The 71678-nt window shown below is 42.6% G+C and overlaps 3 protein-coding genes and 1 long non-coding RNA gene across 8 annotated transcripts in view; all 4 read left to right on the top strand.

Annotated features, from left to right (window-relative positions):
• Positions 1 to 5861, top strand: part of LOC109525017 (tetratricopeptide repeat protein 28) — a 185100-nt gene extending 179239 nt beyond the window's left edge. For 2 of the 3 annotated variants that reach the window (XM_019885235.1, XM_019885237.1), the window contains 8 exons: positions 509 to 756; positions 856 to 980; positions 1058 to 1289; positions 1581 to 1657; positions 2461 to 2484; positions 3134 to 3263; positions 3355 to 3462; positions 3554 to 5861. In XM_019885235.1, the coding sequence (XP_019740794.1) occupies positions 509 to 756; positions 856 to 980; positions 1058 to 1289; positions 1581 to 1657; positions 2461 to 2484; positions 3134 to 3263; positions 3355 to 3462; positions 3554 to 5154 (2545 nt within the window). In that variant the 3' untranslated portion in view covers positions 5155 to 5861. The remainder of the gene's footprint in view (positions 1 to 508; positions 757 to 855; positions 981 to 1057; positions 1290 to 1580; positions 1658 to 2460; positions 2485 to 3133; positions 3264 to 3354; positions 3463 to 3553) is intronic. The other variant, XM_019885236.1, reaches the window with a different exon arrangement.
• Positions 5862 to 7579: 1718 nt separating this feature from the next.
• Positions 7580 to 21730, top strand: LOC109525033 (phosphatidylinositol transfer protein beta isoform). 3 transcript variants are annotated; one of them, XM_019885259.1, is made up of 12 exons: positions 7580 to 7687; positions 9364 to 9394; positions 10753 to 10898; positions 11146 to 11237; positions 11381 to 11388; positions 11489 to 11563; positions 11636 to 11719; positions 14048 to 14125; positions 16364 to 16474; positions 16728 to 16850; positions 17911 to 17965; positions 19216 to 21730. In XM_019885259.1, exons 1-11 carry the CDS (start codon positions 7668 to 7670, stop codon positions 17956 to 17958), a joined length of 816 nt encoding a protein of 271 aa, XP_019740818.1. In that variant the 5' UTR covers positions 7580 to 7667; the 3' UTR covers positions 17959 to 17965; positions 19216 to 21730. The 3 variants fall into 3 exon arrangements, with proteins under 3 accessions (XP_019740818.1, XP_019740817.1, XP_019740819.1); XM_019885258.1 differs by lacking the exon at positions 17911 to 17965 and having other exon boundaries at positions 19218 to 21730; XM_019885260.1 differs by lacking the exons at positions 16364 to 16474; positions 17911 to 17965 and having other exon boundaries at positions 19218 to 21730.
• A 4814-nt stretch (positions 21731 to 26544) lies between these two features.
• Positions 26545 to 42331, top strand: mn1b (meningioma 1b). Its single transcript, XM_019885280.1, has 2 exons — positions 26545 to 31133; positions 40850 to 42331. Exons 1-2 carry the CDS (start codon positions 27620 to 27622, stop codon positions 41068 to 41070), a joined length of 3735 nt encoding a protein of 1244 aa, XP_019740839.1. The 5' UTR covers positions 26545 to 27619; the 3' UTR covers positions 41071 to 42331.
• Positions 42332 to 43232: 901 nt separating this feature from the next.
• On the top strand, positions 43233 to 45070 carry LOC109524952 (uncharacterized). The gene is made up of 3 exons (XR_002170055.1): positions 43233 to 43335; positions 44262 to 44322; positions 44765 to 45070. It is a non-coding gene; the product is annotated as an uncharacterized LOC109524952 (long non-coding RNA).
• Positions 45071 to 71678: the final 26608 nt, after the last annotated feature.

Here is a 71678-nt window from a genome sequence, read left to right as displayed (position 1 = left end):
TATCAGACAGTGGTCTTTTTTTAGTCTTTTTTCACCTGAGCTGTCACTGCTTCCTTGTGACCTGTCTAAAAAACAGCTGACCGGTGGGGAAACCTTCAAAATAAGGCTCCCCGCAACACGTCGCCACCGCCATTGAAGCAATGTGTCCCTGTTGATGGTGTCATCTCTGTGGAGGGGCGAGCATATTCCCACACACCCATTGCTTCGACGGCGGCAAGGGGTTGGAGCGAGTTTAAACAAAAAAATAAGTTATCATGAACACAACACTAAGTTACAATATGCGAGACGAGGGAAAGGGAAAAAAAAAAACGCAAAACACCGAAGCCGCAAAACTTGAAGCGCAAAGTGGCGAAGGATCACTATAAATTGTTTTAAGATGAAAATATGGTAATTGACCTTACCTAACATCAAAAAGAACATTGTATTCCATTATAGAGAGTTAAAAGAAATGGTTCAAGTTCTTCTATTACTTTTTAATCCAACTTCTTTTTTGATTCTTTGTCATCAGCTCCTACCTCGAGTCCAGCAGCAAGGTGACAGCCGACGGTGTTGTTGGCTTGACACGGTCCTTCCTGGCTGCAGGGGCACAGTGTGTTCTTGTGTCCTTGTGGCCTGTCCCTGTGGCAGCATCAAAGGTTTTTGTTCATGCCTTCTATACCGCCCTTCTGAATGGGACCAAGGCTAGTGCTGCACTGGCAGATGCCATGAAAACTGTACAGAGCAGCAAGCAGTACTCACACCCCTCCAACTGGGCAGGTTAGTTGTAAAAATGAAAATGACAATAACTAATGAAGGAAAATAACCAAATATCTAAATACCTAATATGGTCTCATTAAAGTGTTATTTTCTGTCCAGGTTACATGCTGATCGGCAGTGATGTGAAACTTAACAGTCCCTCCTCCCTGATTGGACAAGCTTTAGCCGAGATTCTGCAGTATCCAGATCGTGCACGTGATGCCCTAAGGGTTTTACTCCACCTGGTTAGACATGGACTCACACAGTCAAGGATTTAATAAGGAAAGCCATGTTACTGATACTACTGCTGTTCTGCTTGCAGGTGGAAAAATCTCTTCAAAGGATCCAGAATGGTCAACGTAACTCAATGTACACATCCCAGCAAAGTGTGGAGAATAAAGTTGGGGGAGTCCCTGGGTGGCAGGCTTTGTTAACTGCCGTGGGCTTCCGCCTTGACTCTGCAGGCACCGGCATCCCCGCAGCAGTTTTCTTTCCCACTGCTGACCCGGGAGACAAACTCCAGCAGTGCAGTACCACTTTACAATCGCTTCTAGGTAAGCACCCCGGACAAAGTCAGTTTCAGACAACCATAAGATTCACATCAAAATGGGTTTTTGCTGTAAATTATGCAAGACTAATATGTCAGCAAAAAACAAATATTGATCAAATCTCTGTGGCGTGTATACTATGTGAAAACAACTTTATTCCGATGTAATTAGGTGTGCACAATGCACAATTTCCAGCAACTGAAATTTAGCATAGATGAAACCTTAAATTCCAGGCTGCAGTCTGTCCCTTATTAAGGAATCTACTATGTTGACAAAAACTGTGATCCTGTCCCTTAGGTCTGCCACCACAAGCGCTCCAGGCTTTGTGCAAACTCATCACAGCTTCAGAGGCAGGGGAGCAGCTCATCAATCGGGTATGGACCCATTTACACCATGCTCAACATATTTTTGGTCGGCATCACACAATTTATGATATCAGGTGATATCAGGACTGGATACACACCATTGCACTAGCACCACAAGCGTCAGTTTAATCTCTATTGAAATGTGCTAGTAAAGCCCTTCTAGCTTTACTTCAAGTGCTGGTTTTATGTGAAGTCTACTTATCTTGCAGCCAAACATGTGACACCAGAGAATAACCTTTATCCGCATTTTTGTGGAACGTGAGGTAAGAACATGTTTTAAGACGGTAAATGGCGACCCACTTGTGGCAATAAGCAGACAAACAACAAACTCATAATAAACCCTCACGTATTAGAAACAGCTCTCTGATACAGTACAACAATAAGATATTTTCGGGCGGAATCTGTAGTCCATCCCAGCTCTATGTGGGCAAGTGCTAGTCTACGACCTGAATATGTCACCAGCCAATCACATGGCACACATGGAGACAGAACATTCACACTCACACTCACACCCACACTCACTGAGCAATGATCGATCACGCGCTGGTTGTGCAAGTGAAATCAGCTGCAGTATGTGTGCCACTCCACTACCAGTGACTTCATGCTTTCAAGTTTTCAAGTAATGTTTTTTGTGTATGTGATATTATGTGTCAGTGACGCAACCTCCAAAATATTTTTCCAGGATATTATTTTACACACTACTGTTTCTTGGCCAATGTTGTCCTTATTGACCTGAACCCTTGTGAGCTGGCTTGTGTGCATGCAATAAAAATGCTATTCTCTCTCTCCTTCCTCTGCTGTGCAATCTGAAGGCTGTTAAAAATGTGGTGGCAATGGTAAGTGTGCCTTCACCAACCTGCAATCCATTCCACCAAACCTTTTGTAACACCATCGTAGTATGGGAGTAACTGCATGACAGTTTTTATTGTATTAATTAGTACGCATGGAGTGTAACATATAAACAACTTTTCCCATTGTAAACATGCATTCAGGGTATCTTGCATTGTTGGGTCATTGCTGGTCAGAGAAATTGATCAAGACGATAGAAGCAATAAAGCTATGATGTAAAAAGTTTAGTGAGGAAAGAGGCATGTGTGTAAAACTCAAACAGTTACATCAGGTTGACAATGGTGTCTCTGTTCTCAGCTAATCCCCAAACAAAACAGGCAAGGGCACATGTGCGCTGCGAAATGTTCTCTTGCCTTAAAGCCTATTCATAGCTGATAGAAACAGATTAACACCTGCCTGTAAATGCAGTAGTGGTACATTTGTGTGCATTTTATCGACGTAATCAATGTGAAATCGAGCTATTTGTTGGTAAAAATGATCTGAATTTACTAATTTTGTGGTTCAAACAAATATCTAGAAATGTATCAAAACCCTGTCCGACAAAACAATGTGGATGTCTTTTAACCAAGAGAATTAGACTAATAATTTTAAAGCTTCATCTTTTTTGCTCTCCGTCTTTTTCTTCATCTACCCCAGCTCCACCAGGTGCTAGTGCAACTCCAGACGGGCGAGAAGGAACAGGACTTCTCTCTCCTGCCGATTCAGGTGTCCATTAGTGTGCAACTCTGGAGACTTCCAGGATGCCATGAGTTTTTGGCAGCACTTGGTGAGTGAACTTGTATCCCCCATCAAGGTTCCCACATCGTATCCAATAACTTACAGATATGACATGCATTTATCGTTGCTTGAACATGCAGGGTTTGACTTGTGTGAGGTAGGCCAGGAAGAAGTGGTGCTAAAAACGGGCAAGCTAGCCAACCGCCGCACATTGCACTTTGCTCTGCAGTCTCTGCTGGCACTATTTGGTTTGTATACATTTGTCTTATTGTTTTTGTGCCATACTTGCTGAGTTGTGCCAGTTCTTGTGTCATATTTTGTCTTAATCATCTCTTACAGATTCCACAGAACTGCCAAAGCGTCTGAGTCTAGACAGCTCATCTTCCCTTGAGTCTTTGGCCTCAGCGCAGTCTGTTTCCAACCCTCTGCCAATGGGTTATTCGAGCCTTCCCTTTTCTCCTCATTGCCTGGACAATCAGGCATCGGATGCCATCTCGGTCTATAGCCTCAGCTCTGTGGCCTCCTCAATGAGCTTTGCTTCCAAATCCGATTGTGACATCCTCAGCCATCGGCACCGCAGTGGTACAGCAGCACATTATGCGGCCCACAAGCACCCTCATGTTCCCCGGAGCCGCTCTTCTCCTCATGGAGCAGCGACTGCTATGTCAGCAGCTCGAGGGGAGGAGGAGGAATATGAGGGCTTCTCTATTATCAGTAGTGAACCACTCGGGAGCCACTGTGACTCTTTGCCTTTACCACCAGGCCACAGCCAGCGCCACCACAGAGGAGGTAGAGGAGTTGTTGCTAGGTTAAGCAGCGGGTCTGGAAGAGGTTACTCTGTGTCAGTGTCATCAAGAGGCAGTGTCAGCACCCCCACTTCCCCAGTCAAAACATCCCTAGTTCCCAGTCCAAACTCACCATTTCAGAAAGTCGGTAAGGTGAACAGCTCAGACACGGGCGAATCGGATCAATCCAGTACAGAGACAGACAGTACTGTGAAGTCTCAGGAGGAAAACAGTCCCCCTCTTGATCCTCAGGAGCTGGCACAGAAGATTCTGGAAGAGACACACAGCCATTTACAGGCAGTCGGGAGTCTGCAGCGAGCCAGAGTGGAGGGTGGAACTTCTTCAAGAGGAAATTCACCACGGAGTAGCGCCTTCCGCTCCTCTGAAACTAGTGCATTCAGCCGTCCGAACAGCAGCGCTAGCGGCAGAGCTCAGTCTTCACCAAAACCCAAACCGCCCTCCCGCTCATCGTCTCTACAGAAAATAAGCTCTGGCTACAATAGTCCGGCTGTCTCAGAGTCTTCACAAAAAGACGGCAGCCACGCTTCGCCTATTTCGGACAACCATGCACAGTTCAAGCTGAAGTACCCAAGTTCCCCATACAGTGGCCACATCTCACGTTCCCCCAGTAATGTGTCTCCCAGTTCTGGGCACCAATCACCTGTTGGGAGTGCCCCCTCTCCTGCTCTATCCTACTCCTCTACAGGCTCCGCCACGTCGGCTGATGTACCAGACCTTGATCGATTAAGAAGAGGGGTTATTGATGAAAAAGTCCAAGCCATCCACAATCTGAAGACCTTTTGGGCGAATGCTGCAGCCCAGCAACATCTTGGCCCAGTCAAAGCTGTTCATAGCTCCCCTAGTCCTCTGGCATCTGCTAGTAGAGATGTCCTGAGCCTTCTGAACCTGTCTCCACGACATTGCTCCCCCAATGAGACCCAAGACAGCCTGGAGCTGCGGGAGCTGGGACTCCAGTCAGTGGAGAGGGTGGGTAAGAACTCCAATGGGATTCACTGCTCCAGTCCCAAGAAAGGGGCTGCGTCACCTACCATTTCTACAAGCAGTAGTCCTGGTGCTCGTTCGATCAGACTACCTGCTGGGAATGGATACAAATTCTTGTCGTCTGGAAGATTTTTTCCTTCTTCTAAGTGCTGAGACATCCCGCTCTGTATGTGGTGAAAAAGTCGGTCAGTTTTTGAGGACCGCAATTGACCAGCCAAGCTTTACAGACAGTGAGAACAATTATTGATTTGGGGGTGTGAGGCAAATGCTTGCAATTTTGTATGTGTGCCCAAAACTCTGTAAATGGCAATGAGAAACACTCAATGACCTGATACTGTGTTTGTGTGTAACTGTGTGTCAGGTAAATGTAAATGCGATTTGGTCTTTCCCCACAATACATTGTGTATGCGGACCAAGATGCCACAACCATGACTGACTTCTTCCATTTAATTTTTGTTTAAAAAAATAATGGTAATTGTTAATATTATTATTATTATTATTATTATTTGTTATTGTTATTAATATTATTGTTATGTTTGTAAATTAATTCCAGTGTTTCACAATCAGTATTAAGCATTTTTATATTGTTAAAAAAACATGTACCGTGTAAAGATGGATACAGTGGAAGAAAAGATTTAATATTTTTAATTGAAGTCAAAAGGGCATTTTGCCTGATTTCTTTGTGAATTGAGTGTCTGCTCTGAAGCATGGATTCCTTTGCTATTCAATGTTAAGTATGATGTATGAATTTTTAGCCCATGATTTTTTTTTTTTTTTTTTAGATTTAACATCACGGTTTCATGACAACCACCTGTCATTTATCAGTAAACTGTTTCAATAAAAAAAAAAAAAACTCACCTTTCTTCTTTGGATCTTTTAATCTGCTGCCACTCTACTACTACCTGAATGATAACTCTCTCTGGGTGGACAAACAAACAAAATTAGGATATATACACTCACTGGACTTGGTTCAGTGTAATAAACCAGTACAATAGCTGTCTCAAATGTGTTTTTACAATATGCAGACATTGTAGACCTACTACATATTGCAAACTTTTTTTTTTCTTTGACAATATTCAAAGCTGAACATTATCTAAATAAAGCCATGATTTGTCTGCTGTATCAGATTGTGCAAGTCTACCTAATGTTTAGAGAATGTTTACTTTTCCATTTTCTGTCGTGCTTCTCCTCATGTGGTTCGTGGGTGAGCTGGTTGCTCACCTGGCTTTGGGCGTTGGGCGGGGTACCTCCCGGACTGGTTGGAACTTGGAGTACCCAAAGATTAAACTTGTGAGCACATGCAAATTCCACATCTTAAACCCAGAGCCGGGATTTGAATCCTGATCTTCAGAACTGTGAGGCACACTGGCTAACCACTTGTTGACTGTGCTGCCCTTATTTGAAGTACAAAATGGGCTGTACTGTACTGTACTGTACTGTAGTAAACTGTGCAAATGCTGCACATTGAGTATTCTGGTAAAAAATATTGGTTGTTGCTCACAAGAGGTGAAACAAAAGTTGCATATGAAGGGATCAAAATCCAAATTCTGGTGGCATACGGTTGTACCAATAAGTCTGGGAGAAGCACAACATGCACATTAAATGTAAGAAGGTAATTTTAAAGTTTCTCTTAAAAGGTACATCTCTGACTGCTACTCAAAGATTTGTCTGTCAGATTGTCAGAAACATGAACAATGAAATGAAACTAAACGTGCTGTATGTAACACATACAGCACATTTGACAATAAAGTTGTACTTGATACTTGACTTGATAAAGCCCATCTGGACAAAATTCACAATGAAATTTAAACCTAAACTCGGTCAGTCACAAATCATGATACTGAGATAATATACTCTTAATGTTTGTGCGAAGTCTGTTCTTTGAGTGGCTCTAATTGTTCAAAAGAGGGATCCTAGCGTAAAACACGCAGCCCAAAAACAAAAAAACTGAAGTTTTCAGTAACAGTTGCAAAATAAGATGGCTGCCCTCTGGCCTAGTGAGGGGCCTATTAGTAGCCCGTTCATATATATCGTTCAAAGGGTTGAACGAGAGTAGCTTGCTGTGTAACCAGTCAGTTCTGTGTGGAGAGTAAAGAGACATGACTTGCTTTCGTCTCGTCATTTACCACATCTCCTCAGTAGGATTATTTAATAATCATTCATTCAATTGGGCAACATATGTTATTTGTTGTGCGTATTCATGAATTTAGCCCTGTTACCCCCAGCGGTAACTAAGTACGAAGACTCTGTTACTGTACTTAAGTAGATTTTTTTTCAGGTATCTGTACTTGATTATTTCCTTTTTTTTGGTTTCCCCTCACTAAAGGACATAAATCATTTTAACTTTACCAGAATCTGTTTTTAACACAAATGCCTGTGCTTTAGAATTGTAGAAACTACTGAGGGAGCTTTTGACCCCTTTGTTTTTTTGGCCATAAAATGAAATCCAACTGTTAAATGTTTACCAAAAAGTGGCCTTTTCAGCAACGTGAGAGTGATTTGAGGTTTCACTGGCTAACGCATATGATGAGTACCAGCGTCCGGCCAATCACCTAACGCAAAGGGCGGGGCTAAGTATCGTTTTTTTTCCCCACACAGCTGATGACGTCAACGGCAATCAGCGGTCGAGACAGTGGTACGACGTATTGGTCTGCGAGCTTGAAACGATGGTCCTCATCAAGGAGTAGTAAGTGTCATACTGTTGCTAAGTCTTTCTTTTCAGACTTCTTTTACAACTAGATACGGTTTAATAAGAGGTTTAGATCGGGTGTGGCAGGGGTTCGCGGACTGGATACTAGCGACTAGGAAACTTTTCATCATCACTGCGACTGACATTCACACGAGGGAAGGGTGGTGGCATTGCCCAACAACTACTTTGTGGCCTACCGGCGTCGACAGCTGCTGCTATCTTACTGTTTGCCACATATACGTAAAGTAACTTAATTATTAACAGCCCAGTTAATGGCTGCCGTGTGGTTTTTTTGTAAAAAGAGTGTTGCTTCTCTTTCGTTAAGTAGTTGAACTTGACGTAAACAGTATATTAGCTTAAAAAAAGCTAACAGAGATAATATTTAGTAATGAGGGTGGACGATCGACCGAGGCTTTTGAAGTTATCTCAATTTAAGTAAGACTTGATACGATGACAGTGCTACCTTTTCAGAAATATATTTCCATACACCCCTGGGAACTCGTGTGTGCCCATGTTGTGTTAACTAAACCCTACCGTGTCCTGTATTTAGCTAGCTTTACTACTTCGATTAGTGTTAAAACCGTTAGCAAATAGCCCCGAGCCTTAAAGCTGGAGTAAACGATGCCTGTACGAACATCAAGCCCAAGGAACTCAACAATCTCAAATCATACCTTTTAATTTATAATGCTTTCAGAAGACTATTTGGTTGTCGATAAGTAGGACTAAGCACTTCCGCTGCCCAAGCAGATGTCAGTTAAACACTGAATGCTTTCCTACAGATTCGCACATTTGTCACGTTGTGCTCCATAGTCCTAGCATAACTCTGTTACACACTCTTATTTTGAACGAATTTTGAAGAGTCACGTTGACATTTTTTGTTCCAAATTTCGAATGCAACACATGATACAGCCTGTTAACACCCTGCATTTTTTGCAGTTTACTATATTTGCAACGCCGAATGTCTAAATAATCAAATGAGAATTTCTGACAACAGCTTAAATTCTCCAAAATAAGGAATCATATCAGGCATATGCCTTGTGCAATAAATAACCACTTGCATTCGATGAAATCGAATGTATTTCTAAAAAATATATTTGCAGGGAGCCATTACATGTCCGTTGGATGAATGGCAATGGTTATAAATGAAAATTAAACAATCCAATGAGAAAACTTGATTATAACCAAACACACTGCAGTGGTTATAACTCCCATAAATCAGTCATACCAGCAAATATTTTTGAACATCTTCCTTGAAAGCTCAACTTTAAATCTAATTTGAAAGGGCACTGAAAAAAGAAATTTGTAAGAAAGTCAAATAAGAATTAAAAATAAAACACTAAAAACAAACACTGGCTTTTTCTTGTGCGTTTTTGGCCTTTTAGGGGCAGTGTGGTGCCGTGCATGGATGAAGTGCACGACAGAAGTCTATTAATATAATTTGTTTTTGTGGATGGGTTTCCACATTGTTTGCGTGTGAATATTTGTTATTTGAAGGAATATCACCCCGAAGTCCATGCTAAGGTCCCGTTAGCATGTCAATCCAGAGTCCGTTGGTTCTAAGTCTGTTCAATTGAGGTTATGCTCTGTAAAACGTTTTTCATTCATTTAAATTGATGTAGTACTTGCATTGCGTTTCACCTCCTGATACTCATCTCTCTCTGTGTCTTTGTTAGCCGTGTGGTTTTACCCTGTAGTGTTGAGGAGGTGAGTAATATTTTTCCTATTATGGAATTGGCAAAAGTATCTTGTGATGTTCAAATGTGTGTATTCCTTTTAATTTTGGACTGGCCCAGTGACCTAAACATACATCTGAACTATTTCTCTTAAAATGGTTTGTTTTCCCAAACAGTGAAAGTAAACGTATACATATCAGAACAGAATTATCTTTGTCATTTCTAATGTGCCCCTACATTCGCTATTGAAAATGGAACCACCTTCTTTTTTTCCAAAATATTTTCTCACAAGAAATATGGTACATAGCAATAATTTCCATGGTCAAACTTTCCCCCGTATTAGTTCTAATTGACTCATGATTGTTGGACATTCATTCATTCATCCATCCATTATTCAAGCCGCTTATCCTCATGAGGGTCCAATTTTTATACCATATCAACATACGTTAAAACCTGTTAAAACTAAGAAATAAAAGCAAAACCCTCTTGTAACTTTGACAAAGACATGAAAGGAACGTTAGCTGCATCGCAGAAACATCTTAAAAACTCTCTTCATGTATCTGTAAAAAGAAGTTGACCGCAAAAGATAAATGGAAATGTAATTCCACCTCGCCTTGGTCAGCAAGTGATGTACATGTTCGCAATGGGGAAAATATCGGGATATAGCAGAAGTTTTACTGCTGTAAAATGTGAGTCTGCTAACTTTGACTACTTTGCTTTCCACTGGATAACTGTAAACAACGCACACAAGTTATATCTTATTCAGCTCATGATTTAGGGCAGCGGTCCCCAACCTTTTTTGCCTCACGGACCGGTTTAATGACAGACAATATTTTCAGCGACTGTCCTTTAAAGCCGGATAAGTACAACAATATAATATGATCTGCATGAAAACTGTGGTCTTTTCGTAACATAATAATAAACACGAATCATAACACCAGGAACGTTCGACCTGGCCGCAACACTCTCTGCTCGCTATGGTAACATTTAAACGTGTCTTCAAAATAAGATACACCGCAAATAAAAAGTGCATGAAAAATACGATTCACCATCGCCGCATATAATGCAGAGCGGGTTTGGTGTGTGGGAATCTACGTTGAAATAAATCTGTATCTTAAGTAAATTTGAAAAATTATTGAACTAGGTTTGCATTTTGCCATAATCCACAGAGAAGCTTCATGATGGTGCATACATACACTTTGTTATCCTGAAAGAGTGTTGCATGCGCAGAGTCAGTCTTTAGAGTTCTCATGAAGTGTGATGACAACCTATGTGAAGTCATCCCTGGATTCATCTTTTTGAAAATAACGTTTGCAAAGAGTTCCATCCAAATGCTTGCGACTTCACATGTGTTTGGATTGTGGAAATAATGTCATATTTGCATTGCAGTACCAAGTTGGGCAGTTGTTTTCTGTGGCTGAAGCAAGTAAAAATGAAACCGGCGGTGGTGAAGGGATTGAAGTACTCAAAAATGAACCCTATGAGGAACATGGAGAGAAAGGACAGTATACTCACAAAATCTACCGCCTGAAGAGGTTTGTCAAACTTAATATTGGATTGTTGTGCTCCATTTTACAGTAATTGCAGTATCTGGCCAGCTGATGGCAGCATTGTATAACGTTTTAGGGACACACAAGTGCTATTGAATGAGAAAACTTATGTACTTGATTGTTAGTGTACATATAGGTACTGTTGTTTACAGTATGTAAACCATTATTTTAAACGTTATCTTTTCCTTTCACCATATCCATCTATTGCCCCTTCTTCCACACCAATCCACAGTAAAGTTCCAGCATTCATTCAGCTCTTGGCACCAGAAAGTGCCTTTGTTTTTCATGAAAAAGCCTGGAACGCCTACCCCTACTGCAGAACTGGTGAGTCGTGTCTTCCAGTGGTTGTTGGCCCTTTCCGCTATGCCTCCTACTATTTTCTGACTGATTGTCTGAATTTTTCTTTGTTGCTAATGTCATGTTTCTTCCCCCCCGACCACCCTGCCCCTTTACCGCGACTTGGTCAGAAGTGACGGTAGGTCTCCTATGATGGCTGAATGTTTGGTGGTTTTTGTAGAATGATGCATTATAGTTAATACTACACTGCTCCGTATCCATTTTTGCATTCCCTGTAGAATGAGTATATGAAAGATAATTTTTTGATCAAGATTGAGACGTGGCATAAACCGGATCTTGGAACACAAGAAAATGTGAGGAAATTACACCAAAGGAATTTATAGCATTGTTGTATGCCTCAATTTATTTGAATGTTTTTGCTTTAGGTGCACAAACTAGATCGTTCAACTTGGCAACAAGTCGCTGTTGTGCCCATTGACATTGCTGACAGAAGTCAAGTTTCAGCTTCTGTAAGTAAAAATTAATACCATAAAAGCACTGTTTAGTACCTTCTTGTGGACACGCTTGGTTATTACATGGCCACCAATTTCTTTGGAACGATTTATCTCATGCCAATGGACTCTTTGCTCATAATCTCTCTTGTTGCTGAAATTGCTTCAGTCTTTTCCAATTTTGCTAAATTATTATTCTAAATGCCGTTATGCACATTTAACCAGAAGAACGTTCAAGGTATTGTTTGCTGTTATATTGCACAAAACTGAGGATGGGTCAAACCGAATTCTGCGAAACAGATATGAAGTTGCAGCATCTATGTGCCAAGAGACCATTAATTTTCAAACCAAAAATGAAGAAAAAAAAATTGTTTTTAGAAAATGCATAGTGGAAGTCATTATGCATATTATATTTTGTTTTACTCAGCTCTGCTAGAAGCTTTTCTCACCACTCAACACCAATCCATGAAGATATTTTAACAATGGAACCAATCTGATTCAAATAAGACTTTATTAACTTAGGACGGCACAGGGATTGACATGCATGCCTCACAGTTGAGAGGTTCTGGTTTGAAATCTTGGCTCACGCCTCCATGGGCTCCCCATGCTAGCATCGGTTGTGTGGGAGTTAACCGAAGAATCTAAGAATATATATATATATATATATATATGTGTGTGTTGTTACCCCAAAGATGGCGAACAGTGTAGAGCAGGGGTGTCAAACTCACTTTTGTCGCGGGCCACATTGTAGTTATGATTTCCCTTGGAGGGCCGTTATGACTGTGAATTCTGTGAAAGCACATAAATGTTGAACCACCTCCACATATTACATAAACAGCGAGCAACAAATAGATGGATAACTAGTTTTGACATCAGAAGCCAAGAATAATGCATTGTTTAAACATTGTAATGATTACATTATATCTGAAAATTTAAACATTTGGTTCAGACTTCATGGAACTTGACATGCTTGAATTGTTTGCTCGGGTCACATAAAATAGTGTGGCCCCCGGGCCTTGACTTTGACACCTGTGGTATAGAAGATGGATGGAAGGTCCTTATATTGACAATATTTTTCTATGATTGCCTCACGTCAGGAAAATAAAAATCTGAAGATTTTAGGTGTCTACATATTATTGCTGTTATTTAACATCACATTGCCTCATTTCTGCGTGTGTGTGTGTGTGCGTGTGCGTGCGCGTGCGTGTGCGTGTGTGTGTGCGCGCGCGCACATGTGCGTGTGCATGCACATAAATGTCTGTTTGCCCTGGGAAGTTAACGAGGCGGACATGTTTGTCTTTCTGGAGGAGTGTGTTGTGTCTAAGGGCCCTATCAATCCTCAGCCTCGGGCATGGCTGCAGGCCCTGGGACATACCGCCTACACCGATGAGTTTGTTAGTGTAATTACAGCTCACAGTTCTTCGTATGGCAGCATTCGACAAACGCACACGATGCACACAGGTCACACTCACACACTCTGGTTTAGTGGTGGAGTTTCTCCCTTTTTGTCTGCCACGGCACATTGATTCACAGACCTCATTAGTGCTGCACACTGCATTGTTATGGGGATCGAGCTCCCAGCATTAAAACAGTCAAATTAACGTGTGCGTATTTCCCACTGAGTTTTGCACCCTCCTGTTGACTGATCGCCCTGAAAAATAGCTTTTAGCTGCTGGCACATCATGATTTATTTAAAATTGCTGGGTCCCCGAGCAGTTGATAAGTTGAAATCCTTACATTATATTCAGTATGTTTTTTCTTTTTGCTCATCCTGTAAGTTTAACCTCACTTCTTATTACAGCTGCAATAATTCCATCAGCAAATTAGATCATGTCACCAATGATACAAAATGGGTTTTGGCGAAAACATCAGCCCGATACCAGCCTTATTTCAGTGTATCGGCTACTCATGATGGCAGCCGATACCAGTCACTGCTACTAAGGAGCGCACTTGTGGCCTTTTTACTATCAGGAATTAAAATGGCATGCGTGGCCGACAGATCATTTTTCTGAGTGATTTATATACCCTGTAAGATGCAATTACTGTAAGTGTATGTATGTTCATATGGTTTATATTAATGCATACATTTCATTATTCGTGTGTTGCTACCAAAATGTATTTGCCAACTCATTTTCTGAATAGCTGACGGTGCTTTTCTCTTTTGATTTCCATCCATGTCCATCCTCTCATATGCCCGCTAAGGTGAAATTTCTAAGCGTATGTGATGTTGTAAGGTTTAGAGTCATGCTTGGGGTGCATTATACTATACTGTACTGTACTATGCTATATTACACTATTAAACAAGATGTGCTGTTTATCATATTGTGTCAGTTGTTGTCACCATAGGACTACAAGCAGGATGAGGACCCCGCCAAGTTCAAGTCAATTAAGACGGGAAGAGGACCACTTGGGCCTCTTTGGAAGGTATTTCTCGAGCATTCCACTTGGCTTTGTAGTTCATCCCAAGGGTATTGGATGGGTTTGAGTTTGGGCCTCTGTGGAAGTTCTTCCATACCAAACTTACCCAAGCATGCCTTTATGGACCTTGCTTGATTTCCCTCTTCATTTTTTTGTATATTTTCCTCACTTTCATGTTTAAGATCATCAAACAAATGTAAATATCAGACAGACAACCAACCCCAAGTGTATTGGTTCAAGGCTACGATGTGTCTTTGTTTTGTTAGTTATGTCATTGTTGTACAAACCCAATTCCGATGAAGTTGTGATCAACAGAAAACCTGTACAATGATTTACAAATCATTTTCAACTTATATTTACTTGAATACAATACAAAAACAAGATATTTAATGTTCAAAATGACAAAATGTAAATATTTTCAGCAAATAATCATTAACTTAGAATTTTATGGCTGCAACGTCTTCCATTTCTTTTTTGGCTTCCATTTCTTCTTAATATATATTATAATAATATTAATAAAATTAAACAAGTGGGGAAACTATGCAAAAAGAAATGAAAATCTGAGAAGAGGACAAATACTTTTTTCACCACAGAGTAATTATATGCAATCAATTGGGTAATAGTTGGGTAAAAAAGTCAAAACATCCATGAATAAATCAATCTTGATCAAGAAGACTGAGCAGCTTTTGTTTTAAAAGACTTAAAAATATAGGCTCTAAGTAATTAAGTAAAATTGTAGCACACTTTATTGGCCTGATAAGCTGTTTTGCACCCAAGAACTAGTGTCTGTCTGTATTTATCAGGACAACATTGAGCAGGAGTGGGGCTGTAAGAATGCGAGGCTGATGAAGATAAATCACCACTTTCTCTATTCTAATTGCCTCTAATAGAAATTTCAAGTTGCCAGGGCAGATAATGGCTTTCTTCTCTCAGCTCTGTCCTCTCGCTCAGTTTGTCTGCCACGAGAGAGAGATGATCATGACTGATAGTCATCTGTGCAAAAACTTTGACTGGAGGATTGTTACTCCCCTCTGAATCCTTAAGTTCTGCTGTTACCTGCAGCCTCCCAAGAGTCCTTTTTTAATTTATTTTTTAAAAATAAACAGCTTTATAATTTCTGCCCTGCTCCCGCTCCCTCAGTCTTTAAACATAGGAAACCTTCCTTTGCCACCAGAAATTCTGCAGAACACAGGCTGGCAAACGACTTTAAAACTGTGAATAAAGAAACACAACTTTTCATTTGTGTTTTTAATTAGATCGTTTTCCCAGCCACAGTGGACACTGAAAGAGTCTGAAAAGAATACTGTGACAACAGAGGGACAATTTTCTGCAAGGCTCACGGAGCAATAAAACTCTTGTCTATCTCTGCATGCACACATGCTTGCATATCACTTCCCTTTGTATTTCTCAAAACTTCCTCTCCTTTGAGTGGGGCACAGAGAGGGGGAGAAGAAATGTCACCCTAAGTGTTTTGATGTAGAATGCGTTTCATGTGAAGTTCTCCTTTTGCCATGACAACTTTTCTAAACCCACTGCAAATTTAGAAATGTTTCTCATTTCACTTCTCTCGCTTTTCTCCATGATGGCAGCATCAAACAGCAGCGGGATGGGGGTGACTGAGGCAGGTCTGTGGCATTTTCTCCTGGAATAGTGAGCCAGAATGAAGTGATTAATTAAACAGGTGTTCTCTGAGGCTTCTCTGGGAGTGTTCTCGGGGCGAGCAAGTCCTCGGTGTTAATAATGTAACCGGCTTTGCGCCGCCCTTATCGCATCTCCGCTTCCGTTTTATCTGCCTTCCCTGGCCACAAAGGCATGTCTGTCGGGAACGGTGTCGCTGTCGGGGCGGAGGCAGAGAACTGGTCCCTTTATCCACTTTGGTCTGCTGCCGCCTCCCCCCTTTTCCCTTCTTTTCTTCTCTTCAGAGGACAGCACGGAGTGCAGAATGGATTCAGAAAGTGCGTTATACATTAAGGCACTTTCATCTGTGCGTGGCACATCTTCATATTGATAATTATTTCACTAAGCTCCACGCACAGAGCTTTATGTATTAATGACTTTTTTTATTAGTTTTAAACGCTGCCAAGATTGGTCCTAAATGTTATTCTCTCGGCTGTCTTTATGATCATTTTCTTATATACAACTTATGGTTACATTATTTATCCTGTTGGGCCCCTCAAGATGGATGGGTGGATGGATTGAATTAGTTCTTGAGGTTTTTTTTGGTTTTGTTTTTTCTCTCACTAGAAGGAGCTGGGTGCCAAGACTGACTGCCCTAGAATGTGTGCCTATAAACTGGTCACAGTTAAGTTTAAATGGTTTGGCCTGCAGACTAAAGTCGAGAATTTTATCCATGAGGTTAGTGTGACCATTGTGCACAATTGACACTCAATACATTCCTGACGTTTTGACATGAATTCAGACTCTGTTGATTACTGTGGAGATTTTGTAAAATTAAAACATTTTGATGGATGTGCCCTATATTTACTTTGATTTTTGTTTAAGTCTCTAATTTGAAAGATTGCCTGGATTTCTTTGAAATGCAGTGTCTATAAATTTTAAAAACCGAAACATATCTGCCAGCCCTAACTTGCCCAATACCCTCTTTCAGCAAGAAAAGAGGATCTTCACCAACTTTCACCGCCAACTTTTCTGCTGGATTGACAAATGGGTGGAGCTAACAATGGATGACATTCGACGGATGGAGGCAGAGACTCAGAAGGAGCTGGATGAGGCGAGTGCACAGAGCATGTTAAACTTAAAGATGAGGGTGGACAAGTAGTATTCATATGTAAAAAAAAAAAAAAAAAAAAAATCGGTTAACTCAGTTTTATGTACTTCCAGCGCTGCCCTATAACCTGTTTTCACGTGTGTAGCCAAACTTAGAGAAAGTCACATGCGCCAAGATGGACAAAGATCCCCAAAAGTCCAAATAGCGGTCCACTGCAGTGGTCACTGAAGTGTTATGTGTTCTACGTGAGCTAAAGTACACCAGATGTTATTCCGTTCGATTGGATTTGAGAGTAAACTTGAACTTGAAGCTTTTTTTTGGTTAAATTGTTCACAATTTGCCAAACTGCTGCTTATTGGCAAGTGTGTCCAGTTCACTGCCAAACTGCTCGTATCTCATGTCTGATTTCACAAGTCAAAGCACAAAAATAAATAAATAAATCGGTCCAGCAGCAGCTCGTATCTTGCAGAAACTCAGCCAGGTCACTTGTTTCTCAAAGCAGTACTGTACCAGTCTGCAGGCCATTTGGTACACAAAGACTGAGCAAAAAATATATTTTATTGAGTGTCAGAGTCTGCAGAAAGAGTTGTTTTTTAAAAATCAGGTGCATCCTTTCACCTTATTGCTCCATCAAAACGCCCATCTCATGCACAAGGGTGTATGCGGAAAAAGCAAGCCCAAAAGCTGACAAAAACAAGCCTTAGACTTTGTGGAAAGAAAAGCGATTGCCCCAAGTTGGCAGCAGCTCATTGAAGATAAACAAACATGGGGTTCCTACTAATTACAAAGCTAAATTCAATAAAATAGTGATTTGTATTTTTAATCATTTGTTTTTCTTGTTTCTACACCAGTCCGTCAAAGTATTTCTTTACCTCAAACCCGTTCGCTATGTGAAAAGGGTTGGGGACAGCTGAGTTAAAGCAGTCGCTTGATTCAATAATAATAATTCATAATCCACTTCATTTGCCTGACACTTGACAAACTCGACATTTTAATATACTTTGGCATATCCAGGCTGCCTTACAGGTTTTCCCAATTTACTCTACTTTTCATTACGGTCTAGATGCGCAAGCAGGGAGCAGTGTGTGGCACAAAGGCTGCAGAGCAGTAGCCAGGCCAGTCACACATACAGTATTTACCTCTGGGTTCACGGTTGCTGCATTCACTCTTTTGGGTGTTGTCAAATGATGTTTTGTTCACTCTAGTGGTGTTTATGTCTGCATGTGTGTTCCTCCTCCGGATGGGTTTATATATCTGCGCATTTTTTTTACCTCCACAAACACATGCGCATATACTGTATTGTAAGCAGTCGCTTTGTTGAGCATGAGTTACGAACAGAACCCTCGATCGTGGCACCCATGATCCACAGCAAAAATGCAAAGTCAGAGAAGGTGTTTTATTTCTGTAATTCCCATTCTCTGTGAAACCTTACCCACTGATTTTTCCCTTGGGACTCCTGTAAATATCTGAGAGCTTTTGGCCATACAAGGAGAAAATGGAAGAATCCAGGCTTAGGCTATACAGTACTGGCATGGCCTAAGAGGGACAGGCTCAAACATCCCCTCCTATCTACCAGCATGTGTTTTATATTTTCTCTTTGGGTCAGTAAACATTGGTTACGGTTGCTGGACAGGATGATACTTGCGTGTGATGCTAGCCCATGGACTCCGCAACATACAATGTCTTGATTGCAAAAGGTGAAGGACAACCTTAGGTCTGAACGGATGGTGCCTCCTGAACAAAACAGTCATTTGGTGCACACTGGAAATGGTTCTGTCAGAGTAGAGGAAGGAGACGGTCAAGAAGGAAGTGCCAAAGAAGCGGTTACCTTCAAAATGGCTCCTCTTCCTTCATTAACATACAAATGGAATTCTGCCTTTGAGAAGGAGTCTCTGTGTTGATTGAGTGAATGTGCACGGGGTGGGGTGGCTGAAGCAGGAGAGTAATCCTGATGTTGTTTCATCTCGTCTGTCCAGTCCTCAGTTTAGAGCAACAGTTGATTTGAACTGTTTTTTTTAATGTCTTCAGCTATCAGATTCGAACACTAATTGGCTTCCTAATGCGATCAGCCTGTGGGTGGGAGAATCTGAATATTTCCTTTGATTTTTTTTTTTCCCTAACCTACCTCATAAACAAGCTATGGATTGTTTTTTTTTTTGTTTGTTTTTTTTTTATGACTGGCCTTTTTTGTGGCTAGTGTAGAATGGAAAAAATTACAACTGAAGTTGTGGCTTATTGGAAAAAGTTCCACCTGAAACAAATTCATCAATTTATTTGAAGTTGCTCATATCCACTTACGTATACGCCCTCCATTTGAACATCCATTCCTTAACAATCTCTCTCTCTCTCTCTCTCTCTCTACCCCCATAGCTCCGCAAAAAAGGTGAAGTAAGAGGAACAAGTGCTGCAGACAAATAATGCAGCAAAGGATCTCCAACTGCCAAAATAACAGCAGCAAAGTTGGCTGCTAACAGGGCTCCTTCTGTGGCACTTTTTACTTCTTGTGTTCAAACATTCAGGCTGTGGATGAGGTGGGGGGTGGGGGTCCTCATACAATCAATAATCATAAATCCACAAAGGAGTTGATTTCTAGCAACCAACACAATCTTCGCTGACTTCCTTTTGATTTTGCGGCCCTCTCGGTGAATATGAGAAAAAACATTTTTTGCTCAAGTTGTGTTCCACAGGAGCAAATTCACCCTCGTGAACTCGGATTGGCATGTGTTGGACCTAATCTTACCTGCTGTTTTGTTTTTAGCCCCAAAACCTCCCCAGATGATTTCCAGGTCTGTCTTTTTCACAATTTTAGCTGTACACACTGGTTCAGCGATTTGCATTCCTCAGTGTGTGTGTGTGTGTGTGTGTGCGTGCGTGTGCGTGTCATTTTTCTTTTCCTGTTCCTCCACAACCTCCATTAAGAGATTACTATCGCCCTTTGCACCTCCGCCCATTATAATCCTCCCATCAACAGCCCACCTAACCCAAAGCACTGCATCTCAACACTGACAATCATGCCTGTGCAGGTCTTCGCACTCACTCAACGCACGCACACACGCATGTGGACGCCACATCTACACTCATCGCAAACGGGCATGCACACCCTCACAGGTGCAAATGCCTTTGCAGTGACTGATCCCCTTAACGAACCTAGGCGGATCCATGCAGACTCGATCAGACAGGTGACGTTAATTTAGCGGATGTGTTTTTCCCCTTCATTCGCATGTCCAATAGGCTCCCTATTCTGAAGATACCAATTCATGAGTCACTTTGCATTTACTTGGTCTCCAAAAACAACCCCCGATGGTGCTAGTCCCCTCGAGCATGGCGCTGCTCAGCCCACCTTTAATTTGTCCGTCCCAGAAGCCCGCCTGCCTTGTTCTGCTGCTAGAGCTGACTGTGTTCGTCTCAGTCCTCACTGTGTTTACATGAGTGCTTCGCCAGTGCCCAGTTAAAATCAGCGCTCCCCACAGCTTGCCTTAACCTCTGAAGCTTTTGGGCCTAATCATACCTACTGTACCTCTGCAAGCAGCTGCTCGCTTTAGCTACCTCCTTTGTTTCTGGCTGACCATTTCACAGACACCTAAAGATCTCACTGAGCGGTGAATGTTTGCAAGTGTGTGCAAATGTTGTTATTTCGTCCAAGGCTGCAAACAAATTCGGCAATAATTATAATGCTCCCAATCAGTTGTTCTTGTTGCAAAGACATGTTGAACGTGTTCAAAATTTGATAGGGACAAGAAAACTGTTTTGGGAATTTCTGGCGAACATCTTTGCAACTCTTCGCAACTTTGAACAAACCATGACCAAAAAAACACTACGTGCGCACATACATGCAAACATTAGCCGCTCCTTGAGAATAGGGGCTGAAAGGTCAACGCTTGCTATTGCTGTAGCAGCTACTGTACTGTTTGAAGTCAGTGATTGCAGGGCTTTATTACTCTTATTTGTCAAATGTAATTTGGTTGAATGTGTGTTAATTTTCTGAATTTCCACTGTTTGTTGGACATGCCATATTCATGAGTCCTGAGTTTTTTTTTCAACTCCACCGTGTACTTTCCGTATGGCCCTTGTAATCATGTGTTTATGGCTCTTTTTTTTGAATCAATACTGGCCTAACATACACTTACAGATTGATTCCCCCGTGGAGTTTGTTTGTGCATTTGTAATTATAAAGACTAGAGACATTTGTATTGTATTCCAGAATTTTTTTGTTTCTCTTCTGATACTGAGGTCAGTCTGATCATTTCATATCCAAAGAAAGTCACTGCATTTGTTTACATTTATTCAGCAGTAATGAGCTGACAAAACAGGACAAGGAAGCAACGTTGAAAAATTGTATCCAAATGTATATTTTATATTTTGATGTTCCATGAACCACATCCTGTTACTGTGCTCTATGCTTTCAATGGAAATTGAGTATTACAATTTCAGGTTTGTGCAAAATGGTGTGTTGGAGAGCTTGCACCTTTTGAGGATTGTACATATGAGAGATGAGCTGTTGTTCTCATTCTAGCCAAATGTCTGAGAAGCCTTCCTGTCAACAATACATAAAGCATACATCTTTTTGTCGCTTCTGACTCCAGCTGAGAGTCTGACAGAAGACCCACTGGCTAAAATTATTCATTTGAGCTTAATGATCAGTCATAACACTGATAAAGGCAGGAAGTTTTTTTAGTGGAACAATTATACTGTCTGATCCTAAATTATAAAATCTGTAACTGTAAAAACAATCAGAACCGCTTGATTTCAGATGTTTTTGATCCAATTTTGATAATTGGTGAACATGGGATTCAATGTAGGTGTTGTGCCGTTTCTGCCTTTAAATCCTCAAGTGTTATATGAAATATGTGATCTGTATATCGAATAAATTTTGAGAAAAAAAAACTAAGTACACGAGTTTGTCATTCATTTATGCTGCCTGCCATTAATCTCATTTCTCCCCCTCATACAGTGCAGAAATAGCTTGGGCATCACATAGTCTTGTTTTTCAGCTCTTGTAGCACTTTTTTCATCACTTCCTCGTTGCCTTTTTTTTTTTGTTTGTTTGTTATTGGTACCAATAAAAACACTTCTGGAAATGTTTACGGATTTTAAAGATTGACCTAAACTTGAAATTGCCGCAGGTTTGAGTGGCAAAAAGTACGAGTTGCTTTTTAAATCCCAGGAAGGATTGCCTGTCTGCCAGCTGTGATATTGCCCTTTGTCATTGTTTAGAAGAACAGTCTTGTTCTTGTGAAAGGAAACCACTTATTGCTGACCTAGAACAAGCTAATAGTGTTGTTTCTAAAAGCGGAGATGGGCGCACTTGCCCACGCACCACCTGCTAAGTGGCATCTCACAATATTCTACTGTAGGCAATTATCCATCCGCCCGTGTGAAGCATATGAAGGAATATGGCACAAGTAAACCTGTCTTGTTTAAATAAATGGCAACAAACCATGAAGGATTCTTGCGAGCTAGAATGGCTAGTTGTGCGTTTGGAATGTGACCCTCCAGCACAAAACCGATGGGAAGTCGGAGCTCCAGCCCAAAAAGCTGTTTAACCTTCAAAAAAAGATAACTTCCCAGTTGGAATTTATGTGGAGTTCTTACCCTAAAGCCAAAAAAAAAAAAAAACTTTTGCTGAAAGGGTCTAGCGATATGTCCATGGCAAAAGTCAGAAACTAATCAGCTTTTGCTGAACAGAACAAGGAATACCACATGTCTGGTATCAACAAATTTAATTGAAGTATTTTGTTATTACATGCAGGAACAAAATCTCTGGTGGTGTTCAAAACATTCTTGTTTATTGTTGCTAGGCTAACTCTAAAAGGCCACTTGTGATTGGTCAGAATTAATTTGCACTTGCCCAGTTTAAAATTCATACAAGACATCCTGGGACAAATTGGATTCGTATATTCATTCATTCATTTTCCGAACCGCTTTATCCTCACTAGGGTCGCGGGGTGTGCTGGAGCCTATCCCAGCTGTCTTCGGGCAGTTGGCGGGGGACACCCTTGAACCGGTTGCCAGCCAATCGCAGGGCACACAGAAACAACCATTCGCGATCATACTCACACCTAGGGACAATTTGGAGTGTTCAATCAGCCTGCCATGCATGTTTTTGGAACGCCGGAGGAAACCCACGCAAGCACGGGGAGAACATGCAAACTCCACACAGGAGCTGGAATTGATCCCGGTACCTCTGCACTGTAAAGTCGACGTGCTAACCACTCGACTACCGGGCCACCCGCATTCATATATAAATTTATCAAATGAAAAAAAAAAAGCTCCTCTTAGGATATCTGTATGAAAATTTGAGATTTTAAAAGTGCCGTTAATGTCTTTTAGGGGCTAGTATTCTTTGCTAAGGACAGCATTTCAACAACATTGATCAAGATTTTTGATCAAGATTTTCACCTATTTGCAGGTACTTAATTCCTAATCTTTCAATTGACATATCTTCACCAAATGGTGCCCGATTTCCACATCGTAATTATGATTGGAAAGCATTTTTAACACTAGAGCGTAACATGTTTATGATGATCAACTGCATTGTTAGACCACGTGAATGCATATCCTGTTACATGAGTATTGGAGGAAGTGTCACAGTGAAGATTCCATTCACAGTTTAGCCATGTTGTTGCACATGAACTGCCTCTGGGACCACTTTTGCCAGGGTTTTGCAGGTTTTCCTTGGCAAGGAATTTTATTTTGGGTTTACCGCACATTGACTGTGATGTCAAAAGTACTTCCTCAGCTTGGGTCAAGTTTAGCCTCAGCGATTCTCACGAGCCTTTCCTGTTGTTCTGGGTGGTGCGGAGCCCATAGATGAGGAGGAGGAGGAGGAGGTTGGTGGTGGGGAAAGGTTCACTGTCGCATCCCTCCCCTCTGTACAATACAATAGTGCCTCTCTGATGACAGATGCTGCTTAACCTGCTCTGACCCGCCGAGCTGTGATGTTGCAGCTGAATGACAGGCCCAAAGAGGACACACACAAGCTCCACTCCACACTTGCCACACTACACAGGACACCGTCCACCAACGAGGAAATGAACTGTCTCTTTGGGCAACCCCCCTGTGATAATATATGTCGATCTGAGCAAGTGCTCACCACCCTGAATTAGGACCAGAAAAGGACACCCACTTGTGCTATCTTGTCCCATTGAGTAAAATATTGAGACAAATTGAGTGTTAAATCACAGCTGAGTGGAGTCTTCGTGTGGCAGTGCTTGAAAGCCTGCAGACCGTCCGTTGTTGTGACGTCGCCTAAGCGACGGCCCTGCAGCTTCATTTGTCATCACTGGAGGCTCAATCAAGGGGGACGAGACCTTGCCATCGGTTTGTCATACTTAACTTGTCTGTCTCCATTTTAAAACACTGAAGATGGCGCTCACGGGGGATTATGTGCAAGAGCATTAGAACTACAGTGGGAACAATGCCATATTCATTATGTTGATTTCCCCCCTCGCTTTCCTGCAGAGTATACTTGTTTCTTGTATTGTTAATGGGGTTTTGTTATACACAAAGCTTTTATCAGCTGGAAAATGAACATGAAATGTGGTGTTTCGAAGGGGGCTCTGCAACAGTGATGGCAGACATGTCTTAAAGTGTTTTGATATGCAAAAGCTTTTGTGTGCGTGTGTGTGTATGTGTGTCTCTGTCTGTCTAGGTAAAAATAATGATGCTAAATCCAGCTTGGCTTTAGATATGGAGGCGGTTCTCCAGTGGCCTACTGACAAAAAAAAAAACAAAAAAACAGCAAGCTTTTTTTTCTTCTCTCGTCAACACACACACACACACACACACACACACACACACACACACACACACACACACACACACACACACACACACACACACACGATACCTCTTCTTTCTGGAGAAGACAGACACTTGGACCCAGGTCCTCTTAAAAACAAAGTCCTTGTCTTCTCGATCTCAGTTTCTGTCCTTCAGCAGGAAGTGATGCTAAGCATGTTCTTCACCCCAACCCCTCTACCCCTCTTCCCCTTCTCCAAAAGTCCAAATATACAGACACTTACGCACACAAGTGTGTATTGCTTCCATTACCAGCCTATGGTTAGCTTTGAAATCTCACCTCCTCAACTTCTTCCCCCAAAACGTGACCATGTGACTGATTTTTCAGTAAAGAGTGCAGATGAATTCTTCACTATTTGATCCAAAATTTTCTGAGCAATTCATGGGACAGGGTCAAAGAATAAAATGATTTGATGATAAACTAGACAATTAATAAAGCTTAATTACCATTTATCCAGTTTTGTTTTCACCACAAAAACAATTTGACACATTTTTTTAAACAAGTGAACATTTCATTTGTAATTAAACACAACGGAATTCCTCCTCTTACAAGAGAAAGCTATACTGTGTTTTAAATTGGAACAAAAAAATAATTGTCAAGCTGATCACCACGCAAGGACGCACGTGCTACTCCCGGCTCTGTGAAAACAGCCACTGGGTGGCACTGTGTCTGTTCGGTGGAATGCCTCCCGAGTTTCTCTCTAAACACTAAAAGGCAGCTGGACACCCAAGTGTCTGAAAGCTCTCGGTCCACAATGGTGGAAATAAATAACCTTAATATAGTGTCCACGTTTAGCAAAACGCAATACACGTGTTAGTAAATAAAATCACGCTTTTTTTCGAGAAGTTGTTTAATCGCCTTCACAAACCTTGTATGTGAAAAAAGGCAACACAATGTTGAATTCATCTGGTAAATCGTTTCTGGTATATTTTGGAAAATTGTTAAATCACCAGATTAGACGATCCTGAAATGACGTCATTACCAAAATTCAATATAAAGCCAGACGTCAATCCCACCGCCCTTCCTTTTTTTTTAAACTTAAAAAAAAATATTTTCAAGAGGCACAACAGAAACAGCTATCAAGACTAGACTACTAAATTTGCCAACCCATCGAGTTAGAAAAAATAAATTGAAAGCCTACAATCAAACCAATTGAGAATAATTGCAAATGATTCCATCTTTTTTTTTTGAAACACGAAAATGCATCAAAATGTCTCATGATTATTTGATTTGAGGCATCCGACCATTTTACATAACTAATTCAAAACGATTTTTCATTTTGCATTAAAATTTAATCCGATGGACATTTAAAGGTGGATCGACATAAACCAAAGGGCAACATATTGGAAAGATGATTGGTTCTCCTTCGTGTCAATGGCAGGTGCGAATTTGATTGGTCTTTTGGGAATGGGCCACACTTTATAATATCTGGTTACACTAACGTTTTGTTTTTGTTTTGTTTTTGGAAGTGTTAGGCTGTCAAAATCACGATCAGAATCAATCAACCGATCAGAACTAATTTTGAAAATGTTCGAGTTGTTTTTTTTCTTTCTGAATAGATCAGGACTTGTTTTATTGTTGATGTTTTTTTAAGACAGTTGTCATCTGAGTAAGTATATAAAAACACATGTGGACAGTGGAATGTTTCTGCTGAACGTGCCTGTATTATTACGACAATTGAAGAAATAGAATTAATTTTGATTATGCATTATTAAAGCATAACCCATTATATCTCTAATTTGCCCACTGCAGCTCACTCAGACTCTCGTTTTAATGTCCTATATATTATAAGGTGTCACATTAAAAGATGAATACAATTGTGGCAATAAATAGCAATTGGATATGCTCAAACAAAAACAAATTGTGAAAGTCACCCCCCGAATACTGATTGACACATAAAGGTTTACAAATGTCATCTGCTATGGAAGACCACCTTAAAAGCGTTTGTCCCGCCCCCATGCCGTCTTCAGGCCCTCTGATTGGCTGAGGAGTCATGCATGGAAGTGCTGCTGGAAATGCAAAACTTGTTGCTGGCTCCTGCGGACGCGTTCGTTCCGCACACAGCCAAAAGCGGCTAAGCCGAGTGTGTGTGTTCCAGTCAGTGTGCTTCGAGCGCGCACACTTCAACACACGCGCCAGTATCGGAGGGTCACGCACGTTTTGGAGCGGAGCAAGGAGCCAAGAGGTGCCCCGCTTCATCGCAGAGCGAACCTCCACCAGCAAAGTGGAGGATGCTGTCACGCCGTTCGGTGCTTGTGGAGTGCGGGTAGTGCACGCCTCGCAGCCCTGGGAGCAGGACCGGAACCGGGAAAGCGTCGCTCCGGTGCTTTGGCAGGAGATTTGATTTTGAAGGTGGACTTAACATCAAGCCGGACGACTTTGTTTGCGCCTGCAGAGCAAATAATGGCATTCTGATGGACAAAACATTTTTTTTTCATCGAATCTACAAAGACAATTTTAACAATACGGTCGAAAGAGGACTTTTTCTTGATGCCGTTATGGGACTTTATACAGAAAAGGAGCCGTGGGTACTTTGACACCTGATTGGATTAATGAGTGATAGGGCTCAATTTTTAATTTATCAGATTTAGTCATTTTATTTCTTAAGTGCGCTCCTCTCACTTTCGTAGAGACATGTCTTTGTGCCATGATTACGCCGTACAAATGCGCACACGAAACTTTGGCGTGTCGTTAGACAGCCGGGCGGCAAGGTAAATACAATTATTCTAAATGCATTTTCTTGATCAAACACTTTATAATGCGGACATAAGAACAGCAGGGATGCCGTTTAAGCATATTTAGACAGTTTCTCCGCTATTTTTAAGAATTAAAAAAGAGAACATTGTTGATTAATTCAGACTTTTAAAGCAAATTGAATTTTTAGTTGACTCTGCTTTTGGGACCAGACTGCTTTACGGTCTGCCCAATAACTTGCAATCTTACTATTATGTGGGATTAAAGACAGCGTAGTATGTTTAGGCTGGAAAAGTTTGGTTCTCAGATAAATAGCAGAAACCCTGGCCAGTCAGAGAGACAGAAAAACCAACCGAGACTGAACATGGGCTCCCATTATAAAAGTACCAGTTTTCACACTGGTGGTCCACCTGGTGCTGTGGAGCCCGGCATGGGCCCGATGAGTGACCCGCAGTTGCTCGGACTCAACATGAACATGAACGGCGACCAGTATGGAGGTTTTCACTCCCGGGGTCACTCCGACATGCATGCAAGCAGTGGACTTCAGCAGCAGCAAGGACCCATGCATGGATTTTTTAACAACCAGCAACCTCATCAAGGACATCCTCACGGCCATCAACCTCACCCGCACCAACATCATCCTCACTTCAGCGGGAATTTTGGAGGCCCAGAGCCAGGGTCATCATGCCTGCATGGTGCCAGGCTAATGGGCTACAATAACAATGCCATGGGACCGCAGCAGGGCTTTGGAGAAGGATTTGATCCTCTCGCTGAGGGACAGGCGGGGGACGGCTTCCCACAGCAGCAACAGCAGCAGCAGCAGCAGCGGCCCGGTAACATGCCTGATTTCCAACATCATGGTCCTCCCAGTGGCAGCCACGCTGTTCCTGCTCCCTGCCTCCCCCTAGACCAGTCACCTAACAGGGCAGCCTCTTTCCACGGTCTGCCATCGTCCTCCTCATCCTCCTCCGATTCTCATAGCTTGGAGAATAGACGGATGCCCAACCAGGGAGCTGTGGAGGGCTTAGAGTATAACTTCCCCAGTGATCCCCCGTCTGGACATTTCGATGTACCTGTATTTTCCCCGTCCGAGTCCGAATCACAGTTGCCACATTTTGGCCCCGGTAGGCCAGTTCCCAGTGGGAATTTTCCAGGAAACCCTGGCATGCCTCGAGCGCCGGGCATGCAGGGCATCTCCAAGGGACACCAACCTCCACCGCCTCAGCAGCCTCAACATGGAATCTTTTTTGAGCGATTCGGTAATGGCCGGAAGGTGCCCGTGGGAATGGACCCGGGGGTCAATGCGAGACATCCTCTCATGCAACAGCAACAACAGGCTGGCTTAATAGCTAGACAGAACTCATGCCCCCCTGCCCTCCCCCGACCCCCTCAGGCTGAGTCTGGCTCCAGTAATCCGAACATTCTGGACGGAGGGGTCATGATGAGTGGCCAACACAATCAGTTTGAATATCCCATTCACAGACTGGAAAATAGGGGCCTGCATCCCTATGGGGACCCCATGTTTAATATGCAACAGCCAGCTCCCCTTCCCTCCCAACAGCCCCCAAATCAGAGACTACAACACTTTGACGCTCCTTATATGAACATGGCAAAAAGGCCTAGATTTGACTTTCCTAACGCGCACAGCAGTGACGGCTGGTGCGGTGGCATGGAAAATCACCTCTCTCCCTCTTCCTATCCAGGACTACCAGGTGAGTTCACCCCACCTGTGAATGAAGGTTTCCCACCGGGTCCACTGCAGCACACGGGGCCTGAGCAGCAGTCTTTACAGCAGCGACAGAATGCAGCCATGATGATAAAACAGATGGCTTCTCGCAACCAGCAGCAGAGGATGAGGCAGCCCAGTCTGCAGCAACTCGGTCACCACGGTGATGTGCCACCGGGCCCCCTGGGTCATGGAGGCCCAGTGGGGGGCATGCCTCAGCCCAACTTTGACAGGGAAAACGGGGGCAGGATGGCCAACGTTGATGGACAAAATCCGCACGTAAACCAGGAGAACTCCTGGTTCCAAGGGTCCCACCCTCCTGGGGAGATGATGTCACGGCGTATGGGAGGAGCAGGCAATGACTCCGGGCCCCATGACATGGGTCTCCAGCAGAATGGGCCCGGGATGATGTTCAGGCCAGGTATGGGCATGCAGGAACCCATGAGATTACCCGGAGATGGACATGTACAGGCTCTCCATTCCCCGGGCTTGCACTCCCAGTTCAGCAGCAACATGGGCAACATCTCACAGATGCAGTCGCCAGGAGCGGGAGGAGGAACGGGACATCCGAATGCACCGGCAGAGAGGCGAGCGCCCGAATTCCCCGCTCCTCCAATGGGGGCACAAGCGCCATTCCCCTACGGAGGGGCAAACCGTCAAGGGCCAGCTCACAACGTCCCCCAGGGGGTGAACACCTCACCAGGGAGCTACCCTCCACAGTCCGAGTTCCCCTCAGGCCAGCGGTCGTCTGTTAGCAAGCTTGGTGCTCTCTCTCTTGGGAATTTTAACAAAACCAGTGCTAAAGACAGCGTTTTTGGCCAGAGCTGCCTGGCGGCCCTTTCCACGGCGTGCCAGAACATGATCGCGAGCCTAGGGGCTCCCAACCTCAACGTAACATTCAACAAGAAGAACCAAAACGAGGGCAAGCGAAAACTGAGTCAGACCGAGCAGGACATTAATAGCAGCACATCTAACGGGACTGGCAGTGCTGGGCCTGAATATTTTCAGAGCAGCACTTCTCAGAACAACCAGCTGCCTGGCACTGGGAATAGCAACGCTAAGCCTGCAAGTCAAAACCAGACGGTGCAGGGGGAAGCCAGTGCCCTCTCCCCAAATTACAACATGGACGCTACCCCGTGCAGTGAGGGGAAGGCAACAACAGGGAGTGGGAGAGGGAGAGGGAGGAGAAAAAGAGACAGTGGACATGTGAGCCCTGGAATTTTTTTTTCCTCTGAAAATGGAAACCCTGTTGTGAGTCCAGGCCAGCAAACCCCTGCAGCTGGTGTTGGGGAGAGGGGTGGGGGCACGCCCCATGAGAAACACCTGCAATCACCCTCTTGGGGGAAAGGAGGTGACCTAATGTTGGGGGACCAGGCTGACCTGATGTCTTCTCTGGACAGTGGCATTCAAAGTGTCGCCAAGTCTGACGGCAGCTCGCCCCGTGTGGACTTTGCCGATGATGTCAGCGCCCACTTTGGCAATGAGGATGAGGTGTCCTCCAGCTCAGATGCAGGTGGATCCTCAGCCAATAAGTCCAACCGCAGCCCCATGATCGGCGGCTCACCTAAAATGCAAATGAATGGACAGAAAACTTTAGGCTTGGGCATTAACAATCACACTACCTCGACAGCGGACAGCTATGGACTGAGTGCTGGTGGAGCAACGGGCGGCAGTGGAGTGAGCCATCCAGGTACGCCAGGGGTGGAGCAGGTACGCACCCCATCCAGCACCTCCGGTCAGGACGAAATCCATCCTCTGGAGATTCTACAGGCCCAGATCCAGCTGCAAAGGCAGCAGTTCAGCATCTCGGAAGACCAGCCTCTGGCCATGAAAAACGGCAAAAAGAACGGCGATTGTCCCTCTCAGAACGGAGACAACGATCTGGCAAGCTGCAGCCCTGTCGCTGGGAAGGGTTCAATGGGCACTATTGACCTTGACACACTAATGGCAGAGCAGCACGCCACCTGGTACGTGCCCAGTGACAAGGCCATGATGGACGGGTCCGAGGATGACAAGTCCATGGGACTTTGGGAAAAAAACAAGAGCCAAAACAACAACAAAGAAGGTAAGAACATTTTTTTTTAATTAAACTTCCTTTTGTCTTGCATCCCGCATTTCATGAGAACGTTTCTTTCAATAATTCAAATAATCTGCATGTTCATGTTGCGGTGAAAGAGGACAAGATGAATATTTTCTCCGTTTTAAAACCCCTCCATGCATTTTAAATAATATGCCGGTTGGAAAATGTCACTCCCAATGAGAGGAAAAAAAAAATCAGTTTGTCTTATGTATATGTTAATTGACAAAAATATGTAATAACGTATTAGAGCGGTCTAAAAATCCCTTTGACAGCACAAAGACGTTTGCATTTCTCCCCCCATGGTCAATTTTTTTTTAATAGATTTCCTCATTGTAGTGACACTTGAAAAAAGACACCAAGAAAAGTAAACATTTCCCGTGGCTCTTTATCTCAGTTTTCAGGGTGAACAACTGCATTGAGAAGATTAATAGCTTTTGGAGGATGTGCGTCTCGGCGGTGGGGTTTCCCTCGCCTTGTTACGTGTTTGTTTATGTTATTGCCTTGGGATAAAACAGAGCTGCCGAAATGCAATTGAATTGAAATTGGATGGAGAGAATTTTCCCGAATTAGTGTTCCAATTAGTTTCATTTTAATTTGATTCAGGTTTTTGTAATTTAAATCTAAAACCCAACTATGCTGTATAATAGCAGCTGAAACACGTAACATAACCAAAAGAACATACGCATATGAGATGACTTCTACTGTGAATTGTGGTTTTACTTTTCTTATTGTGTAAAACTAGTATTGAAAATGCAGCCATGCAAAACTTTGTGGCACAAGATGCAGTTTCAATTCTCACTTAAATGTCGTCCAAACGCCCAAAAAGTATTGTAATTTGCAATTAATTATTTTAAGTTTTAATTGTATGGCTCTCTTAGTTCAGCCACAATTTGTTATATCACGCTGCTTTTTTTTTAGACCACAATAACAATACACTACGCAAATTTCCAATAAACATACTGTTCATAGAACAATTGATATTTGTATTTGCAGCGTATGATTGTTTTTACAATTATGCTTCTTATAATTATATAATTATAAAAGTAGACATTTGCTAGAATTGCTTCTGTTGAATTACCTCATGTAGTTGTACTATAGAAATTGTTGCAAAAGGTCAATGTCATTTTTTTTTTTTTTTTTTTTACACATGCTTTCTTTCCCCCCTAATAAATGCCATTGTCGTACGACATTTAAAAGGCTGTTAACCACCATTAACTGTAAGCATTGACAGGCTTTTGGTTGCGATGTTTCTGTAATAATAATGGGAATATATAGTCACATAATTGTATTAGCCTCTATCTACCGTGTCTTCAGCGCCTCTTTGTTCTGTTCACTGCAGGCGTAGCGAGAGGTGGGGGGCGCACAGCAAGCTGGGTCTGGATTTGGGGTATATAGTACATTGTTTCTGTGGGACTGGATGGCGGCTGGTAACACTAACGCAATAACTTGTAACCAACCAGAGGCCTAAAGTGACTTCATAAAATTATATTAGCCTACATTATCATACGAGCCCCTTCTGCTATTTGTTTTGCTTGGAACTAGTTGTTTACCACTCACTTTAATGAACAGCGACTCGAGCCTTTTAATTCTCCTGATTTATTGATGTGGTCTTAAGAGGTGCACAAGTTCCGCTAATTTATGCAAACCTCAGTGAAAACAACAGTGCCGGAGGAGTGTGCGTATACGTGTGATGCAAGGCATATATTATAGACACCCGTTTGGAGGTATTTAGATATACTGATGGATTTACCTTTGACAGAGAGACCCAGCATTATTTGTCAGGCTGGCTTCTGCGCCCTGTTGCATGCGCACACAAATCAGTCGAAGAAGAATAGTCTTTTCTCCTCTCCTCTTCTCTCCTCCTTTCTTCCTCCCGCCACCCTCCCTGCATGGACAAGAGGCATGCGGCTCCGGGAGCGATCGATAGCTAGTTAGCACAAATCACGGCTCCTGACAGTTTTTCATTTGAGTGCTTCAGACAGCAAAGATGAAAAAAAAAATGGTGGAGGTACATTTGGGAGGGAACGGGCAATTTGAAGATTGAATCTGATGTTGTGTTTACTTTGGAAGGAGCAATATAACGTATTCATTTAAGATAAATCGGTGCGCACGTTGCAGTTCCTTAAGAGGCAACGTCCCACAGGCTTTTATCAATACAAAAACTATCCACCTCAACCAGTCGGTTCAGTTTTAAGTTGCTCCTCTAGTCTGCACGTCTTTACCATAACCTGAATGTGGCTTTGTCAAGAACGGATTGTGGAAGAACGGATTAACCCTCTGATCGTGTTTTTGTATTTATTTTAGGTTGAGGAACATTCCCATTATTTTTTTTTCGGCAGTTTGTAATACATGCCTGCATGTGTTTTCGTACTTTTTTTCCCCTTAGGTTTCTTCAGTGTCACATTTAAAAATTAAATTACAATTTATTGGATTGAAAAGGCACATTGTGTGCATGCTAAATTAGGTTTGAGACTAGTTTAACTGTGGAGAGGGTCAAAGAGCCGGTCTATTTTCCGTTTTTTAAAGACTTTTTTAAAACTATTTATTCCCTCCCAAGTAGTTGTTTACAGCTGTGGGCACTACAACAGAGCAATACATATAATAAACAAATTCTAATGCTTACATGATAAAAAAAAAATAAAAACAGAAGTTTAAAAGAGGTGCTTTTCTTTGCCTTGCTCTATCCCAGCTGACACTGATGCACATGTTCAAGAAGGATGCGTGCTGCCTTCACAATCCACTGTGCACGTCTTTTTTTTTTTTTTTTTTTGGGCCTCCTCCTTCTGTGACTTCTTGTGTATTTAAGTTTTGAAGGATGTTCCTGTTGAGCTCACCTTCATAAACTTGAATTAAACATCAGGCACCTAAAAGTCTTCCTCATATGATGCGTACCGTTTTGAGCACATTTTGTGATGTGTGCAGTCTTGATAACACGCAACCAGAAATGGGATGGAGGAAGTCAATGAGCTATTTTTGTTTTTCCTTCTCGCTTTTTTCACGTTTCACTTTTTCTTTTTCTGTTCAACACATTTAAAATACTTCACAGCTGACCTGATTGAACAGTTCTACTCTTCACTCACAGTAATAAGTCTTTTAAAGAGCTCAGATTATGATCAAATCTCCGTCGCTCTGACTTTGACAGATTCGACAAAGGAACAGCTTGCATGTTACAATACCACCAGAATCGGCTTTAATCCACACACACAAAAAAGTTGTATTGATATTTCAGCATTGAGAATGATCCTTTGGGACTCTCTCTTTTGACATTTCAGTACAACAACACCTCAGCAAACTGGGCCAGTAATTTGTATTTCCTGTTTTGAAACAGAAAAAAAAATCCCACAATAAAGTGATTGGCACTTGCTTGCATGTGGGGGGGGAAAAAAACAGCTTGGGGCAGTGCTATGTGCTTTGCCTGTCATTACACCGTCTTTCATATTGACTTTTTCAACAACACACGTTGCAAAGCCTCACGCACACTTCTCTCTCCTGGAGTAGCGATAATCATTATGATAATCATAGCAATTAGCTTTGCTAGTATTGTTTCCAAAATACATAATTCATCTGCAGGCAACTCCTGCAATTTGACCTGGTTATTGACAAGTTCATTAGGAGTAGAATTGCTTGTGTTTCTCTGCAGTGAATTTCAGCACTAGGATTGCATTGAAACTACTGTGTCCCTGTTGTGAAGAAAAAACCCTACACTTTTATTTTGATCGTTTTTTTTTTTTTTTTACTGGAATTGTGTTGTGTGATTCTACGGTTAGATGAGTAATGCATCTGACGTTTTCTGATTTTTTTTTTCTTTTGAATTTGCATGTGTGTTTGCATGTCTGCGTCTGTGTGTGCGTGAGTGTGTGTGTGTCTGTGTGTGTGTGTGCGCGCACGCGTGTGTGTGCGCGCATATGGGTATGTAGACAGCGCCACTTGATAGTGTGGATGTGTCAGCTGCAGACATAAAGTTTGATTTATTTAGACTGTGTCAAACTTACAACTCCACCCCATCGACCTGCCAGCCCTCAAAATTCCCTCTTCCTTGGCCTGGTGGAATGTGTTAACATTATTCGAGTGTGGCCAAAGGGAAAAAAAATGTTTTCTTGATTTATATATAGATCACAATTAGGGGAAAAAAAAGCATATGTTACACATGAAGTGTTTTGAAGACATTTTCAGTTATATATAAAACATTTTCCAGTGCACCGAGCCCCTGTTGAAGACAGCACATGGTGTCAGGCTGTTTACTGGTTGGATTAAAAAAAAAAAAAAAAAAAAATTAAAAGAAGAAGCTCATCCAGCATGTTGTTTTCCCAGAGGAAAGGTGTTTGGATGAAAAAGAAAAAAAGTTTCAGAGTGTGGTAAATGTTCTTGTACGGATCAGTGAGTGGGATGCATTTATCTCGGAGTTGCACAAATTGAAGTTAAAAATCAGTGATTGCCAATGTATGTGACATTCATCCAAATGTTTCTCGTTGACTGCTTGCCATTCAACTGTGGCGGTTAAAAAAAAAAGAGAGAGAGAGAGAGAGAGAGAGAGAGAGAGAGAGAGAGAGAGAGAACCAGTTTAGTACAAAGCCACTGAAAGGTGTTGGGCTTATATGTCTGTGCTTGGAAAAAGGTGTGTATGTGTTCTCAGCTCTCTTGAGGTGTCAGTGTTGTCACACTGCCAGCAGTGGTTATGTTGTTTGCCGTACAGCTTGTTGTCAGGCATCTTTAATTTGTATTGAGGAATTGACAAATGACTTATGACACCTGAGCTCTTTTTCCTTGGAGAGAAAACTGAAAGCTGATTGAGAGAAAAAGAAACGAGTGATAGTGGCAGATAAAAAGTGTCTCGCTCCCTCAAGGTAAAGTGAAGTGCTGTTTTACTCGTAACAATAAAAACGGCGCAAAAAAATAAGTTGACTGTATAAATCATGCATTGCATTCTTGCATCATATGTGGGATTTCTGTGTTGTATTTTAAAACATTTGGAGCACTCTTTAAAATAAATGCTGCTATCTTTATATACCAGGGTTTGATGAGTTAAAAAAAATTGGCAAAATTGAAAAAAGGGGTTTTCCGCAGTGTGCCGAGACAAAATAGAGACAGCGATGTAGATCAATATGTCACCGGCTTGGATGACACACTGGACAGGTCATAGACACGCTTGTGAGTTATGAAGGGCCCTCTAAATCACTTCCCATGTTCTGCTTTGTGTCTGCGTTCCTAAGCGCTACTTGTGGCCGGAGAGGTGAGTGTGTGTATTTGTGCTTACGTATGTGTGTGTTTATATGAGAGAAGGTAACCAACGCTGAGGGCAATGCGTGTCTGGACAAGCTTCTCTTTTTAGGCTCCCTTTAAGTTGCAGGCCGGAGAACAGAAAGGAAATTCAAACCAAAATAACCTCTCCGGTCTTGTTGGAGAAATGCGCTGCCCACCCCCTTCTCCCCGAGTCTTTGCAGCGATCCTCCCTCTTCTGAGGCAAAGGTCATAGTTTGGGAGTCGGGCAGAGTTTTTATTTATTTTTTTTTGGGTGGGGGGTGGTTGCATATGCCCTCTTTTGATAACCTCAAGGCTTACTTTTCGAGATGTTCATTTAGTACATTTTGCTCTCCCTTTGAGGCGGGTTTTATCGAATGTGTAAAGTTGGAGTCCCGTGGATCTGACATGTCAGTGGCAAAAGCACTTTTTAAAAAAGATTGTTTTGTTCGCCGTGATTTTTTTTTTTCTTCTATGGATGGTGACGAATTCTTTGTGCTGACTAAGACAGAATTCTCACACCAGGCCATCCATGGCTCCAGTTGTTATGCTAAAGGAATCTGACCTGATGTCACACAGTGTCATAGGAGCAGAGGCCTTTGGGTGTTTTTGTCAGCGAGCGAAGCGGTCTGATTGGACCGCGTGGCGTTTCAGAGAAGATAGGGTCGCGCCCCCAGGAACGCAAGGTCAAAGGTGAAGTGTCGTCATGGAAGTAGAGCTTGGGATAGAAAGGGCAGAGCCATGCCGCTTGAGATCCCGGAGCCTGGGAAATCAACGTGACGGCCGTGAGGAGCTCGCGCCAAAAAAAGAAGCCTTGTGAAAATCTTAACTCTCTTGCGCGCACTTTGTCTCCTCCTGCCATCTTTTTTGTTATTTCAAAGCGACAATTCATTGCATCCACTCGTTTTACATATTAACTTCAAAGACTGCTGCAGTTATTTTTAAACGTAAGCAAACATTCACCGCAAAAATAATGGGAGAATTATCGTCTGCCTCTTCCTTTCACATTGCTTGTTGATTGTGTAGTGACATGCGAAGCTGCGTCACCCCGTCGGATCCCAGACACACTCATGTCATGTACACGCTGTGTGTGTGTGTGTGTGTGTGTGTGTGTGTGTGTGTGTGTGTGTGTGTGTGTGTGTGTGTGTGTGTGTGTGTGTGTGTGTGAGAGAGAGAAGAGAGAGAGAGAGACTCATCACACACTAAATAAATATGTCACACTTGAAGTCAAAGCGACACATTGAATTTGGTATTTGTGTAGTAGCACATTGCTTTGGTAATCTTGTCTGTCTGGGATGTGTTTAAAGACAATTTAGGTGTGTTTGTCTCCTCGGGCTGAACATTTTCTCCTTTTCTTCGTGCTTCTTGACGCTGAGCTATAGTTCCCCGCAGATTAATGGGCTCTGATTGATATTACTGTGGAAATGAAATCTGTGTTAGCCGGTGAGCAGCCATAACCACGGAGATCTTATTGGGAGCTGAGATTTCCCTGTGTGTAAAATGTCACGGTGATTTGGGATTTGGACTTGTGTGATGTAAAATTTCACGCCATCGTTTCCAGTTTTGACCAAGTGTAACCGGTGGTGTCCGACTACGTTGCGTTTGCGAATATTGATGACGCACAGCAGGATTTCTTGTGTTGGTTACGTTTAATGGTCTCCATCACAAAGCCTGACAAAAATAGCCGAAAACAATGTCCTCCTCGTCTGTTATACTGATACGGCGTAGCCTTCCCCGTGGAAATCAAGAGAGAAAGGGGAGAGTCAAAGGCGTGAGTTCAACTTAAAAGAGGCACTGCCGCATTCATTATTCAAGTAGGGGAACACATACAAATTTTTGTTTCACCATTTAGTAATGGAGGATATAGTAAAAGAACACGTCAGATATTTATCATTTCACAGATGTGGCGTAATTATAATGCAGTAGAGTAAGTATTTCCAATTGTTTTAATGGCCCTGTTACATTGTGATGTACAATTTCACGCCATCATTTCCAGTTTTGACCAAGTACACTCACTGCCATGGATAATGTGTTCCATTTACATGTGGCGATGTGTTTTTTTTTTCTCCTTCATCAAAAATCCCACCATTTAACCGTGTCATGTCATATTTTTGGGGGATGCCATCTATTCATAAATCCATTTTCGACACATCTTATCCTGTTTGGGCTCGCTGGGATTTTTAATTTGATATTTTTAGGCCTAAAGTGTTAACTCAGATGCATGTGAATTATGCGCTAATCGTACTGCATTTGTCCTGTTTTAATGAGGTGATATATAAATTCTGCGCCCAATTTTAGTGCCATCGAAATATACATGTGTATGTGGAGCAGCGGCTAAAGGCCGATGCGGGTATGGCAGCGGCGGCAGCGGTTGCCGTGTTGTGTGTGTTTGGCCGAACGTGTTGTCAGTTTGCTGTGTGTCAACAGTGAGCCAGGGGAACGCTTGGCTGCCTATTCAGGCCGGTGTGGACCCCGCTGTGCCCAGCTAGCATGAGCTGCCGGCGGCTGCTGGAGGGCGCTGAGACAAGGGAGTGAGAGTGGGTGGAGGGAGGCAATATGCCCGAGTCAAGGGGGCGGGGGGGGCTTTGCCACGCTGAGGTGTATAACCGGACCCCCTGGCAAATGTTGGGTCTCATCAGTCGCACCTCCAACGCCGCTTTAAATCCTCATTTCTCCCTCACCGCGTCCGCCCGCTTAACATCTTGCTTCTTTGGGAAAGAGAATTTTGACAAAATCCTCGCAGAGTCAAACGAAACAACAGGAGGCTTGGCTGCCTGACCTTTTACCAAATCCTCCACTTTTCCAATCCAGTGGTCACAGTCCAGACAGGCTGGTGGGGGCAAGCCTGTGTGTCTGCATCTCTTGGTTGTCCTTGCTGTATGGCCAGGCTAGGATTTGGCAAGGAGGTGAGGGATAAAAACGGTCAACAAAAGCCCCTACCCACCAGAAAGTACAGTTCACGTTAGCATGCTCTTTTCCACCGTCAAGACTAAAGGATATAACAAATCCAGTTATATCCATACCAGTTGCATATATGCTTATATATGTCAATATCTATATTTATATTGCACTTATATTGAACTGTGTACAGCTCTCATTATCTACATTTATTTTTGTGCTTGCAAACACTTTGTGTTTCTTCTTTCTACCCCCCAAAATTGCTGCTGTAGACTGTAAATTTCCCCAGTGTGGGTCAAATAAAGGATATCTTAATCTTAATCTTAAATCCATTCTGTTGTTATTGGACTAGTCGCTGTAGTATTTTACCTACAACGTAGATACAGTATCACTTCACAGTCGTCACCAACATGTGACAACGGGAATGTTTTTTTCTGTTTAAAAAAAAAAAACTAATCTTGGATATAAAAATGAAAAAAAAATCACAAAATTCTGGATGCCCTTTTTTGTTTTCTTTTGTGTACTGTCCCTTTCTTCTTTGGTGTTGAATGTATTAGTTATGCTGTGTCGTGCTGCCACGATACCACAGTTTTTACAGCCATCACCATTATGATCCTACAGCCCTTTTGTGCTTCCAAACTGTACGTGGGAATCAGAACCGCTGTGTCGGTGGTTGTGTCGTGTATCTCAGCCTGTGTGAGGCATGTAAACTCAGCTCATCCGGGCTGCCTTCTCTCCGCTTCTACACTCGTCTCGTTCCCGATGTTGTCTTTGTGCATGACACTGATGTGTTTCAACCATCCACACGGTGCTAAAGTATAGGTTAGCGTGTGTGTTTGGCCAAAGGAGATGGGAGAGTAATCAGACTGGATGTCTTCACACACTTCCCCTGTGCTCTTGGCTCAAAGGAAAAATCCAAAGCACGTCGTCCCTCCATTACCTCTGTCCAAGTTGCGATGTGTCTCTCCTCCCTCCGAGCTTCGCTTCCTCCCTGCCCCGCACTCCGCAGCATATTGGCAGATGATATATCGTTTAGAAAGCACTTGCTGTCCTCGTCAATCTTCCCCTTGACTAAGTTTTTCATTACACGACTCAGAGTGATTTTTCTCCATATGTGCAACGTGCACCGCGGGCGTCAGCATTAACTCTCTGGCACAGCAGATTTTTTAATATGATGTATAATCAACCTGTGTATAGATTTTTCGGGAAGCTCTACGCAGCCGTTTAATATGAGCCTCCACATCTCTGTGACACCGGGTCGATACGGCGGCGCAGTCATTATACCAATAAATTGGGTCAAGCAGGGTTAAAGGCCAGTTTTGTCAGTGTCCTTTGACCCCGCATCAAGGGTCAGCGCAGTTTTGCTCGTGAGAGGCACTCGGACCAGAGAAGGTAGAAGTGATGGAACACTGTTCAGTTAATATCACAGTGCAGATTTCGAGTGGGATGTGTAAATGACACCGGTTTCATTAAAATTGTATTTAAATGATTCATCCGCCAGTCGCTAAATGTTGCTCATTTTGCGCAGATGTAATTAACCTTTTTCTTTCTCCACTTGCCTGCAGACTCTGAGCTGTCCCAGAGTAAGGCTGCAGTCGGGACCCCCGGGGCCAGCGGAGGAGGGGGAGGCGGGGGAGGAGGAGGAAACCACCTTCAGTGCCTGTCCGTCCACTGCACAGACGAGCTGGGGGACAGTAAGGGCAGAGGAGGGCCCGTTTCTTCATGGCGCTCGCTCCACTCTGATATTTCCAACCGATTTGGGACATTCGTGGCGGCACTGACTTGAATGAAAAGCTGTCCCACCACAAAAGAAGAGGACAAACTAAGATCAAAGACAAATGACAAAGAATGATGATGATAAAATGTGGAAAGTGCGGGCATCTCTTGCCTGTTCAGGGAGAGAATGACTTTCACGTATAAATGGCAAACACCCACACACACACACACACACACACACACACACACACACACACACACACACACACACACACACACACACACACACACACACATATATCACACACCCAAACACGCGCACACACCCACATATACACACACGCTACAAATACAATTTTATTGTCAAAAACATGCAGTCACTCGCTCAGACACTGCTGGACATCACAGCGTGGGCTCTACTTAACGATGCCCGATCTGGAAAACCTCAAATCTACATGTATATTTTTTCTTTGCTTTTTTTTTGTTTTTGTTTTGTTTTGTTTGTTTGTTTTGTTTTGATGAAAAAATATAAACTTGTCAAACAATGATTATGAGATAGCAAAAGCAGATATATTCAGTTGCCACTGGCTGTAATTGTGTAGCAGTGTTGACACGTGATGTACTTGGCAGGCTGAGGGATTTTTTTTTTTCTGTTGTTAGTAAATATGGCCTTTTTGCTCTCCTCACATATGCGAAGAGCTCTAATGTATATAAATATATATGAACCCATTGTAAGCAACTCTTTGCCCCAAAAATTTCATCTGACTTTCACTTATTTTGATCATTTTTGTCCTTTTTTAAATGAGTGGACTATTTCATTGGAAGTGGAATACAGAAGCATAACAGAAGATGGATGAATATGCATGAATGTATATTTTTTTTGTTTGTTTATTTTTTCTGTGCAAATACAACTATTTGCCTCCATATTCCAAGCAACTTTTTTTTTTACTGCTGCTGTTCATTTATGTTGTAAGAATCTTCTCCTCTCATATTCATGAGCTCAACCTTGTATACAATTCAGCCAATGGGAACTGAAATGGAGGCATTTGCATTGTTGAATTGAAAAAAATGGCTATTGGTATTGCACATGTATAATAAGATTTAAAAAAAATGCTGTGTGTTGGGCAATCTTGTAATCTTTAAATAAAGCTTCTGTTGAATTTGAATTTCTGAAACAATAGATGGAGGACTGTGACGCAATTTATGAACTGATTTTTTGTTTACTTTTTAAAGGATAAGTAAAGTGCAGTCGTCTGTTTTCCTGCATATTGTATATATCTGTATATGTTTTATTGAGTAACTAAATAACAATAAATATGACGTTAAAGGTGGAACTTTGCTACCTGTCTATGTATTTGCTTTTTAAATTTTTTTTACAGCAAATAAAAATGCAATGTTTACATACCCTACAATGTTTACATTGAGAACCATGAGCCAATGCAAATTGTCTGCCGTGTATTTCAAATGACAGCTATGACAAGGAAGTTGTGAACTGAAGCACACCAAGTGACAGCAATGCAGGTTCTTGTAAAATATAAGGACGAGACGTGGCAAATAAGCGACGCTGTGCAATGCTCATCTTAATGGATTAAGACTCTAAGATGATTCATTCTGTGTACACTCGTTCACAACGCTCGTCTCATTTCATCCTCACATCTTTAATGACAGTCCTGCTCAACTCACGCAACTTGTTATAAATCGGAATAAAAAACAAAAACCAAAAAAAAAAAAAAAAAAACAGTTGCCATCGGAGCAATAGGCTTTTTGCAAGATTCCATAATCAGCCCAGAGAAATATTCAAATGGGTATTTTAAGGTGAAGGCAATGTGGTAGAATAGTGGTAAACACCTCTGCCTCAGGAGATCCTGGAGTCTTTTGAGACATTGACATGTTTGCAGTACTGCAGTTTCCTCCCACATACCATAAACAAAGCTTTATGATGTTAAATACACGTTAATTGAAGATTCTGAATTTCCCGTTGCCGTGTGTATGAATGGTTGGTTTGTCTGATTGACAGGTGACCCGGCCTGAAGTCAGCTGGGAAGCAGCTCACCCTTGACCCTACTGAGGACAAGTAGTGTAGAAAATTGATGGATTTGCAGATGCTTGTGGACTGTCTAGAATTTTCTTCATTTCAAATTAGCCTATATGCGATGAAACCATTTTATTTTTTATTTAAGATTATTATTATTAATAATTTAAGACTATATTACAGTCTCTTGTTCTTTTCCAGATATGGAGGTCTTGGTCGCTTTATGACATTTCATTGTTACGAATGGCACACAGAAAAATGCTTTGTCCCTTTCTGAAATTGAAGCCAACCACAGGCGTGAAGGTAAGAAATGATTCACATTTTTCATTACTTTTTTTTCATTTGATTACTTTATATCTCCAGCCTAGAAGTGTTTGTCATACACGTATTTATTGCACTTTCGATTTTACTATTGCTTGAGAATACGTTAATAACAGGCTCTGTTCTGACTGACTAAATTCAGTGTTGTAGGAAACCCCTGTAAATTGTAAAATATTCTGCAATCACTTACAATCTATAATATACGATATAACTTCCCTAACCAAGATAGTGGCATCAACAGTCAAAAGAAAACGTTTCAAATGTGCGCCCTCTCATGTAGCCAAATATGGGAACAGTATGATGCAGTTCAGTTTGCAACCACGATAGTAAAAACATTCAAGTCAAAGAGCCGCACTATTTCTTCTCTAATGAATTATTGAAATATGCATTTATAAACAATGCCATACAAGTATCCAGTCGCCCCTTCCTTCCCCCAGCTATCTTGACTCGTTGCTATCTGCATGAATACTTACTGCCAATCAATGAACCCCATGTCGTATCTCTGAGGTGGATACGTCAACGCTACCTAGCGGGGCTCACGACCAGCCTGCATCGCTGCTGTCTTTCTTTCACAAACACACATCGTAACCTCGGCTCGGTTATTTGGGTTTGTTTGACAATGTAGCAGGAGCCTGCAGTGTAGACAGACATGATGCCCAGAGAACCTCAGCGTTGGCAAACAGCAGACAAAACAGGCTATGTGACTGGCATCACGTGGGAGGGAAAATGGGAGAAGAAAATGTTTTGATTTCTGAATAAATGAAATATATTTTTTAAGTGACACTTTATGGTTTTGAGTGTGCGTATTTTTGGGGGGTGCAATTCGGTATTATCTGCCAAGTGTTACACTCAAATGGCAAAAGTATTTTGTGGTTGAAATGTTGAGATAATGCGCCAATTTGTTTCAGGTGCGGCCCAGTATCCCAACAAAGGAACAGGAAGTGGAGAAGTGATCAAAGAATCACAGAGGTGAGTTGGTGAAAATGGAGGAATGACACAATTCAAAGGCTGTGTAGTATGGAGAGAACGAGAGAATTCAAGAGGAAAATAATACAAGTGGTAATGTGCAGAAAAATAGAGCAGAAACCAAAGATTAGAATTGTTGCATATTGATCATGACCTGGGATTGCTGATGTGGGCAGTATGGTGGGAAGAAGTTGCACTTATTATCAAATGGCCATTTTTCTGAAATTCTGGTTTATTTTCGATTGTGGCTTTGGGCAGTAGATTATTTACAGCAGATGGACAGGATTGAAGATAATTTCTTTGACTGAAACCTGGTGCTGCAATTTAGTCTACACTGACTGTATATCAATTAAATCTTTGTTGGAATAGACTCATTTATTCAGAGTATTAGTTTGTAATTCTTTTAATCATATACTTTTTGTACTTGTAATCTTTGTGTTTGCAGCCGGCCATTTTCTGTTCCAGCATGACTGTACCTCAGTGCCTGAAGCAAGGTCCATAAAGATCAGTTTCACAGGGAAAGACGTCTGACTTCAACCCGGTCACACAGTTTTGGGGCAAAGTAGAGCAAGAGATTGTGAGTCAGGCCAGATTTCACTTTTCACCGTTTTTCTCTGAACTGTTCATCTGGATGATTACATCTCCCAGATACTTTGCCAACATCTTGTAGAAAGTCTTTACTCAAGAGTGGAAGCTTCAAAATGGAAAGTGACTTCATGTTATGATTTTTTTTTTAGAGTCTGAGGAGAGAAATGACCATATATATATATATATCATTATATATAAGGATGTATATATATATATAGAATACCACTTTGTTCCATCCTTTGTTGTTGAAAGAACATCTTGCACAAACAAATTCTGCTACATTTGCTTTTACAGTCAGCTCACTGTAGAAGTGTGTCCTGAAAGTGACGCCCTACCTGTCTGTCTGGTTTGACCAACCTCTTTCCTGGAAGGATGGGCATGTGCTCACAGGTTTCGATGACACGCTCGATGAAATGCAGGTTGCTGTTTTGTTGTACGTGTCGGCGCTTGCACACCTTAACGCCATTTGAGATGATGAAAGTTTGTCGTCTGCAGCGTACCGGGAGAAGCGATACCCCCTTTTTGTGAACATGCCTGCTGATTAGCCTCAGACATGCAAGACATGGTGACAAAGAGTCCTTGGGGTATTGGCTCCGGTCAAGATGTATGGTGCTGGATCTTTTCCTTCAATGGGCTCCTCTGCATGGCAGCCAGGCCCGAGGGATGGGGGTGGGGTTGTTGGTGGACACCGTGCGGTTGCTTGAGAATTTGTGTGTTTCCCAGCCAACGCACATCCAAAGAATAACAATTTCACTCGCCATGAAGACCATCCATGGAGCCGTGGGGGTCGTGTCCAGAAAGCTGGGCCAAACACTTTGCTCTCATGCAGCTTTCTGTGTACTCCTATAAATACATCTCCTATTTGTATAGAGGCGATATGCATCTTTGGGAAAATACCACAATGTTGACATAGGAGCACCCTCCACACACCCCTACCGCCCTCCCTCCACCCCACTTTCTCCCTTCAACACTTTCTAGCCGTTGTTCAACTTTTGAGACGAGAACGGTGAGCGAGAGAGAGAGAGAGCGAGAGGCAGAGCAAGAGAAGGACGGGGAAATGGAAAGAGATTGGGAGTAAAAGAAGTGTCTTTTGGGGGCCTCCACGGTCTTTAAGCTACTATGGTACCCACCAGAGCCCTCACATACACTCGGCATCTAAAGGGCTTTTGTCCTGTAAAAAAAGGGGCTTGGCTAAATTGGGGGTGCTTGTGGATTGGCGGGTGGGATCGGACTTGCTGCAGTATATTTGTCTCCCACGTCTCCATCACTTTTTTATGAACTAGGTGGGGTGTCGTGGGGAGGGGCAAAAAGGGGCTCAGGTTTTTGGGGGGAGTGGGAGGTTTGGAAATCTTCCAAACATTGCCTTTTTGCTTTCAAAGAAAGCTCACTTGTGTAAATGTACGCTTTGTCCCTTGGCTTATTGTTTGAATAGCATTGTGGACTTTTTTTTGTGAGCAGCTCACAGGGGCCGCTCGGGGCCACAGAGGGATGGAGGGGGCTTCTATAGTTGAATGACTCTGAGCTAGGACAACAGGGTTTCGGAAAGGTATCATTAAGGATCTGTAGCCTTAGGATCTTGGTTCCGCACAATTGCTTGCAAAACTGGTGGACAGGAGCAGGAACATCCATTTAGAAGTAAGTGTTTCCGAGTTCACAATCACACTGGCGGTAGACGCTATTTGAGTATGCTTAATTAAGTTAATGAAGTTAAGGCCAATTGAGAGCACAAGGGTTGTGTGGACTTGTGTCCCCCCCAGATGATTGGCTCATTGTTGGGCGCTCTTAGCTGATAGAAACAATATGAAAACAGCCGGACTCCAGGCCTCTATAAAGGGATTTCCTGATTGAGCTGAATGTCTGGAGTGTTTCACTGAAGTCAATTCATGACTTCCATCTGTCCTCTCCCCTCTCCCTTTCTTTCTGGCAGGGAAGCTGGCAGGTGGAAAAGAAGCCCATGCATTTGCATGTCGGGCCCATTTACATTTATACAGTCTATGGTGGCCTGTCACTCACTAATGTGCGCGCTTTTTCCTTGTGGAGTTTTAAACCAGTCGTGAAAGTCGAAATAAATATCATGTAGCATTTTTTGCTCAGTCGCATATTTTTTCACAATTTAAAAATGTTACCAACATGTCTATGGCATATTTTAGCAAGCATGCCTCAATGATTAAGAAAGAGAGATATCTTTTTGCAGCATATTTCTTGCCAGGGGGAAATTGGCTCGTTTTATGGGGCAGATCTGTTTCATGCATTGCATCAGTGATATGAAAAGCAATTCATTGTTACACTTAAACCAAAATGAATCACGACGACATGCACAAAGAAAGCTTTGTCAATCCCCATCCTACTGTCCTTAATTAGTTTGGTATTATATATTTTCTTTGTACTTACAGATTCATTAGCGCTTATGAAGACAGCAAGCCACTGAAATACCATTTGTGTGGCAGTGTGGCGCATGACAGAAATCTAACAATGTTATTATCAGAAGCTAATATTACTAATCTGTGCGAACACTGCAGCTCTGCTTGGCTTTTGTGGTTGCCATGACAGTCCATCGGCAAGCACGTCCAAGTGGCTCTTCCGCTCCGAAACTTGACCAGCCTCCCCATTTATGTCATTGGCTAAGAAACTCGGAATGGTTATTATGCTCATTAGTTGTGCACTTTAGTTGCGTGCAAAACAGCTTTTTCATGGACTTATTTTCATTGGTAGGCAGATAACTAAAGTTGGTAATTATATTGGTTGTTAAATTACACCTTTGATGGGAGGGCAAGCACTCCAGCGCCCCAACTCTTTGGATACAAACGTTAGAAAGTTAATTATCCGTTTTATGACCCCTTTAAACTAGTCATTTTTATTAGCAGGTTTATTTAACAATTTCTGTTCACAATTATGCATCATTGCGGCAACAGGTGCAAGTAGTTACGCGGACCAGAAGCAGACTTACATTCAAATTCAATGAGGATAATCCTTTGAGGAAGGATAAGTAAGGCCTAGTAAATCTCCCGCTCTCCATGTCAGGATAGTCTACCTTAGTTTCTGCTACTTGGTCTTGTGGGTTATTCTCAAGTAAATCCCCAATGTCACCGTATGGTCCACTAGCTCGCCACATGTGGTTTTCTGTGTCTGACTCCTTTGCCATCTCTTGGTATCTTGTGACCTCTCTTTTCTCCGATCCCGTCACTCTCGGGACTCGCATGGGGGGCTTTCTGTTGGAAGGTGATTGAGCATGGTACCCTGCTCCGACCCTGTCGTGCTTTGTATGGGGACGTGTGCCTGTGTCAGGGGCAACAATTAGTGGGGCGCGTCCCTTATCATTAATCACCAAACAGTCCTGGATCTCAGTCTAGCAGAATGTTGACTTGACTTGCTTGAAATTTGGTGGCACTTTGACTTGACTTGCTTGCTGCTTTTTTTCCCCCCCTACAGTGACTCGGGACTTGCTTGAAACTTGAAGGTTATGACTTGAGACTTGTAACTTGCACTTATGTGACTTACTCCCACCACTGCTATCACCCTCATCATGCAGACTCTACCTAATGCTCTAAGCAGAAATGTCAAATCCAGTTCCGGAAAGTAAAAATCCTGCCACAGGTGCTTCTTCTCATGTGGCAGGCAAACGAGCTCCCCGTGAGCTGGTTTAAACACACGTTTAAACCACCGAGTTCTTGGCCTGCATTTGACACCTCCGGTTACAACCAATGTGTCTTTAAGTGTTGTGATGGACTGCAAGCAAATGCTATGATGAAATAATTATGTTGACATTATTTTAACATGATAACAGCATTTTGTTTTTCTTTTGAGGAGGAGTGCGATTTGGAGGTGATACTGGAGCATCCTTTTTCAATGCAACAGCCAAATAATTTCCATAATCCGGAGTGACGCTGTGACCCATAAATATTCATAGTGTTCAACTCAGAACACCATCAATGGAAGCTTGTGCGTTTTTTGATTTGTGTCACTGATGAAAAATGATTTTTTTTTGTTCAGAGAAATGTAACAGAATGTCTTGAATTTCATCATTGCATATTTACTGCAGGCTATTGCATCAAATTCTTTTGCTGTAAATTGGCTAAAATAAGTAATGTGGGTTGTGCAATGAAGTTTTGAATCCTAGTGTCGAGGTAGTATGCTTCCCATCTTGCAGCCATTTAATGAATTTACTGTCATGAATTATCGATCTATCTATCTAATGTATTGCACACCACACAAAAAACGGACAAGGCAGCATGCAGGGAAAGATTCAGAGTGAAAGAGGCGTGCAGAGAGTTTTCCAGGACTTAAACAGTATGGGGACCGTGCTTTGCTCAAGGGCACCTTGACAGTAGCCAGCAAGCAGACGATCTTCTCTCCAGCAACTAGCCGCCATTTTCACATTTTTGTCCACCGCAGGACCCAAGCTCCCAAGCCTAAACAGATGAGCTACTGCCACCCCATTTCTCATTTCTGCAAATGCACCGTTCACACAGGGCAAATATGAACCTGACCTCTTGTGGGAAAACGCTCCCTCATTTAGCGTCCCACTCAGAGTTTCCCGATCACTACCGTGGCAGGATGTTCAATATTTGTCATCAGACGATCACGCATTGATGAAAGAAATCAATGAATGATTGGCCAGAATGAGACAGGACGGCATGCTCGTGTATCCACTTCCTCGGGATAAGAGCAGAGATAAGAAAGACACAAAGAGAGAGATTCAGATTTGTGGCTCACAAGGGGTAGAGCAGTTTCTCTCCTGGGTGCTGTACGTTTTGTAGATGGGGATTGTGAGCAAAATGATGAGTGGACTTAGAGGCGGGGGCAGTATCAAAGGAGACAGACATTGTCTTGTTTGCTTTTTTTTTTTTTTTTTGCATATGTGCATGGATATAACACATTGGACTGTTACAAATGCATACAGTGGCACCAGATTATTTTTGCGCATTTACTTGACGCCCCCCAATACGCACACACACACACACACACACACACACACACACACACACACACACACACACACACACACACACACACACACACACACACGCGCGCGCGCTTACGCGTGAATATACACATAGCAGCCATAGCTCAGTATGCTGACCATTCTCTTCTGTCTTTATTTAATGCATAATGATTTTTGGGGGTGCAGGGGGGGCTGGTCTCTCTCTCTCTCTCTCTCTCTCTCTCTCTCTCTCTCTCTCTCTCTCTCTGTGTCACTCTTTGCTCCACATGCTTTGCAATAACAAAGGAATGAAAAGCAGCCAGATGGTAGCTCATGCCTAATATAAAATCAATACTCTGCTTGGAAGAGAAGTGAGGCTGGAAAAAAAACAGGACTCGGTGGGAGAAAAAAGAGCATTCAAATAGTGCAAATGCCAACATTGAGCTTCTGGGTCTGTTCTTATTTCTCCCTTTTTAAATCCATTTATTCCACATGGGCACAGGGAGCACACAGACATTCTCTACACACTGACCACGTGTGCTCTGGCTTCTCTCTGCAACTTCTGAGTAGGCCTTGCTGTTCTTCACAACGTGTCGCTGCAAGCATGCACAGATGTCAGCACATCTGATTGGGACACAAATTGAGGGGGCTGGTGGGGTGAGGTAAGAGATAGCCTTTGAAGCAGGCATTACTAAAGGCTATTGAGAAGACATTAGGCTAATGATCATTGGTGAAGTGAATAAGCACAGAGAGAAAATGAAGGGAGGAGGTCTGTGGGAGGGGACTGTTTAGCAGTTGCAAGGAGGTGATATGTTACAAGGTAATTTGATTGACAGCCATGTGTCAAAAGGTGGTCTGAGTGTCACTCATTGACTTGACTGGTTTAGATTCTTGGAACAAGAATTTATTTAGTTGTTTTTGTAGGGACGGAAGTGATGCAAAGTAATGTGTTTACTTACTGGTAAAAGTGCCACTGTGTTTGTGTAAGGGGCAGTAAATTCCATCCCATGCTGAGGGGGCGTGCTTGCTGGGTGACAGGTACACCAGACAGAGAGGGCACATTACGCTGTTTAGCTGATAATTAAGGCGGGGTTATCTTAATTTGAGCTGTTACCTTCTTTCCTCGGCTGTGATTTATGAGACGCTAGCCCAGCACTGCACCCTTGCTCTGCTCCTTAACACCACTAACAAGACAAAGGTAGCTCATCTCTTCAAACACAACACCGCCCACATAGGATCTTTGCATAGTGAAGGTGCAAAATTTGTGAATTTGACAACAAAACAAAGGTAGCCTGAACACAAGCCAAGTAATTAATTTACACTTCACATGTTAAAGGAAAGCAGATGCTGATACTCAATGTTGTTATCTAGCCAACTATACGTTAAAACTGTACTGTTCGTATGACTTGATCGCTCTCGGTCCCCATTTTAAGCCTATAATCTGATTTTTGATTGTCATTTTTAAATTTGTCATGACGCACAAAACTTGCCAACCAGACACTGTAGAGACAGAAGTCCATACCAAGTAATGTGTAATTTTTCAATGCACGCCATGCACACACACTTTGGCACACATTCAGTCTGCCAGTCCTGGCTGCAGCACACAACTCTCTTTTCTGGATTATTGAACTCCGATTTGTTCTAAAGAATTTGGAATTGGACAGCCCACAGGACAAATAAAGGGTAAATACAATACATGTAATGCAGACTTCTGCATCGCCGGGCCTGGAAAACCATCGCCTAAGTTGGCTTTCTTACAGGTCGTAAGGTATGTTGGCCTCCGCGCTTGTATTTTTAATTAATTGTTCATTCCCAAAAATACAAGCAGTGGGTAGCTTTCCAGTTCCTGAGGAGCAGTTTTCAGCTCCTAACCTGCTTATAATATGTTATGCATTCCTATGGTTGGGTGATAACTACTTCTTGCTTCGTAAATAAGTGAGAACGATAAAGATAAAAGTGACATGGTACAGTGCTGTGTGCTGATTAAGCCTGCACAAAGGATACAAATGGTTTTGCTTTGGAAATGGTGCCTTCGTTTTCTCCCAGTCTCCTTTTACATTCCATTGTTGAACGGCAGTGACAAATTCTCTTCCAACCAATCAACACAACCACATGAATTGAGCGACCCATACTATGTGAGTAATGCCCCAGCCAAATCAGTCATATTTTGTGAATCTGCACAATGGAATTGCTGAAAAAGTACACATAGCGGAACCAATGCTTACGGCGTATTGGAAATGGACCTTCAGTCCTATTTGGTGTGGGATGAGTTGAACGCAGGGCTCAAATTAGCATGTAATGTGCAAATTGATTACACTAAAGGAGTCGTCATCAAAATACATAAGTGGGGGACTGATGTCTGCCCACAGTGGCGCAGTAGCTCTCATGACTGGCCTCACTTCAGATCCTGGTGGCAATGGATGATAAAGGGGCTGAAGCTTTAACTTGCTGTTGGTTGACCTCGGAAAGAAAGAGAGAAGGGGATTGGGTTCCTGTGAGGTGGATTGACTGCAGGCAAGAGTTAACTCGATCTTCAGCTGGGCGGGGTGCAAGGGTGAAGAGGAGGCAGGGTGGTGGAGGAGAAGGGGGTTAGTGCGGCCAAACAATGCGAGCCACTGTTCTAAACCTATCACCCCCCGAGGTTACAGAGGAGAAGACATGCTGGTGCAACCTCATCTCCTCCACTCGCCTCTCATACATAAAGGCTGGGGATTTCTCGAGCGCCTCGACTCGGATGTTGTTTTTAACCAGATGGTGGGCAGGTCCTGTGGCCACCAGAGCTTTGAGCTGTGTGCTAATAATCCCACAGGTATTTTGCTGCAGGCGGGGACCTTCACACCTCCATCAAAATGGCAAAAAGAGTGTGAGCGTGCTTGTGGGTTTGGGAGCCAGGATGACGTCATTGTCTTAGTCACTCGCTATTTTTTGCTGTTGAAACTTGTTGATCTGCATTCGGGAGATGTTTCTGTGAAGCAGAATTGTCGACACCGTTGTAGGCTCACTTTAACTACACTTTTCAAAGTCGAGAGCGCAATGTATTTTAGATGACAATACGGTCATCTAATATGGAGAAATGCATGTTGGGTGAGATGTAAACGAGAGATAGGCCCCCCACTGCCAGGAGTTCACCCTTTGACCCTTCAACTTTGCAAGTCTTGTTTATGTTTCCAAAAGAGACCTCCTCCTTTCTCTTATCTGAGATTTGCAGGAAGTGAAAGCTCAAGCTTAGGGCACATGAACACATTTTCATGTTTCAAGTTACCTGAAGGCTGCATTTCCCATGTTGACCACAGTTCCCAAGTTCCAAAATTTATTTCTGGACGAAATCTAATGACTCTGACATATTTGCTTGTCGCGTTTATGTAGTCATGGGAATTGACACCAAACTGACGTCTATAACATGAACACATTTTATGACAATCTACATCTTCTCATGTTTAGTTACGGACCTTTTATTTGGTAAAATGGACCATGATTATGTAGTTTGTTACCTTTCCTCTGTGAAACATAAACTGAAAGGCCACCACATCACGGACCCCTGCACAAATTCTGGATATCTAGCGGCAGGTGGGAGGTGGTTCAACTCTAAAAAAACTATGTTTACAACTCAAAAGTAGTGATTTTCGTAACAAAAAATAATTTGCATTTGTGCGAAATACCAGTAAGAAATATCGGGACAGGTGGGTATTTTCACTGCAGCATTTTTATTTCCGCATTTTTTTTTTTTTTACAGTGGCATATGCGTGTGTACTTAATGAAGTTTCTGGAGAATGTCGTTGCATGTATGGTTCAATTTCAGACCAGTTCCGTTCAGATCTGCAAATGTATCTTCAAATGTTAATTTAGATTCAGATTGTTCATTTTTACAGAGGTTCACCTTCTCAATAAAAGTGCATTAGTATGTATGAAGCCTAATCAGAGCGTGAAACCTCATCTGTCCCCGCCGCCATCCTTGAAGGCTCTTAAATTTCACCCCTGACCCTGTCACACCCTCCTCCGGGCTCCGCGAACAACAAAAGCAGGAGATTAGGGAAATCGACAGGCTAGAGGGGATTACTGTAGCCCTTTTCATCTGGCGCTGCGTACACAGTTGACACAGTCTGTCAGCAGTACTTCAACTTAATCTAAGTGCAGTTTGCTTTTTTAATTTGTGTACATATGTTAGCCATGGTACTTAACTGTAGCAAAATCCCCAAGAATAACACAATTTGTCGGCTTCATCTCCAGCTTCAGGGACTCTTCGTTTACATGCGCAACACTCAAACGTGTGAATAATTGCAATCGTGGTACCCGAGAAGGAAATATTCTCGCCGCTTTTGTTCAACGTCACGTGTTGTCTCAGTTGAGCCGAATGTTGTCTTTATAAGAAGACATCAAACAAGGATAGGAAGTGGAGATCAGCACTTAAAAAGGAATTGAAGGACGTTTTCGGTTCTTCTTTCTGCTTTTCATTCTGAGGAATGCACAACGTATCACCTATGTTTAAACAACTTCCATGCATGACCACATTGACTAACAGACTTGAAAGGTTGTGTACACTGCATCGAGTATCAGGATATCCTACGTGAGAGCAAATAGTTTGTCAAACACAGTCAACAGCCCCTTCTTTAGGTAAACTTGAACAGTCTAACTAGATCAAGTACAAGAATTGTATCAATAATACATACCGGATTAATGCTCTGTCCAGTAGTTCAGTGGGAATGGAACTGTACAATCAAATATCGAAGCAGGAAGACTCCAGCAACACCATACGGGTTGTCGTTGAGAGTAAAAAATAAGGCACTCTAAATATTTTTGTTGTTTTCATTTTTTAAGGCGAAACGTGGTTTGGTCTGGGACACCTGTGTTATTCAAAATTCAGTTAATGTTACGATTATAAAGTTCATACATTGACATCAGTTTAATGCATGAATAGATTCTATTTTTTCCCATTATTTACTCTGGGGAAAAAAAAATGGTTTGGTAATAGAAGGAAAAAAAAGAAACACACACACAAATATCTGAGGTTGACTTGCAGAATGCATTGCCTTCAACTTAAGACGTTAGGCACCAAAGTGAGAGCCTTCTCCAATATTTGCGTTTACCGACATGAGAGTCAAAATAAGACAGGCCCTTAAAGTGATATATCTGTCAGTTAAACCAGAGCATTATGATCTATGTAGAGCTGCATCTCATGATTATTTTCAGAATCAATTAATCTGTTGATTTGTTTTGCTGATCGACTGGATAAAAGAAAACATGTTTTAATTCCAAAAACCGGACATTATTTCAAACTGACAGTGCAGAAAATTCAGAAATGTAAACTGATTACGATTCAATTAGTGGTTTGGTCCATAACATGTCAGAAACAATGGTGCAAACATGTTTCTCATTGTTTTCCAAAGGAAAAGCTAAATGTTTGCAATTGGCTCATTTTGATTAAGCACAAAGATAATCAGTCAAGAAATTACGAGGATTAGGACAAATTTAGATTAAACAAAGTCAAAAGTAATCATAGACTAATTTGATAATGGATTGGTTTTCAGTTAATTGTTGCACCTTGATGGAAAGAGAGTAGTTTGCTACATTGTGCAAGTGTACCTGTTCCTAATATTGTGGTCAAAAAGAGGTGCTTCCCCAGCGAAGTAAATAATTCCTTTGACAACCACCTGCACCTCTTGAGTCCGTCTCACTTCCTTCGTTCTCCTTTGGGCCTAATCAACTGTCCTTGAATTGCCTTGGGTCTGTGAATCTGGCAGCGAGTCAAAACCACGTTCTCGACCCTCCGCTAACAGTTAAGCCGTTTAGCTCCTAATACCAACAACAAACACTCTTTTCTGTGCTGGCCCTGAGCATGGAACACAGTGAGCTGCCTGTGAGATGGGCCAGACAACTCTATAATCGGACTCGACCCATCTGCCCTCTGCTCTCCCATACTGAGGAGCAGGCTGGACTCCTTGGCAGGGGACTAAGTGGGGAATGGGGCCACAGATGCCTATGACACAGGTCCGTCCATGGAGCTTAAGCCCGCTAGTCAGATCCACGTTCATTTGGTCTTAAAATTCTCTGTGGAGTCAAATCGGGTATGACGCTCTCAATGAACATGAATTTGTGGGAAGATGTGTATGCTTGTGCATTGATGAGATTCAGGCATCCTAATTTGCTCCAGCTGAGCGAATGTGAGCAGAGGCGTCTCGGTAGATGGCTGCTGTCTATCACCACCCTCATTCTCCCACTCGTACTCTGCTGTTCTTTCACACTTGCTCCCACAATCCTGCAAGACGCTCGGGCTAATTTTAGCGCTTCTTCCCCTGGATCCCTGGATCCAGCTGGAGGTGTCTCGACACCCCTGCCTCGCTGAGAAACATCGCTCATGGTTGCATCCCCCACATACGGATCCCACATCCCTCTGGGACCTGACAAAAGGATGCGGAAGACTTGAGGGAAGGTGGTACACAGGTGCTATGGTAACGGGAGTCTCACTGATGGATGATTTTCATTCAGAGATGTGTTTGTTCTTTTCTGTTTTACCCTGTTCAATGGAGGAACCATGTTCCTCACTCTGCGCAGTGAGGGGATTGGATAAGTGCAGTCCCAGGTGGGCATTTAGCAGTTAGACACCAAATAGTGCGATGAATATTGTTTGAGGCAGCTGTCTCTCAAAAGAGCTGAAGCAACTGCACAAGCGGATAGATGCAAAATAACGCGTCACAATCGATGAATATTCTCGATTGACCGTGAGACTAAATGACTTGGTTATTTTTTAGCCCCAAAGTTCCTTCATGTTTTGATTTATAACTTCTTGACATTTCCTCTGGTCTAAAATTGTGATTCAAAAACAAAGCGGTGCCATGCAATTCATGTACTGTCGAATATTTTATTGTTCTATTTGATTTGACTTGCAGAGAAAGGCCATTCCACTCAAAGCTGAGTGGAAGGAACAAATTTATGCTTTCCTTGAATTCACTTCCTTTATGCTATCGCTGATCTTTAGTTTTTTTTTTTTTTGAACCGACTGGATGTGAAACCGGAAGGGTTTTGCCAGCATTAAACAATGATCTCTGTGGTCACTGTGCATGTTGCCTTTTGAGAGGACCAGCGCAAAGTTACAAAACAAACTGGGCAACATAACTTTTTGTCTGTCCATCCGGATTTGCTCTCTTGTTGTAGCTTTTAGGCCGAAGCCTCGGCATTCATTCAACTGCCCCAATATGCCTACTGGGGCATAAGCAGCGCTATCTGTGGGACATGGATTGGACCTGGCCATGGGCACACATCAGAGAAGCGAAACCCTGACAGCAGAGGTCTGAGGTTCAGATTTCTGCCGCCTCCCTTCCCCCCTTTTGCTGCTTGCTATTTTTTTCTGCCTTTCCTGCTCTCTGCACTTCTGTTGAAAGCTCTGACTGCGCTTGTTAACATTAATCTCCATGCAAGCCGAGGGAAGATGACAGTTGTTTCTTTTGTTTTGGCCACTCTGAAATGTGTGAAAAAATGGCGGCTCGGACTGCCTGTGTCTGTGTGTGTGTGTGTGTGTGTGTGTGTGTGTTTATATATATGTATCTCTCTCTCTCTCTCTCTCTCTCTCTCTCTCTCTCTCTCTCTCTCTCTCTCTATATATATATATATATATATACAGTCTGTGTGTGTGTGTGTGTGTGTGTGTGTGTGTGTGTGTGTGTGTGTGTGTGTGTGTGTGTGTGTGTGTGTGAGATTTTGGATGGAGTGGGGATGTGATTCATCATGTGGTGGTCAGGCAGACTCAACAGGCGTAACCACAGCCAGCCACACCAGGCCATCTGAGACCATGCACGGAGACCATTTCAACACACTGCCTCCCTCCCAAACACCTCAGGGAAGCCGGTGAGGTAAAACACAAACCAGGGGCGCGCTGCGCTCACGTGTGTGCGCTTGAATACTTGGACCTATGTGCATATAAGTGTAAGATGGGTGTGTGTATACGGCACGTTTGCTCGCTGCCAAATATGGACATATATTTGAGACTGCTACATATTACCACGTGGTTTGGCACGCACATTTTCATTTCAAAAATATGATCACAACCCCAAACGAAAAAAATAACAGAACAAAACAGAAAACACATTTTTGCCCAAGCGCCTTACATTTTAAAAATGGCATCACTTGGGGGATGCATACTATACTTGGAAACTTGGTGATTTCTTATTAACAGTGCAGTGGAACCTTAAAGGTCAAAGACACAACCTAACCATTTGCTTGGATTTGTTCTGTCGGAAACAACCGCAAGACAATGGTGTATAAATACAGGTACTGCATAAGCACAGTTAATAGTAACAAGAGTAACTCAGACTTAAATTTACTGACCAATGCAAAGGTAAGTCACATCTGGGGGTGAGGTACACCGTGGTCCTGCGCAATATGCCGAGGTCTCGAATGATGTCATACCTGATGGGTGGAGTGGAGTTCTGAGCGAATCTAGGCCAAATTACGCAGAGTACGACCGCAGGGATGTTTGACATTAACAGTTCCACTGTGAATGCAACACAATGGTGCTCACTGTCTCACTATACATAGGCTAGGCAGCTCTCACTTTCTGACCTCATGGCCGAGAGGTTCCGAGAGTGTTCAAGCTAAGTGTGGGTGGATCGGTGGTTGCGGGATGGTAGAACCCAACGCATGTGGAAGAATTGCAGTTTTATGTCTTTCTTTCCACGGTTCGCCTGTGAAGAGAGTTTGTGGTGTACATGCTAGTGCGGCTGCGCCACTGCTCCATTACTCCATGTCTCTCTTTCTCCCTGTGGAATGAGCTGAAGGACATGTCACCACAACAGGGCGCTGGATAAGACAAGCCCACATCTCTCTTTTGCTCCCTCCAAACTCCATTGTTTTCCTCCCCCCTGCACACACTCTCCCTCTTTTTTCATTCTGGCCCTGCGAGCACAAACACATAAACAAACTCAATTAGCTAATGACACTGGCCTGGCCATTGGGTGGTCCTAATTAACGTTTACTGGCTGCCTGATGTCGGCTCCCAGGCAGTGATTAATAACTATGCACCCTACCCGTGCATCCCCTCTCACTCAGACACATATTGTGTTGGAACTTGGGCTCAGAGATGAGCGGTGCAGCTTTTTGCACATTTTGATGTATTCATGTAAAAGAATCCAAATATGCCAGTTGGAGAGAGACCAAATCTGTTTTGGTTTCAAACAGTAGACAGGCACCCCCGTGAGGGGAAAGCTGTGATATTATCATTAAATTCTCTGTGCTGTAAAACAGATTAGAGCCTGCAGGGAGTACAGTGGAGTGGTTAGTGGCTCTGTCCAAGTATTGTACATTAACAGGCCCTGTGGAGTGCTGCTGTTTGGCTTGCGAGGGGTTAACGTGTTGAATTTGGAGACTCGCTGCGTGTGACGCACTGTCTCGATTAGGGAAAGTCTAACAGGAAAGGCAGTCTAAAAAGGTCCCTGTGCAGCGAGGGTCCAAGGTACGTTTTCTTTGGCCCTCTGCTCACATATTTTGCACGTTTTTCCAGTTTTCTTAACTACAGCTCAATGGTTTTTGAATTTGCTGATTGCTCAATGGTTCCGCTTTCAATTCCGGTGCTGGAAACTCTGTCTTTTCTTCCTATTGTGTTTGTGTTTTGTTTTCCTGTTTTTTTTTTTTAACTTATTTGGCATGAGTCCCATTTGAACTTCTGCTGGCCCCACTCACCTGCTTCCACTCAGATGTCCTTATTTCCCACAAGTTCACCCAACCAACTGTTTATGCACAATCCCTTGAAAATGATCAGAGAATTCCGGTGATAAAATGTCATTGCACCTGACTCAAAGCCTCAGCGTGTGTGCGTGTGCGTATTTGTATGTGTGTGTGAATGGGGTCATTTGGGAGGGAGGACATAGCTGTGACAAGGCTTCATATGTTAATATGCTGCACATGTGGCTCGGGCTTGGGAGGGCTGCGGTGGTCAGAATGACCCCCTACCCATTTCCACCCCATCCCATTCATCCCCAATGAATGTAGCTCTCCATTCACGCTGCTTTCACAGTGGAGGGGGGTCAGTAGGGAGGAGAAGGAGCAGGAGGTGGAGGAGGGATGGCGGTCTCAGAGGGAGAGAGGTGGTCTTTCTCTTTTCCCTGGCCCAGAGAGAAGGAAAAACAATTGGGGCGCAAATGGATGCCTCTTCTTATTCCTAGTTGACTTGCTCCTCCTCCTCATTCCCTCCCTCCTCCTTGAGTCTCTGGGACATGTAGAAAGGACAGCACAGCGGAGCAGAGGGCTATTGGCTCAGAATCTGCGTAAAATCTGAATAAACAAAAAGCACAGGGTGTATCCTGTGGGTGTGTGTTTATACTGTTTATGTATATTTTTGTGTGTGCACGCTCGTCTGTGTGGTAGCTGGCCCGTCAAAGGAGAAAGGCCCCCAGTGTCCTCTGTAATTTTCATAGGTCAGAACTGACAATGGCCACTTTGATAGGGAAGCTGTGGAGATGTAAATCAGCCAAAGGAGGGGGACAAAACAACTGTCCTCCCACTGGGCCCCAAACGCTTCCAAAAAAGGGGGAATTTAGATTTAAAAGAGTGAGGGCACAAGAGAAGAAAAAGCGCACGAAAGACAACCCTTCGGCCTCGAGTTTGATGAGTGGCGGAGGTTGTGGTGTTAAATGAAACTATTTCAGGCAGTCGTCCTCATTCCTGGGAAAGTTTGGAGCATCTTCGCCATTGCCTGGCACCTGGAGTGGGTCGCCGAGAAGCGGGACAATGGCACCGAAGTTGGTGGGTCGTCACAGCATGGTCCTTTTCGGGACCAAACGTGGACACGCTCCAGGCCTTTCTTAATCCCATCACGGTCGCGGCCCTGAGGCTGAAAAGACCCTCTGCAGAGGGATAGAAAGCCCCCAGCAGTCACTTTTCGAATATGCCTCTGTAGCATATGCAAATACACCCATGTGAGAATGTCTATAAAAAGTGTGAAAGACTGAAGACAAAGATGAGTGTTTGAGTGGGAGCCTTAAGTTTTCAGCGTCTCACCAGAGCGAGGAATAAGTATTAGGCAAACTTGCCGCAAGAAATTGAAGATTGAAACTTAAGATCACAAAGATGCCACTGAAATGCATGCGTGTCTATGAACCACACACTGATGAGGGACTCGAATGCATCCGTAAAAAAAACAATTGTACAGTAGGGATTGAACTGAAGACACAAATTAGCTCGAGAGGGGTCGTAGAACTCACATTCACACCCTCAGACTGAATCTCTCCCCCATGAAAAGACTGAAGAGACAGAAAAGTGGATTTTTGTGTTGTAAACCCGGCTCCATTAATGGTTCTGGCCACTGAGTTTGGTATGTGTGGAGGGTTTTTTTTTTTTTGGTGGGGGCGAGAGCTGCAGGGCTGTGTGATGCCTCCAAGTGTGAATGAGCAGTGAGGCGGTCAGGCAGACAGACAGTGGTCAGAGATAAGCACATGAAAGCCTCAGGGACGGCTGGTGGGAGAGAGATTGATCCATCAAAGTCTACAGACAACCTGTGTGACATTTGATGCCAAAGTCATGAAAAAAAAACCCACATGTGGATATCCAGAATTTCTATGGACAGCGATGCACAAAATGCTAGAGATGCTCTTTTAGGTTAGCATTTATCCTACTATCAAAATGGAGTCCGTTATCACCACCACATAATTCGATTTCTATTTGCCATACTTTTGTGCCTTCAAGAGATTCTGAATTGATTCAAGTCACATGAAGTGAAGTCTTTGCTTTGGCCATTTCTGAAACCTACTTTCTGGCTGTAAATGGTGTTATTGTATATAGCTGATAGAGGACATCATAGCAGGTGAGTGTTCACGCGGCACGCCTGTGGGCTCTGGTTTTGTGGTTTAACCAATAAAATGGCGGTGATTTTGGCAGACATCACAGTAAGCCAAAAATGTCTCTAAAATGCGTTGTGTTTCAGCTGTCACTGATTTAAATTTAAGTCATTTGAATGTAGTATTTATATTTTATATATCAACTTTATTGACAAATAAATAGGAATCATATGAAAACATTGGTGTCCGTCTCAAGACACTGATGAGCAGACAAAGCTCTGCAGGACCGGACTGTCTGCCGTATAATTGGACATATTAGCATGGTACCGTGTTCTTGTTTGCATGCAGAAGGTAGCAAACAGCCTCGAGCTTTTACTGGCATTTCATGGCTATCCGACTAAAAATTGAACATTTTTAAAATAATATATTGAAGTGTGTGTGTGTGTGTGTGTGTGTGTGTGTGTGTGTGTGTGTGTGTGTGTGTGTGTGTGTGTGTGTGAGTAATTTACCAAACAACAAAAAATAGTAAGCTCTGGCGGATCTGGGTCTTTGTATCGATGACCACTTCATTGCAGGGGTGATGCGAGTTCGGCCAAAGTGGAGAATGGACGTTTCTCAGAGCTCCTATGTTTTGGGATTGGCACATTAAGACACAGAGACTTCTCTGTTCCTGATATCTGAAGAAGAGGAGCAAGGAAAAGATGGCACTGAGGTGGGAGTCATGAAATAGTGGCTTTGTGTCAGAGGGTTGAAAAACAGCCCATTTAGAGCAGTCTGCCTATTAGCTGAACAAAGACAAGGGCCTGTCTCTGAAATCTGCTGCAAAGACTGCTTAGTGTGTATACTGTATCAAGGGGCAGCAAGCAGTATTCTCTTTTTGGATGCAGTCCTTGCTGTACCTCACCCTCCCCAAAATCCCTGCATCTTCTTAGAAAGGACTCAGCCTTTTTCTGTGTCTGAAACTGTCCCCAGCTCTTTTCTCCTCGGGCTCATAGCCAGAATTATTATTATTGTTGTTATTATTATTATTTTAATTCAAAATTTCTCTTTATTCAGAGGGGTGGCAATTGCGACATAATGCCTCAGGGAGGATTTGCAAGTGGTGGCCGTGTAGATAGGTAGATTTTGCTGCTTAACTCATATTCCGCAAAGGCAATATGAATCAGAATGGCGTGTTTAGATGAGTGAAGGCACATAGAAATGTAATTTTCAAGAACATTTTTGGGTTGGCTTCCCCTTTAAGACAGATTCTTTTATGAGTGGTTTGCGTTTAGATCAATGTTATGGTTTTTCTTGAAATCTGACGTTAATATAAGTAAATGGTGGCAGAGTATCCAGGGGTCAAATGATACTGCATTCGTGTTAAAAATGGCAGAAAAGTCACAGATATTAAAAATACCCCCTAGGTGTTTTCAGAGGTCTGGCCAGAGAAAGACAAAGGGTGGCTGTGGCCACCTTTAGCCACCATGTAGCTCCACCCCTGTTCCTTTCCTTTCTTTTCTGTGTTTTCACAATAGTACAGTGAGAATTATGTCGCTAGGAATTAGACAAATTCTAAAGCAGGTGTTTTCTCCATCTCTATCATTTCCTCCCTGTTCTCCAGCTTTCATTGTGTTTAATGATTCTCCAGTTTGCCCACTTGTCGCCACACCACCACACTCCTTTGTCATTTTTTTGACATGCAATTGTTGTCTTTCAGGCCACCAGTGGAGATATCTACAAGGGCCACAGCTGTGGCTCCATGCTCGCTTGCTCACCACTGGGCAGTTTGTTGGTGTTTGTCTCTGTTCCCATTTGTGAAGCTGAGCAACGAACAATTCCATCAGGCATGAGAGTTATTTTCTGGGCATGTTGGGTGTGTCGCGTTATATTATGTCACGGTTTCACTATGGCATGTAAAATTTCAGAAGTAGATCGCAGTGGTATTTGAAGTGGCATGAACAAGGTGCAAGGGTATTCAGTGCTACGTAGTCACGTGGCTACAGGGAGTGCCTCTGAGATGAAGAGTTAGACTAGTCAGACAACAGGTGATTTGCAGTACAAGCAAGACATATTCCGACAGCACAGCGTGCCACGAATGAACACCTACATCGGCATGAAATGATGCCCTTTCATCATTGCGAGATGTGTTAAGTTGATGCTGGCTGCCTAAGGCATGGAGGTGGGGAGGTTTCCTGTGGTCCAGGGGAATGTGACCTTACTTGAATGCTGCCCACAGTGACTCATTGACACCTGTGTTACCGATGAACTCTGCCCTGTCAGCCTGAGGTGTGGTGTTCATCTCTCATGCATCCTAATCTTGTTGATGATCAAATGACTTGTTGCCTCTAGGTCGGTGAGTGGAAGTCATTCTATTTCCTGTTGTGATGAGGTCGGATTTCTCTTGAGTGAAGGAATTTGACGCAGTATGTCTACACTGTTTCTTGTATCAATATAATTCTCCCTGATCGTTGATGATGATTTAGTCATTGCTGGTTATCAAAATTTATTTAGAAAGTAAAAATAAAACCAGCACAAAAAGTTATCCTCACATGGTCATCACGTTGTGATCTACGTGAAATTTTAAATCTAAGATAATTGGCTAATGATTACCAATGATATATAGTATAGTACGGTATAAAGAGTTAATGAGTTAATGATCAGCATACACTCTTCATGTGCATAAATGTCTTAATTTGGGGCTTTTAGTAGTTAATTTGAACTACTGGTATTTTTTTCCCCCAGGATAGAATGAATATACAACGTAAGACCTGTCACCACAATTAGTAAACAGACTTATCGCACAATGAATAAAATTGACACGACGTTTTTTTCCCCCCAACATTTGATTAATGGTAATTTACCTGTGTGTTTGTGTACATACGTCATCAGCAGTCACTCACACTGATTTGTTCCCTTTGCTGTCAGACACCTTGGTTCCCGCTGTCTGAGTTGGCATGCAAACAATAAAATACAGTACAATGCAAATTTATTTTAAAAGCCCTTTCTCAACAGCTGTAAACAAAGCACTCGACATAACATTCATTCCTTCATTTATTTTCCGATCCGCTTCATCCTCACAAGGGTCGCGGGGGGTGCTGGAGTCTATCCCAGCTGTCTTCGGGCAGTAGGCGGGGGACACCCTGAACCGGTTGCCAACCAATCGCAGGGCACACAGAGACGAACAACCATCCGTGCTCACACTCACACCTAGGGACAATTTTTTGAGTGTTCAATCAACCTGCCATGCATGTTTTGGGAATGTGGGAGGAAACTGCAGTATCCGGGGAGAATGAAAGAGTTGAAACAATTACAGTACTCTGAACTTTGTGTTGGAATCTCAACTTTTACCCTGTCAACTATAGGGGGGTTACATTTGTAATGTTTTTGTATTATTTTTGCATTTGTACTAGTTATTTCAAAAAGAGCCAATATTGACGGCATCTAAACGTTGTCAATGTGTCTGTAGCCACCAAGGGTAACACTGCGCCAAGTTTTTCCCCTCACTCTTCTGTGGATGCAAGTGTCCCAATACTTTTGTTCATGTGGACGATCTAATAATATAGCAGATTTGATAGCGATCTTGGCTTGAGGTGAAACCAAATAAAACCATTGTTGACATATCCGAGTCTTCTATGCCTTACTTGTGAGTAGGCGATATGAGGTCTGTGTATTCATATTTACTCCCCGTTTTTTGCCTCAGAGGGAGCCTACAGTCAAGAAATAATCTTTATTAGATGGCGATGGATAACTGCGAGTTGACTGGCACGTCATTGTTTTTCAAGCCCATGAAACACTTTCTCAGGACTGACAACTGTCCACAAATGTTCAGTATGCTCTGTCACACTCGTCCCCTCGGGCCCCATCTCCGTATTGAACATTTGCCTCAAGACATTGTTGCACTTCCGATAAGCCATAGCTCGCAACCATACAGTGCAAAGTGTAGATTTTTACAGTCTAAATGTAAATCCCTGCCAAGCAGTTGTTGTCGGAGGAAGTGCTTCTGCAATCCAAACACTGAGCTTTTTGGCACAGACTCCATCTTAATGTTTGTGGGACAGAATGGGTTAGTTCAAGGAATGTTGTACCCGTGCCACGATCCTACATAATCTAAGGGCCTTTGGTCTAGACATATCTAAAAAAGGACAGAAGCAGCCATTTGCCCTAAGAACAGGGGTTGGTGAGACACGATAAAGGACAGTCAGAGACTTATTTTAACTAAGTACTTAAACCCACCATCATATGAAGGAAGTAGACATATTGTGGACCTGCATTGCACTGCTTCATTCAGCAAAACTGCTCAGCCAATGTCCCTCCCCTCATTTAAATCTCATCCCCTTTTCAGACTTCCTCTTTCCTTCCTGTCGCCCATTATTTAAGTCCCGGAATGGAACTAATGCAAGGATGTACCAAGGACAATGTAGACCAAGGGGGATAGAGAAAGGGAAAGTCAGATTTTTCTCCTGATAATGGCCAAAAAGAACATCATGTGCACTTACACATGTTGTACTTTGCATAGCTGCCCTTTATGCTCATGGATTTTCAGATGATGTTGGGAAAGAATCAATGCCAAACATCCAGTACCAGGAATGCAAGTCCATTGGAGGAAATCTGCTGTTAGATAGTATTGGGAAATAGATTTTCCTAAGACGCCTCCCTCCCCCTCCTTCCTCCGCAAGCTTTCTCTTCAATACTCACTCATTACTTCACAGTCAACGGAGAAAGATGTAGGCAGAGAAAATCGGAATCCATCCGTGTAAAAGTGCAAGCATGTGAAGGCGTCTGATTCATTTTAAGTGGTTGTGTATGCCTCCAGGTGTTTAACCTGAGAAAGGTGTGCAATGCCCAGTCTGCATTCACATCTTTATCAACTGAAGACGTTTCTGAGAAAGATTTTTTTTTCTTCTAAAATTCCATACCTGTGCAGACGTGTGACTTACAGGCACGCCCGCATGCAGGCACATATGCACATATCTCTCATGTGTGATCCACTTGGGATTTCGGAGAAATGTGTTAGTTCTGCCACTGGCCTATCTACAGCTCTACACACAGACTTCTATCATATTCCCTTCAACTACTGTTCTTCATCCTGCATCCTTCACTATTATCTCTTTTCATTCTCCTTGGCTTCCTCGCTTTCCTCCTCCATGACTCCTCTTGGCCTTCCTATCTTCTCTGTCCTTTACTCATTTCTCTCACCCTCTCTCTCCCTGCATCCATTCACTCCTCCCACAGACCTCTCCATCTTCTCCCTCCCTCATTGAGGGCTCTCATTCCCCCGCTCCCCCTTTTCTCTTTTTTCTCCTCCTGTCCATCTCTGACTCTATCTTCCCCTCTTGTCTCTAATTCTTGGAGTCTGTGTTGCTTGCTTCACTCTGCAACAATAAATTTCACACAGACTCATTGTACATTGCTTTGTTCTCCTGACCAGATAATTTAATTCATTTGAGCCAGGCTCTGCATTCTGAATGACGAATGCATTGACGATACAATTAAACAGGGCATTGTATTAAACCTCTCCCGGCAAACTCCCCTACATGCACTTCACCCTACTGCGTGCTCGCTTTGAACTATGTTTTTGCAGAGGCACAAGGTGAAAAACAATTGCCTGTTCTCACTCACTTTGGCCCGTTCATGGCCCTCTTCTGAGTGCAAACTTAAATACAGTTGTATTAGTCCAGTCTCCACCAAGCAGTACTGTTCTGCCCACTTTGGTATGGGAAGCAGTTTTTACAAATTCCATTGCAATTATGTGTCACAGCATGTTTTAAAATAAGATACAAATTGTTGTCTGAGGCAGCCCACGATGCAGGAGTTCAGTTGAGGACGAAACTCAGAACCTTGCAATAACTATAGACCAGGTAAATGACAAGGGAGTTGGACAAGCTAAACAATATATATATATATATATATAAAATATACACACACACACACACACACACACACACACACACACTGCCTAGCCCATGTCACAATGTGTGCCGCCACGGTCTTCTTTAGTTTTTATTCAAAACCGCTTGGTTAGGGTTTAGTTTTTGTTAGTTTTAGAATTCAATTTTTTTTGCTGGGGGTTATTTGTGGATTAGTGTACAAGGTTTAAAAAAACACCATCGCGACTAATGTGCTGGGAAAAAAAGTCCATCCATAAATCAAATCCAAGTAGTGTACAACAGTCCACAGAATTTGAATTACAATAAGTGCAGTGCATAATATCCCTTCCAAAGTTAGATGCAGCACAACCCTAATTAAGTAAAGCGAGGATGCCTCATTTGCCGAGTTGTCAGCTTGTGTGTATTCGTATCTTAAATTCCTGTTAAGTATTAAATCAGGTTTTACAGTGTACTATTTTTTTTATACTGTGTGTATATACATCTATCTATCTATCTATCTATCTATCTATCTATCTATCTATCTATCTATCTATCTATCTATATCTCTATATGTATGGAGTTATTTATAATATATATACAGAATAATATATATATCTACATAGATAATTTTTTTTCTTTCATATACTGCACTTTGTATGAACCAAAAAAGGAAAACATTTTTCGTTACCCAGCGTTGCATTTCAAGCTAACTAAAATGAAAAAGCAGCGGACCCATTGGAGTCAGAAGTCAAACACGCAAACTTGTTGCCTTGGAGTGATGTCACTTGGTGGCTCTTTTTTATTGGCTGCTGCTTGATGATGTCGCTTCTGTGTGACACACAATAAGATCACAACTCCCAGACTGTTCCAATGTCTGAGAATAGAAAAATGAAGTGCCTAGTATAAACATCCTTTACTTCATGTAGGTCTTTTTCCACTTTGTTTTGGGGCTGACCATACAGTTTGGGCATTTCTGTCATACTAAACAGTGTGTACGGAGGACAGACGTCATCAAAATGTATTACCGTGATTGGGCGGTCAGGTCCAAAGCATGACCTTTTGGAAAAATCATAGGCTCTGTTGAATGAATGTGGAAACGCATTGGAAATAATGATTTACCGGCACCAATGAAATCCATAATTAGTGAACGGCGGATCTTGGTTGGAGAAGTGTTTGTATTGGGTTCACAGTAAAACATACAGTGGTGACCTTGCAGTGCTTTGAGCCTTTGGTGGGTGGTTTTTGCCATCTCCTCCATCTATCTCTGTGTCAGGAACTTCCTGTGGTGTGATTAATGTTTGCCCAACAACATCCGGTCTGCCTACTCTACTCTCACTTTTTGCTGTCAAGACATGATGGTATGTGTGTATGTATGCATGTATGCAGGTACGAGGGCCAGTCACTGATCTGCATTTTTGAGCAGTATTTGAATGTTTGATCATCAAAAGCCTCTGAGATCAGGTTTGGAGTGATATGTCAGGATTATGATCAAGGCCAAGGGCGGGGTAAGAAGAAGAGATACGAGAACGAGACGTGTGAAGAAAGTCTAACCGGAATTCGGTAAATGTTTTCATTTCCTTCCTTTAAGCGTATAAGAAAGAGATTTACACCGCGCTGCGCATTGTACCCGGGCTGAGCACCCACTTTAAATGCTGTGGGATTGTGGGGAGGCAGAAGGTGATTAATGTGGCGTGTGTAAACAAAGCCCTTCAAACAAAAGCGAGAGTGTAAAGAATAGAGATAAGGCTCGACTCCAGTCAAGTTTGGCATCATCCCTCTTCCACTAACGACCTCTACTGTCGCTCAGTGATGGCGAGGGCAACAAGGATGGGGAAGGCGAGGTGGGGGCACTTCAAATCGAAAGAAAAAGACTAAAAGGAGCCCTGACACGCACATTCATTCTTTAATGAAAGAGATAATTGTGAGTGGAACCAACCTGTCTTCATTCTTTGAATAAATAAAAATGCATGACCTGTCCGCAATATGGACAAGGCCATTACTGATTTAATTTGAATAGACCCCTTGTTATTGTGCCTTGTTGAGGTTGAAATGAATTGGTTGGAGATAATTTCAAGGCTCCTTTGTGGGGGCTTGAAATTTTGCAAAACGTGTCAGATACAGTACAGTATATGTGGTCAAAAGCGGTTGTAGTATATACATTTAGACTCACAGCAGCAGGTACAAAGATGACACATTATTCAAACGAAAATGAACACATCAATGAAAAATAACACACTGTGAAGAACATGTAACATGTAAAAAGCATTTTTTTCTCTATATTGGGGTATAGTTTGGATTTGCTGGTATATTTGTTTTTATCAGTGTTTATTATTGGAGTGATATGAATGAATAACAATGTAAAACATACCAATAAAGTCTAAATGCTTTTAAATCCAGGTTAATCACTACCGGTATGCTCTTTTCCCATACCTATGATTAAGATCTCGCAAAGCATTTTTTACAATCATATTTTCAAAAATTTTGCTCTTCCACTGGATGGAGTTTTAGATATCTTAGTCAGCTATTTGTTATTTATATGCCTTTAAATCTCTTTACTTCTGTTTGTAACTGCTGTTAGACGTATTTTAATGACAGTATGTGAAGAATATTGAGTTACGTGTTGAATGAAATGTGCAAAAAAATTATTTTAACTCCTAGATATTTTCTAGGTACTGGTAGACATCTAAACAATATGTATTTTTTCCTTATATTATTAAACTCTCTGCATAATGTCACCCCTCAATTTTGGATTTTTTATTTATTTTTTGTAAAACATGGGAGATTCACAGGATTTTGCAGTACATCAATATTAACTGATCTACTGACCATCTATCTTTTTTTTTAAAAAATATACTGTATATACCACTTGTCTCCATTTGGGTGGTGGCAAACTGCAATCTATTTCTGTTGAATTCAGACTGCACCGCTTGCCAGTCAATTGCAGGACATGTAGACAAACAACCATTCCTACTCACATTCACAACACTGGACAATTTAGAGCGTTCAATGAACCTAAGAGGCATCTTTTTAGGATGTGGGTAAAAACTGGAGTAACCGGCGAAAACGCCGCACTGAGATTGAAACTCACATCTCCTGACTGAGGCGCAATGGAAACATGGACGAGGCGCAAACAAATGAAAGAGCCACATGGAAATCAACAGTATCAGCTGAAAGCATGTTCATTTACACTCCCTTTTGTAATGGTGTCATGGCCTTGCTTGAGCTAATATATTTGACAAAAGTGGTCCAACGAAACAGATTGATTTCTTCCAATGATGTAAACACGCCTTGACCAAGACAGTCCGTCTTGGTCAAGGCATGTTCACTGCCGATTTATGAATTACACCCTTTCAACCTGTAGCAGAGCCTCGTGTTTATTAAATGAGATAATGGAGGGGAAGGCATATGTCCTCCCAAGAAATACTTGAGATAAGCTAAGTTCGACTCCCCACTTGCTCCATCCAACCCGCTATCTATAGGCCAGGCGGGGTCATACCATAATGCATCCCTCACCACATAGTAATGGTACTATCATTGGAAACACATCATGTCACACTTAATCCCCAGAATGCGTACTATGACGCTTGGAGGGGAAAATAAATTCTGGTAGAGATTGAAATGAAGAGGATGAACAAGTCAGGAGTTTTCTTGTCGACTGAACACGGTCAGGTTGTCACTTGGTTCTCCATTTCCCAACCGTCTTGTGCAGTCGCGTCAACTATGGCAGGTTCAACAGTGGGTCAAGGAGAGAGGCCAGCAGCCATCTTATCATCCACCATCGTAAAACGCATCCTGAAGGAAAGGACCGACTGCTTGTGTGCATCCATGCATCTATTAGGTCAGTGCTGAGCAATGCTGTGCACGCGAGCAATCCGCTGCACACCAGCTGTATTCCAGCGCGACGGATTGTTACAACATAATCACTTTGAGGATCAAAATTGTTTGACCGAGATCTTATATTAGTGCTCATTACATTGTGGGTGCTGTCCTGTTTGCCGTGCTGCTGTACAGTTTGGGAAAATACAAATTTGCTGACTTGACTGGCTTCATGGTAATGAATACGTATTCCCCCCTCTTGTCACAGTGTTTACATTTAACATGTCATGTTGTCATGGTGTATGTCAGTGAGCTCCATTTGAGCGAATGCACCAGCCCTACGTTCACCCAGTCCACTGTACACTGCTCCCTTGTATCCTAGCAACTCCCCCTGAGCCTGCGGCGGGCTGTTACCTTTCTGTC

Source organism: Hippocampus comes, unplaced genomic scaffold (genome assembly GCF_001891065.2).
Source record: "Hippocampus comes isolate QL1 unplaced genomic scaffold, H_comes_QL1_v1.1 scaffold45, whole genome shotgun sequence".
NCBI lineage: Eukaryota > Metazoa > Chordata > Actinopteri > Syngnathiformes > Syngnathidae > Hippocampus > Hippocampus comes.
Note: the sequence above shows the minus strand (reverse complement) of the source record. Positions and strands in the feature narration are given on the sequence as shown.

Bases quoted from the DNA above. Each gene is read 5' to 3' on its own strand.
- LOC109525033 (XM_019885258.1), top strand. From the start codon at position 7,668: ATGGTCCTCATCAAGGAGTA. The intron at 7,688-9,363 runs GTAAGTGTCATA...TGTCTTTGTTAG, and splicing joins ATGGTCCTCATCAAGGAGTA to CCGTGTGGTTTTACCCTGTA. The intron at 16,851-19,217 runs GCGAGTGCACAG...CTACCCCCATAG, and splicing joins CTCAGAAGGAGCTGGATGAG to CTCCGCAAAAAAGGTGAAGT.
- mn1b (XM_019885280.1), top strand. From the start codon at position 27,620: ATGTTTAGGCTGGAAAAGTTTGGTTCTCAGATAAATAGCAGAAACCCT. The intron at 31,134-40,849 runs GTAAGAACATTT...ACTTGCCTGCAG, and splicing joins CCAAAACAACAACAAAGAAG to ACTCTGAGCTGTCCCAGAGT.